The 71,236-nt window shown below is 38.3% G+C and overlaps 8 protein-coding genes across 12 annotated transcripts; 5 read left to right on the top strand and 3 right to left on the bottom strand.

Annotated features, from left to right (window-relative positions):
• The first annotated feature begins 5,448 nt into the window (after positions 1–5,448).
• Positions 5,449–7,585, top strand: LOC112194832 (chymomexicain). 2 transcript variants are annotated; one of them, XM_024335072.2, is made up of 2 exons: positions 5,449–5,963; positions 6,854–7,585. In XM_024335072.2, exons 1-2 carry the CDS (start codon positions 5,510–5,512, stop codon positions 7,324–7,326), a joined length of 927 nt encoding a protein of 308 aa, XP_024190840.1. In that variant the 5' UTR covers positions 5,449–5,509; the 3' UTR covers positions 7,327–7,585. The 2 variants fall into 2 exon arrangements, with proteins under 2 accessions (XP_024190840.1, XP_024190839.1); XM_024335071.2 differs by having other exon boundaries at positions 5,451–5,963; positions 6,734–7,585.
• Positions 7,586–9,838: 2,253 nt separating this feature from the next.
• LOC112194308 (cysteine proteinase inhibitor 1) lies at positions 9,839–10,207 on the bottom strand. The gene has a single exon (XM_024334559.1). It carries the CDS (start codon positions 10,205–10,207, stop codon positions 9,839–9,841), a length of 369 nt encoding a protein of 122 aa, XP_024190327.1.
• Positions 10,208–17,984: 7,777 nt separating this feature from the next.
• Positions 17,985–20,099, top strand: LOC112194770 (chymomexicain). 2 transcript variants are annotated; one of them, XM_024334997.2, is made up of 2 exons: positions 17,985–18,498; positions 19,366–20,099. In XM_024334997.2, the coding sequence occupies exons 1-2, from the start codon at positions 18,045–18,047 to the stop codon at positions 19,836–19,838; spliced, it is 927 nt and encodes a 308-aa protein (XP_024190765.1). In that variant the 5' UTR covers positions 17,985–18,044; the 3' UTR covers positions 19,839–20,099. The 2 variants fall into 2 exon arrangements, with proteins under 2 accessions (XP_024190765.1, XP_024190764.1); XM_024334996.2 differs by having other exon boundaries at positions 17,987–18,498; positions 19,246–20,099.
• Positions 20,100–22,629: 2,530 nt separating this feature from the next.
• LOC112194307 (cysteine proteinase inhibitor 1) lies at positions 22,630–22,998 on the bottom strand. Its single transcript, XM_024334557.1, has one exon. The coding sequence runs from the start codon at positions 22,996–22,998 to the stop codon at positions 22,630–22,632; it is 369 nt and encodes a 122-aa protein (XP_024190325.1).
• A 20,596-nt stretch (positions 22,999–43,594) lies between these two features.
• On the top strand, positions 43,595–43,874 carry LOC112192637. Its single transcript, XM_024332445.2, has one exon. It carries the CDS (start codon positions 43,610–43,612, stop codon positions 43,838–43,840), a length of 231 nt encoding a protein of 76 aa, XP_024188213.2. The 5' UTR covers positions 43,595–43,609; the 3' UTR covers positions 43,841–43,874.
• A 37-nt stretch (positions 43,875–43,911) lies between these two features.
• On the top strand, positions 43,912–47,044 carry LOC112192636 (putative pentatricopeptide repeat-containing protein At5g06400, mitochondrial). The gene has a single exon (XM_024332444.2). It carries the CDS (start codon positions 43,942–43,944, stop codon positions 47,041–47,043), a length of 3,102 nt encoding a protein of 1,033 aa, XP_024188212.1. The 5' UTR covers positions 43,912–43,941; the 3' UTR covers position 47,044.
• A 1,014-nt stretch (positions 47,045–48,058) lies between these two features.
• On the top strand, positions 48,059–50,197 carry LOC112194306. The gene has a single exon (XM_024334556.1). It carries the CDS (start codon positions 48,059–48,061, stop codon positions 50,195–50,197), a length of 2,139 nt encoding a protein of 712 aa, XP_024190324.1.
• Positions 50,198–56,680: 6,483 nt separating this feature from the next.
• On the bottom strand, positions 56,681–59,956 carry LOC112192676 (protein STRUBBELIG-RECEPTOR FAMILY 2). Of its 3 annotated transcripts, XM_040516606.1 has the most exons (11): positions 59,807–59,956; positions 59,519–59,641; positions 58,384–58,513; positions 58,220–58,291; positions 58,053–58,118; positions 57,901–57,972; positions 57,726–57,797; positions 57,433–57,504; positions 57,281–57,346; positions 57,130–57,195; positions 56,681–57,046 (listed from the first exon to the last, which is right to left on the bottom strand). In XM_040516606.1, the coding sequence occupies exons 2-11, from the start codon at positions 59,613–59,615 to the stop codon at positions 56,971–56,973; spliced, it is 789 nt and encodes a 262-aa protein (XP_040372540.1). In that variant the 5' UTR covers positions 59,616–59,641; positions 59,807–59,956; the 3' UTR covers positions 56,681–56,970. The 3 variants fall into 3 exon arrangements, with proteins under 3 accessions (XP_040372540.1, XP_024188290.1, XP_024188289.1); XM_024332522.2 differs by lacking the exons at positions 59,519–59,641; positions 59,807–59,956 and adding an exon at positions 58,625–59,010; XM_024332521.2 differs by lacking the exons at positions 59,519–59,641; positions 59,807–59,956 and having other exon boundaries at positions 58,384–59,010.
• Between the last annotated feature and the right edge of the window lie 11,280 nt (positions 59,957–71,236).

The following is a 71,236-nucleotide window of genomic DNA, read 5'->3' as shown; positions in this document are numbered from 1 at the left end:
ACACTCTCACCAAATCAAATTGTAAGGCTCAATTGAGCTTAACTCACCTCACTATTACAATCACTGTAAAACTATAACAATTACTCTAACCCGCACGATCACCGTCCTAATTCTCCTAACCTGCAGGATTACCCGCTACACAATTTGAATAGTGTACCGGGATTGCAACAACACCAAACCAGGTAAGCTTTTGACAGCTCGTGAGTAAATAAGAAGGGAATGTTGATTTTATAACATATGTATTTTAACTCAAGTAAAAATCAACAATCAAAACATTTGTGATGAAACATCAAACAAAACACGGGAAATCCACAACGAATACTTTTCCACACTCTTCTAACCACAATATCACCACTTTGGTCCATCCCGACTATTTGGACCCAACACCAATAACACGTTAGATTTCTAACAACCTCGTTAACTGTCACCTCGGTTAAGGCTTAAATAAACGATATACATCTCAGTTATTATTTAACCGGCGTTCTTCGGACTCCCTGTCCTCAGAGCACTACATCTCGGTTATTATTTAACCGGCGTTCTTCGGACTCCCAGTCCTCAGATGTAGTATTATTTAACCGGCGTTCTTCGGACTCCCAGTCCTCAGAGCACTACATCTCGGTTATATTTAACCGGCGTTCTTCGAACTCCCCGTCCTCAGAGCACTACATCTCGGTTATTATTTAACCGGCGTTCTTCGGACTCCCTGTCCTCAGAGCACTACAATTCTACCCTCTAATCAACTCAGAAGGTCAACATGATTATCACACACATTTATCGGTTAACATCATCATAAATAATCATGGCAATTTCCAATACAATATCATATCTCAACCAAATTATCGTAATTCCACACACACCTCAATGTCACACCATTCCATATATATATCCACGTAAATATATATATACGTAATCATCCGCACATGGATAATCACTAATACCAACTATAAATCACACAAGAAAATCAGGAAATTCATTTTGTATAATTAAAACATTTTACTTACCTATGGACCGTAGTTGATCAAATCCATATGATTAAAAACAAATATTTATTCCATAAATATTTTTCACACAATTACGACAAAATAAAATTAATTAAAAGTAATCGGTTCGTAATATGAACCGCGTGAGGTTTACTCACCTTTAATCCAGCTGCGTCTTCTTAACAGCTCAAACAACGATTCACAATCATCCACCAACTCAAACCGTCAATCACCTAATCAGATACGATCTTAACTTAGCAAATCATTCATAAACCACACAAATACTACAATCCAATGGTCGGATTCGAAAATAAAGACGATCCAACGGTCGCATTCGAAAATAAAGACGATCCAACGGTCGGACTAGAAAATAAAGATGATCCAACAGTCGGATCCGAAAATAAAGGTGATCCATCTGTCGGATTCGAAAATAAAGATGATCCAACAGTTGGATCCGAAAATAAAGACGATCCAACGGTCGGATCCGAAAATAAAGGTGATCCTACGGTCGGATTCGAAAATAAAGATGATCCAACGGTCGGATCCGAAAATAAAGATGATCCAACGGTCAGATCCTCACGGATCGCCCTTAGGATCATCTTCCAAAAATATCATGAAGATCCAACGGTCGGATCTTCCTGAATCGTCCTTATAAACATCTCCACAAAATTTCATGAAAATCCGACGGTCGGATTCTCACGAATCGCCTTCCGAATCACTAAATCACAATTATACGAAGATCCAACGGTCGAATCTTCGCCCGTGACCTCACAAAGTCACCGGGACAGTCATACGATCAACATATTAAAATTTGAAGTAAAACCGATGGTCTGATCTTCACAGATCGAAAACCGAAGATAAACGTAAAAAACGTAAATCCACTATTTATCAACTTTTTCTAAAATAACCTTATAATATATCAAAACGCTCGTATGGATGCATAGATGAATAAACTGAAAACAGAACACAAAAATAGGGTCGGACGCGCCGCCACGCGCCGCCACAAGTGGCGGTCAAACCGGTGGTCAACGGCGGCGGTCAACGACGGGTCAACCACCTCCGATGCAAAATTCGTCAACTACAAACTTCTTCAAAATGAAAGGGTGATCAACTTTCATACCCGGAGCTAAGTCTGGTTCGGCCTAGATCGTCCTAGATCAAGCTTTGAAGTTTGGATTGATCTCAGCCGTCTGATAATGTTCCAGATCCAATCAGAGCCGTCCAAAAGGTCAACCTTGATCTAGCGCTATACACTCCAAATCGTCAAGCATGGAGGATATGAGGATGATCAGCAGGAGGAGGCGATCAATAAAAAGGGGAGGATCGGTAGTGGGGACCCCGGAAAATCGGTTTTCCGGCCGGGTCAGATCGCAAGGACTGTGGCCTTCTTCGATCCAGCTTTCGGGGCAGTGGCAGAGCAAAGCGACACAAGAGGGAGGCTGGGCTTGGAGCGGCGATCACGGAGAGGTCCGGGTCGTGGCCGGAGGACGGTGGGAAGTGGCCTTTCCGGCAGGGTCGGGTCGGCGGAAACCCGGCGGGTCTGAGGCCGAGAGAGAGAGTTCGGAGGGACTGTTCCGCAATTTTGGAACAGTTCCGTCGTTTATGAAAGAGAAAATGTTACAAACAGTACCTGAACTAAGGCTCATTCTTAACTTCAGTACCCGACTATGCAAAACTATCACTTTGGTACCCCAAGTTTGAAGTTCGACCCAAGAATGGTACACGCCATCCATCACGGCGTTAACTAGCTAACCACGTGACATATTTTGAGGGCCCTCATGGTTTGCCACGTAGCAAAAACTTAACGTTGTGATGGACGGCGTGTACCATTCTTGGGTCGAGCTTCAAACTTGGGGTACCAAAGTGATAGTTTTGCATAGTCGGGTACTAAAGTTAGGAGTCGGCCTTAGTTCGGGTACTGTTTGAAATATTTTCTCTTTATGAAAATCAGAATTTTTTTATATTTATAGAAATTTCCCAAATTTCAAATATTCATAACTTATTCATACGAACTCCGATTATTGCATTCCACATATGCAAGCGATCGTATCGACGAGCTCTACAACTTTCATGAAGGAAATTTTCCCAAATTCGGTACGTATAAAAAGTCACTTTTTGAGACCCCCCTAAATCACATACGTTTTCGAAATAAAATCGATCGAACTAATTTCACAACTCTTCTAAGCTTCGTACTTTCGCCCATGGCCACGAAATCATTTCCAAAATGTCATCGGAAAATAATATGAATTTTCGGGGTATTACAGGTGAACCTGTTCATTCAACGGTCACCCAGCCGGCCATGAGTATGGGAACAAATGACTTTATCCAAAACTGCTACTTGGAACCAACTCGGTCGAAGCAGTTCACTGTGAAACAGTGTCAAAATTATTTGGTCTCTTGCATGGTTCATTAATCCAAAGCAACTTGGTTTGAAACATTTGCTTGTAATTTGTCACATAAATGTAGCACAACAATCGTGGAACTAATCAGTCCCAACTTTCTTGCAGGCGCCAATGCATAGGCTAGGAGGCAAAAGATTGGCTGTTGTTGGAGTTCCACCATTGGACTGCATGCCACTTGTCAGAACACTAATGGGCGAGACCAAATGTGTGGAAATTTATAATAAAGCTAGTGTCATTCACTTTTAATTCCAAGATTCAAAAGAAATTATAGAAAATTACCAAAACATCTGGAATGAATATTGCGTTTGTTGATGCTCATGGTATTGTTGAAAGTGCCACGAACAACCCACAATTATATGGTTGGTGAATTTCTTTGTTACTTCTGTCGATTAATAATTAATCATGCATATGAGAAAAACTTGAAATTTTTTTTTGCCATGTCTAACTGAAACTTCAAAGGGTTTTGTGGGACTGGAACTATAGAGTTTGGAGAATACAGAGGATTAAAAACATGCACTGATCCAGCAAAGCATGTATTCTGGGATGCTGTTCATACGAAATCGTTGCTGAGAAAGCTTTGCAAACTGTTGATGGCATAGAAACTTTGGGACTAATTAAATTTTGGATAAAAGGTACATATAGTTCTTGTGATTTGGAAGTATTGCTCTAATTAGGTCGGACACAAAAGAAAGAGAGACAGCGATGGCAACCCTTATTATTTTGCATCAATAACAGAAGTACTAGTTAATTAAATACAGATCTCAATCAAGTTCTAGCTCAACATCTTAATGAAACTATTTTGACGATGATCTCACTCACTTATCCTTCTAGCTAGTACAGATGGAAAACTCTCTGTCGAGGGATTTGGTTGGGTTAGCCAAGTGCTTAATGTATTGATTCACTCGACTCGCAAATTCTATGCATCAATGTCGACCTTTAATTCATTTTCAAGCAATTCATTCAGGATTTTCAAGATGTACAGTGTGTGTAACAATGTTGGATGCATTGTGTTCGACTAAAATAATTAAGAAATAACAATTTGATGATCCCTCGTACATGTCAATTATTAGAATATGGTCATTTCGGTACACTACGTACATATAATTCTGCATTAAATTTAGGGAATTTCAATCTTGGAGTAGTCGAGTAGAGAGCCTCAAGGCGTAATTTGGGTTTAGGGATGAAAGACATGGTAGCCTTTGGTAAAAAAAATAAAAATAAAACAATGGTAACCTTTGGAAATGCTATCGTGGCACAAAAGATAGTTTTTCAAATTTTTGGTTGAATTCCACTAATCTCTCTGCTCTATTACCTGCGTTAATGACCGTTGATTTCTTTAAACAATACCTCCTATTGTTTTTCACACTTTCCTTATTGGATCTGGATCTGGAATTGTGTTAATGGTCGTTGATTTCCTTATTGCTCTATTACTCGCGTTGAAAACTTCTTTTGGGTTGATTTTGGATTTGATAATGTACTCCTTTAATGAGTTAATGAAGTTCTTTTCAATAAAAAATGAAAACCCGGCCATGAAGCAAAATAGAAATCAAAGACATAAGAAACAGTTTTTCTCTTCTACGTCATTCATTTTCAGGAAACATATAAGGTCATCTTTTTCAAACCACACCCCAATTTGAGACCCCAAAAAACTAATAGTTGGAGTTAGTATAGCTAGCGTAGCGTGTCTTGAAACAATTTGTTAAGAAATAGATAGGCTTAATAAAGAGTTTTGTCATCTACATCTTTATTAGGAGATCAAAGACAGATTCAAAACTTATTTTGGGTTGATTTTAAATTGATGATGACAACCCATGAAGGAAAATAAAAAACCAAAGACGTAAGAAACAATTTTTCTCTTCTACGTCAATCATTTTTAGGAAACATAGGGTCATCTGTTTCAAACCATATCCCAATTTTAGACCCAAACTAATAGTTGGGGTTAGTATAGCCAGCGTATGTCAAGAAAAATACGTAACCTAACTGATAATCAGACACCCATGAAACAAAATATTTAAGAAAAAGTTCTTTTTTTACGTCATATCCTCATTGTCCTATAAATGGCCATCACTTTGTACATTTTGCGCGCATCAACTAAACTGACATACTCATCAGAAACCAGCTTAAGAGATGGCAGGTTATGTCGATAGCAGAAACCAGCTTGCCACAACAATCATTTTGATTCTCTTCTCATCGTCATTGGCCCATGCAAACGACGTCGACGTGGCCGAGATCTTCAACCAGTGGATCGTCCAACATCAGAGGGTGTACTCAACCGAGGTTCACAAACAAAACCGTTTTGAGATATTCAAAGCCAACTGGGAATACGTCGAGAACTTCAAGAAGATCGGCAACAAGACCTATACCTTAGGTCTGAATAAGTTCTCGGACTTAAGCCCGGAAGAATTCCTGAAAACTTATACCTGCGGCAGAGATCCCACTCCCACCAGTACCCACTCAAACTCGACCTCCACATATCCTCATGTCGGAATGGATTATCTTGACTATGAGGCATGCTATGAATCAAGGGACTGGACGGAAGATGGATATGTGAGCCCCCCTGGGGATCAGACTCCGTACTGTGGTAATTACCAAAACCCGAGCCAATAGCTAGTTTATTTAATATCTCATGCTGTTTCTTTCCCTCAAATTAACTAGGTTTTTGACTGGAAATTTTCAACTTTACTGGCTTTGAACTTTATATATCCTTCCTAATTTAGTCGTCAAGATTTCATCTAGACCATTATATTATCACTTGCAAGCAAACCATCATTTCATCATTGCATGGCATGAGTATTTGAAATGATAATACCACAGCCTCAAAATGGAATTTAAGCGGAGGAAGAGAAGTATGGGTAATAAGTTTTATCTACATATATAGAGGTTAATTTGGGGGGGGGGGGGGGGGGGGGGGTGGGTCTAACAAGTAACAACTAATATAGGTAGTGTGGTTTTATTCATTTTCAGTCGTCAATGACAATTCATAAATCTCTTTCTTGCACTTATGTTCCAAGCTAAACTCTCTCTTCACAACCCGATAAGGTGGTAAGGGATTCGATTACATTTAGGATCGAGCAAGTAAGAAGTCTTTGAACTCTTAGAATTTATGTTTTCGGATCAAAAATAGTGTGCACGACTCAAATGCACTTTGATATTGAATCCTTCTATATATGGCAATGAGCCCACAACGGTTAAGGTCCTATGGACTTTTTAATTGAAGAAAATCAAAGAAGTTAACAAATGGGGAAGAAATCTAGAATTTTTAATGCATTATGCTTCAGCCTAATTCTTAGGGTTTGTAAATTGACTTCTTACTTTTCTTTCCTTTAATTTTTCTCATGAATGCACACGAAGCTGCATGCTGGGCTTTTACGACCGCAGCAGCAGTGGAAGGGATTGCATATATAAAGAGAAATAGCTCAGTTCAACTATCCGTGCAGCAAATCGTTGATTGTGATAAGTTGTCTAACCTAGGATGCAGTGGCGGTCTCGTAACGGATGCATTTGACTACGTAAAACGGAACGGAGGCCTCACCAGTGCCGACAATTACCCATATGATGCTAAGGATGGAATATGCAATCTCGATAAGGCAAAACAATTTAAAGCAAGTATTACTGGGTTTGCTCGCGTGCCGCCGAATGACGAGTATGAGATGATAATGGCAGTATGCCAGCAGCCGGTAGCGGTCGATATTAAGACGACAGATGATTTTCAGCTTTACACTGGTGGAGTATTCAGTAAAGACTGTGGAAATGGGTTGATAGACCACTCTATGACCATTGTTGGAATGGGGGAGACTGATGACGGCGTTAAGTACTGGAAACTGAAGAACTCGTGGGGTCAGGATTGGGGTGAAGGAGGGTACATGAGAATGATCAGAGGAACTAGCAAGCGAGAAGGTCATTGTTTCATCAATGCGAGAGCTTCTTATCCCATAATTGATTGACGATGAGAATATGGGACACACTTTCCAATAATTGGGAATTTCTTCCTTAATTTAGATCAATTAATACCCAATGGGAACTTTTCCTTTCCCTACTATTATATATGTATGAAAATAAGGGTAAACATTATAAATGGTGTCTGATATGATGTTTTACTCAATATCACTCTCGTAGTTTAAAAATGTTTAATGTCACAAGCTCACACTTGTAGTTCACAAAATTAATCAATATTAGTCTGCTAAGTTCTTTTCCTTGGCCACATACATGTTATGTGCACGGTTATATTGGTCTTTGCACTTAAATATTATTCATTTTATTTTGAGAGTTTCTATTGGGACCTCCAAATCTGCTCACTTGACCTCACCCTATTATGAATTATTAAATGACATATATAGTAGGTTATAAAATTACTATTAAGGACAATAATTATACCAAAAAAATATTATACTTGTTTTGTGCAGACTTTCTAATTTAATAATATTAGATTGTATTCCTTATTATTTTCCTTATCTATTTTCATTTTCCAATTTCACTACATACTCATTAAAGTATTCATATATATTTAATAAGAATTAAAAATATAATTAAGATCATGTGACATAAAAATGTATGATATAAATCTAAGTCAATCCATTATATTTATCATGTGGTACAAAAAATACAGAAAAAAATAAACATTAAAAAATGAATGATTTTTTTTTTAGAATAAAAACAAATGATTTCTTCATATTATTTTTTTTTGCACAGCTAAAATAGAAAAAAAAACAAAACAAAAAAACATAATAGTTCATGGCATTTTCTTATTGATTAGACATTTATTTTTGAAACTCAAGTTTGATTAAGAAATGTATATTTAATAATGTGCTAGGAGAAAACCTCTAGGGTTTGAGAGAACGCCGCCCTTATGGGTGGTCGTTTCTGCAACTTTCTCCATCTCCGATGGAGAACTATGTCGGCACATCCCTTGGTGCCGTATATCTCGAGTTCGGTGCAAAGCGCCTCCTCTTTTCTTCCAATTTGCTCCTCAAAAGCGTGGTCTATGATTCCTCTTGCGGTGGCGGATTGCGATGTTTTCCCTCTCTCTCAGATCTCCACAACTTGTGATTCAAGGCTGAGTTCGATCTGTGCAGGTGGTTGGCGACCTTCCGATGGGATATCGGAGGTTTTGGGTCGGATCCGAATCTGCTTCTTGGAATTTTAGACGTGACCTTTTGGAATGCTGTGGCAGGGGCTCGAGATGGGAAGGTTTTCGACCCAGATCGGAGTGCAGGTTGGAACGACCGCGGGTGTCGGACTTGTTTTCTGGTTTCTGGTTTCCAAATCGGACCAGGGGGAGTTCGCGACCAGAGATTTCATGCCAGAGTCCGACGGCGGTGCAGCAGTCCATGGTTGGTGGCGCTTGGAGTCGTGTGGTTGACACCGAGACGAGAGATTTCCGGCGTTGCAGATCTGGAAGGATTGCCGGATGTCGGGCTGAAGCCAGCTTGGGTGCCCAGATCAGATCCTTGGGTGCCCAGATCAAATTATGTTGGGCCTTGGCCTTTGTCAAGTTTGACCTGTCAGACTTGATCTTGGATTCAGGCCGGATTTGGGTCCGCATTTGGGACCCAAGTGGTAATCGAATCTGGATCTTGGATCCGAGACAGCTGCTCATTTTGATATGGTATTTGTTCTGGTTCTTGGGAGTTCGATTGCTAATTTACGAGTTTCTGACACCCTCGGTTACTTTCGAACTCTCGGTGAGCGAATCACCTCTCCCAGGTGTTCATATCACCGGTTACGGCTACGGTTACCGTTACTATTACATTTACACTGCTCTCGTGACATATGCAGTGCAGCGATGTCGTTCGGCATCAAGTCACATGGTTACCTTTCATTCTAGATGCGTCTGTGCATCTTGTTATCTTTTATTATTTTTCTACATTATAGGTGCGTCTGTGCATCTTGTTAAGTTTTTTATTCTTTCTTTCGATGTTTTTGCATCGCTCTATGTACTTCTCAGTTTCACTTAATATAGCTTGTCGTCTTTCCCTTAAAAAAAAAGAAATGTATATTTAGTTCCCTAAGATTTATAGAGTGATTAAATCATTGAAATGATTAAATTTTTTTAATTTAAAGATAATAATTTGTTTGCAAATTTTATGAGTAAGGTTATTTGAGGAAGTTTAGTGAGGTTTAGTGAGTAAATTTAGCATTTGAAAATTTGATAAGAGGTATAAAAAGCATATAGGTCAAGTGAGTAAATTTGGAGGTTCCAATAGAAAAACTCTTTTATTTTTTCAATTGAAAGGAAGAATTCTAATAATAATTAAGAGAAGATTAAAAAAAAACTGGATATTGAATTTTGCAATAAAAATAAAAATAAAAATGAAGCACATATCTACCAAATGGATTATAGAATTACACGAAGTACGTAATTAAGAAATAGAGTTGTCGATCTATCAAATATTCAACTTTATTGGTATTATTCATCACAATCCCTTTATTATTACAACGAAAAATATCAGAATTATTCTAGAAATTGACATCCACCCTACCAGAAAGGATCTCACAACCCTTGAATTTCATCCCCTCGTCTAAGATACCACTGAAGACAGAACATTTATATATGACAGTACTAGAGGAATGGGGCGACGACTCATCCTTGACCTCAATGTCAAGAAGATAATTGAATCCTCGTACTACTTGACGCTCACCCTTGAGAACGCTCTGGAATACCAACTTCTTGCGGGATTGTTTGCTGATTTCAGAAACTGCAAACTCCGCGATCTCTTTCAGATAGGGTTTGTTGAGATCTCCGATGGGACCCCAGCCACCGGAGAGCCAGAGTTGGTCAGCAGCGATGAAATGGGAGAGGAGGAGGAGGAGAAGGCAGTGACGCATCTTTATGGTGACGTTGATTTTCTTCGTTCAAGTTAGGCTTTGGAATAGAGAAAGTGGTGGATGTAAGGAAAGAGATCGAGTTGGGGCTAGGTGGTCGGCTGGGGCTGATACGTATCGATATACTTTTTGTTCTGACGGTGCATATATACGTAACCTACCTTACTAAAGATGAGCTGTTTAGTTCGTAAAAAAAAAAAAAGAAAAAAAAAAGGATTGGGCTTAGTTATAGCTCAATCACATAGAAGTCTAAGCCCAATTTGCACCAATATTAAGTTAATTGTATTCTTTCTTCGGCAAAGAAAGTTTAGAAAATTATATAGTACCATATGTAAACTCATTTTTAAAAATATTTATACAAATTGTCCAGACCCAAAAGACAAATTATGCAAGTCTGACTTCCAATTTTAATGAAAAATTACCAAAATACTCGAGTTTCATCACAAATTTAAGGGCATTGCCACCGACCCAATATCCACAACAAAACAGAAACCCCAAGTAACACTCCCCAATAATTCATCTTCCCCAAATCCACAGAGCGCAGGAAACGACGCCGTCTGAACCTTCCCTAGGGCTTTGAATTTCGTCGCCGTTGATTCAATTCTGGAGAATTTAATTTCTTTACATGGAGGTGGAGATCCCCGTTCGAAATCCTCGGCTGCGGAGGAGAAGCTGAGGAGAGGGATTCCGAGGAGGATCGGCTTTAGAGTTGGCATTCATACCCATTGGGTAATACCCGCTGGGTAATACCCACCTAGTAATAGTTTGTGGGTAATACCCATCAAATAATTTCCAGATATGGGTATTTACCCAACCAATTTCTAAACGGGTAAACCCATACCCACCCATTTATATTTTTTGTTTCTTTATAAAATAAATTAGGTATTGTTTTGAAGGGAAAAAGATATAAACAGTACCCAACCTATGGCCCACTAGTAACTTCAGTACCCAAGTTTTCAAAACTATCACAATAGTACCTGAAGTTCGGACCCCGACCCAACTTTAGTACCTAAAACACTGTTGGCCGTTACGGAGTTAGTCAACTGTCAAATTTTGAAGGGTATTTTCGTCATTTCACTAAATTTCTTCTTCTTCCTCAAGCTCTCTTCATCTTCTTCTTCCTCCTAACTCTGTCATCATCTTCTCCGGACCATTGGCAAAAGAATGAAACCCAGAATTGGGGCAAATTAACTTCATTTCTTAGATCTGATCAGGCATCACCCATCTTTCTCTCTTTTTTTCTTTTCTTTGGGCTGGGTCACAATTTTTTTCCCACTCTCTCTCTTCTTCCTTTTTTCTTTTCTCTCTTCTTCTTCCTTCCCCTGCTGGTAGATCGAGGTGGGCAGGCTGCCCAAGAGCAGGCGCGGGACGCGGGCCCAGGACTGCTGATGCTGGGGCAATAGCGCGGAGGGAGATGTACGTGCAGAGGGGGGTAGGCGAGGCTGCTGGTCTGGCGGGGTCTTCGCGGCAGGGGGGGACGCTGGGCTGGAGAGGAGGAGACGCGGGGCTGCTGGAACCAGCGCTCGGCCTGGTGTGCTCGTCTGGCCAGCTGTGGGGCTTCAACCAGCGATTCCACCACCGAGATCGCTCACCGATTTCCCTAAACTCTCTCTCTCTGTCTCTCTCGTTGAAAATAGAAATTTTTTCCTCCTAATTTTCCATTTGAAACATACACACAAGATTTCTTTGGGTTGTGATTGAAAAATGGATTTGAGCCTATATTCTTTCCCTAACCTCACCTAAAGATGCTTGCCGATTAGCCTTGGTCTCCTCTGCGTTTGGATTTGCAGATGGCAACCATGGTGGGAACTGGGAATGGTGGAGGTAAGGGTCGGTTTTACCCCTAAGAAAATGCCACGTGGCATGATAGTTAACGCCGTCATGGACGGCGGGTATGAAAGTTGGGTCGGGCAGGATATTTTGGGTACCATTGTGATAGTTTTGAAAACTTGGGTACTGAAGTTACTAGTGGACCATAGGTCGGGTACTGTTTATATCTTTTTCCCTTGTTTTGAATAATTCCTAGATTCATCCAGCAGCCAAACTTGGATATTTCTGTTTCTTTATTAAACCTAGGTAATGTTCATCCTCAAAAGATAGTTCTTAGGTTCTTCAATTTACCTAGGAGGTGATGTCACGCCCCGAATTTTGAATAACAAATTCAAATCCGAAGCATGAAAAATAAAAAATTACAAATAACATCCTGAGTTTATTTTCTCACAAACAACCACACTTCACACCTCTTAATAAAACAATAAACCAAAATTCTCAAGTTATTTATTACAGCACACTCTCACCAAATCAAATTGTAAGGCTCAATTGAGCTTAACTCACCTCACTATTACAATCACTGTAAAACTATAACAATTACTCTAACCCGCACGATCACCGTCCTAATTCTCCTAACCTGCAGGATTACCCGCTACACAATTTGAATAGTGTACCGGGATTGCAACAACACCAAACCAGGTAAGCTTTTGACAGCTCGTGAGTAAATAAGAAGGGAATGTTGATTTTATAACATATGTATTTTAACTCAAGTAAAAATCAACAATCAAAACATTTGTGATGAAACATCAAACAAAACACGGGAAATCCACAACGAATACTTTTCCACACTCTTCTAACCACAATATCACCACTTTGGTCCATCCCGACTATTTGGACCCAACACCAATAACACGTTAGATTTCTAACAACCTCGTTAACTGTCACCTCGGTTAAGGCTTAAATAAACGATATACATCTCAGTTATTATTTAACCGGCGTTCTTCGGACTCCCTGTCCTCAGAGCACTACATCTCGGTTATTATTTAACCGGCGTTCTTCGGACTCCCAGTCCTCAGATGTAGTATTATTTAACCGGCGTTCTTCGGACTCCCAGTCCTCAGATGTAGTATTATTTAACCGGCGTTCTTCGGACTCCCAGTCCTCAGAGCACTACATCTCGGTTATATTTAACCGGCGTTCTTCGAACTCCCCGTCCTCAGAGCACTACATCTCGGTTATTATTTAACCGGCGTTCTTCGGACTCCCTGTCCTCAGAGCACTACAATTCTACCCTCTAATCAACTCAGAAGGTCAACATGATTATCACACACATTTATCGGTTAACATCATCATAAATAATCATGGCAATTTCCAATACAATATCATATCTCAACCAAATTATCGTAATTCCACACACACCTCAATGTCACACCATTCCATATATATATCCACGTAAATATATATATACGTAATCATCCGCACATGGATAATCACTAATACCAACTATAAATCACACAAGAAAATCAGGAAATTCATTTTGTATAATTAAAACATTTTACTTACCTATGGACCGTAGTTGATCAAATCCATATGATTAAAAACAAATATTTATTCCATAAATATTTTTCACACAATTACGACAAAATAAAATTAATTAAAAGTAATCGGTTCGTAATATGAACCGCGTGAGGTTTACTCACCTTTAATCCAGCTGCGTCTTCTTAACAGCTCAAACAACGATTCACAATCATCCACCAACTCAAACCGTCAATCACCTAATCAGATACGATCTTAACTTAGCAAATCATTCATAAACCACACAAATACTACAATCCAATGGTCGGATTCGAAAATAAAGACGATCCAACGGTCGCATTCGAAAATAAAGACGATCCAACGGTCGGACTAGAAAATAAAGATGATCCAACAGTCGGATCCGAAAATAAAGGTGATCCATCTGTCGGATTCGAAAATAAAGATGATCCAACAGTTGGATCCGAAAATAAAGACGATCCAACGGTCGGATCCGAAAATAAAGGTGATCCTACGGTCGGATTCGAAAATAAAGATGATCCAACGGTCGGATCCGAAAATAAAGATGATCCAACGGTCAGATCCTCACGGATCGCCCTTAGGATCATCTTCCAAAAATATCATGAAGATCCAACGGTCGGATCTTCCTGAATCGTCCTTATAAACATCTCCACAAAATTTCATGAAAATCCGACGGTCGGATTCTCACGAATCGCCTTCCGAATCACTAAATCACAATTATACGAAGATCCAACGGTCGAATCTTCGCCCGTGACCTCACAAAGTCACCGGGACAGTCATACGATCAACATATTAAAATTTGAAGTAAAACCGATGGTCTGATCTTCACAGATCGAAAACCGAAGATAAACGTAAAAAACGTAAATCCACTATTTATCAACTTTTTCTAAAATAACCTTATAATATATCAAAACGCTCGTATGGATGCATAGATGAATAAACTGAAAACAGAACACAAAATAGGGTCGGACGCGCCGCCACGCGCCGCCACAAGTGGCGGTCAAACCGGTGGTCAACGGCGGCGGTCAACGACGGGTCAACCACCTCCGATGCAAAATTCGTCAACTACAAACTTCTTCAAAATGAAAGGGTGATCAACTTTCATACCCGGAGCTAAGTCTGGTTCGGCCTAGATCGTCCTAGATCAAGCTTTGAAGTTTGGATTGATCTCAGCCGTCTGATAATGTTCCAGATCCAATCAGAGCCGTCCAAAAGGTCAACCTTGATCTAGCGCTATACACTCCAAATCGTCAAGCATGGAGGATATGAGGATGATCAGCAGGAGGAGGCGATCAATAAAAAGGGGAGGATCGGTAGTGGGGACCCCGGAAAATCGGTTTTCCGGCCGGGTCAGATCGCAAGGACTGTGGCCTTCTTCGATCCAGCTTTCGGGGCAGTGGCAGAGCAAAGCGACACAAGAGGGAGGCTGGGCTTGGAGCGGCGATCACGGAGAGGTCCGGGTCGTGGCCGGAGGACGGTGGGAAGTGGCCTTTCCGGCAGGGTCGGGTCGGCGGAAACCCGGCGGGTCTGAGGCCGAGAGAGAGAGTTCGGAGGGACTGTTCCGCAATTTTGGAACAGTTCCGTCGTTTATGAAAGAGAAAATGTTACAAACAGTACCTGAACTAAGGCTCATTCTTAACTTCAGTACCCGACTATGCAAAACTATCACTTTGGTACCCCAAGTTTGAAGTTCGACCCAAGAATGGTACACGCCATCCATCACGGCGTTAACTAGCTAACCACGTGACATATTTTGAGGGCCCTCATGGTTTGCCACGTAGCAAAAACTTAACGTTGTGATGGACGGCGTGTACCATTCTTGGGTCGAGCTTCAAACTTGGGGTACCAAAGTGATAGTTTTGCATAGTCGGGTACTAAAGTTAGGAGTCGGCCTTAGTTCGGGTACTGTTTGAAATATTTTCTCTTTATGAAAATCAGAATTTTTTTTATATTTATAGAAATTTCCCAAATTTCAAATATTCATAACTTATTCATACGAACTCCGATTATTGCATTCCACATATGCAAGCGATCGTATCGACGAGCTCTACAACTTTCATGAAGGAAATTTTCCCAAATTCGGTACGTATAAAAAGTCACTTTTTGAGACCCCCCTAAATCACATACGTTTTCGAAATAAAATCGATCGAACTAATTTCACAACTCTTCTAAGCTTCGTACTTTCGCCCATGGCCACGAAATCATTTCCAAAATGTCATCGGAAAATAATATGAATTTTCGGGGTATTACAGGTGAACCTGTTCATTCAACGGTCACCCAGCCGGCCATGAGTATGGGAACAAATGACTTTATCCAAAACTGCTACTTGGAACCAACTCGGTCGAAGCAGTTCACTGTGAAACAGTGTCAAAATTATTTGGTCTCTTGCATGGTTCATTAATCCAAAGCAACTTGGTTTGAAACATTTGCTTGTAATTTGTCACATAAATGTAGCACAACAATCGTGGAACTAATCAGTCCCAACTTTCTTGCAGGCGCCAATGCATAGGCTAGGAGGCAAAAGATTGGCTGTTGTTGGAGTTCCACCATTGGACTGCATGCCACTTGTCAGAACACTAATGGGCGAGACCAAATGTGTGGAAATTTATAATAAAGCTAGTGTCATTCACTTTTAATTCCAAGATTCAAAAGAAATTATAGAAAATTACCAAAACATCTGGAATGAATATTGCGTTTGTTGATGCTCATGGTATTGTTGAAAGTGCCACGAACAACCCACAATTATATGGTTGGTGAATTTCTTTGTTACTTCTGTCGATTAATAATTAATCATGCATATGAGAAAAACTTGAAATTTTTTTTTGCCATGTCTAACTGAAACTTCAAAGGGTTTTGTGGGACTGGAACTATAGAGTTTGGAGAATACAGAGGATTAAAAACATGCACTGATCCAGCAAAGCATGTATTCTGGGATGCTGTTCATACGAAATCGTTGCTGAGAAAGCTTTGCAAACTGTTGATGGCATAGAAACTTTGGGACTAATTAAATTTTGGATAAAAGGTACATATAGTTCTTGTGATTTGGAAGTATTGCTCTAATTAGGTCGGACACAAAAGAAAGAGAGACAGCGATGGCAACCCTTATTATTTTGCATCAATAACAGAAGTACTAGTTAATTAAATACAGATCTCAATCAAGTTCTAGCTCAACATCTTAATGAAACTATTTTGACGATGATCTCACTCACTTATCCTTCTAGCTAGTACAGATGGAAAACTCTCTGTCGAGGGATTTGGTTGGGTTAGCCAAGTGCTTAATGTATTGATTCACTCGACTCGCAAATTCTATGCATCAATGTCGACCTTTAATTCATTTTCAAGCAATTCATTCAGGATTTTCAAGATGTACAGTGTGTGTAACAATGTTGGATGCATTGTGTTCGACTAAAATAATTAAGAAATAACAATTTGATGATCCCTCGTACATGTCAATTATTAGAATATGGTCATTTCGGTACACTACGTACATATAATTCTGCATTAAATTTAGGGAATTTCAATCTTGGAGTAGTCGAGTAGAGAGCCTCAAGGCGTAATTTGGGTTTAGGGATGAAAGACATGGTAGCCTTTGGTAAAAAAATAAAAATAAAACAATGGTAACCTTTGGAAATGCTATCGTGGCACAAAAGATAGTTTTTCAAATTTTTGGTTGAATTCCACTAATCTCTCTGCTCTATTACCTGCGTTAATGACCGTTGATTTCTTTAAACAATACCTCCTATTGTTTTTCACACTTTCCTTATTGGATCTGGATCTGGAATTGTGTTAATGGTCGTTGATTTCCTTATTGCTCTATTACTCGCGTTGAAAACTTCTTTTGGGTTGATTTTGGATTTGATAATGTACTCCTTTAATGAGTTAATGAAGTTCTTTTCAATAAAAAATGAAAACCCGGCCATGAAGCAAAATAGAAATCAAAGACATAAGAAACAGTTTTTCTCTTCTACGTCATTCATTTTCAGGAAACATATAAGGTCATCTTTTTCAAACCACACCCCAATTTGAGACCCCAAAAAACTAATAGTTGGAGTTAGTATAGCTAGCGTAGCGTGTCTTGAAACAATTTGTTAAGAAATAGATAGGCTTAATAAAGAGTTTTGTCATCTACATCTTTATTAGGAGATCAAAGACAGATTCAAAACTTATTTTGGGTTGATTTTAAATTGATGATGACAACCCATGAAGGAAAATAAAAAACCAAAGACGTAAGAAACAATTTTTCTCTTCTACGTCAATCATTTTTAGGAAACATAGGGTCATCTGTTTCAAACCATATCCCAATTTTAGACCCAAACTAATAGTTGGGGTTAGTATAGCCAGCGTATGTCAAGAAAAATACGTAACCTAACTGATAATCAGACACCCATGAAACAAAATATTTAAGAAAAAGTTCTTTTTTTACGTCATATCCTCATTGTCCTATAAATGGCCATCACTTTGTACATTTTGCGCGCATCAACTAAACTGACATACTCATCAGAAACCAGCTTAAGAGATGGCAGGTTATGTCGATAGCAGAAACCAGCTTGCCACAACAATCATTTTGATTCTCTTCTCATCGTCATTGGCCCATGCAAACGACGTCGACGTGGCCGAGATCTTCAACCAGTGGATCGTCCAACATCAGAGGGTGTACTCAACCGAGGTTCACAAACAAAACCGTTTTGAGATATTCAAAGCCAACTGGGAATACGTCGAGAACTTCAAGAAGATCGGCAACAAGACCTATACCTTAGGTCTGAATAAGTTCTCGGACTTAAGCCCGGAAGAATTCCTGAAAACTTATACCTGCGGCAGAGATCCCACTCCCACCAGTACCCACTCAAACTCGACCTCCACATATCCTCATGTCGGCATGGATTATCTTGACTATGAGGCATGCTATGAATCAAGGGACTGGACGGAAGATGGATATGTGAGCCCCCCTGGGGATCAGACTCCGTACTGTGGTAATTACCAAAACCCGAGCCAATAGCTAGTTTATTTAATATCTCATGCTGTTTCTTTCCCTCAAATTAACTAGGTTTTTGACTGGAAATTTTCAACTTTACTGGCTTTGAACTTTATATATCCTTCCTAATTTAGTCGTCAAGATTTCATCTAGACCATTATATTATCACTTGCAAGCAAACCATCATTTCATCATTGCATGGCATGAGTATTTGAAATGATAATACCACAGCCTCAAAATGGAATTTAAGCGGAGGAAGAGAAGTATGGGTAATAAGTTTTATCTACATATATAGAGGTTAATTTGGGGGGGGGGGGGGGGCAACTAATATAGGTAGTGTGGTTTTATTCATTTTCAGTCGTCAATGACAATTCATAAATCTCTTTCTTGCACTTAAGTTCCAAGCTAAACTCTCTCTTCACAACCCGATAAGGTGGTAAGGGATTCGATTACATTTAGGATCGAGCAAGTAAGAAGTCTTTGAACTCTTAGAATTTATGTTTTCGGATCAAAAATAGTGTGCACGACTCAAATGCACTTTGATATTGAATCCTTCTATATATGGCAATGAGCCCACAACGGTTAAGGTCCTATGGACTTTTTAATTGAAGAAAATCAAAGAAGTTAACAAATGGGGAAGAAATCTAGAATTTTTAATGCATTATGCTTCAGCCTAATTCTTAGGGTTTGTAAATTGACTTCTTACTTTTCTTTCCTTTAATTTTTCTCATGAATGCACACGAAGCTGCATGCTGGGCATTTACGACCGCAGCAGCAGTGGAAGGGATTGCATATATAAAGAGAAATAGCTCAGTTCAACTATCCGTGCAGCAAATCGTTGATTGTGATAAGTTGTCTAACCTAGGATGCAGTGGCGGTCTCGTAACGGATGCATTTGACTACGTAAAACGGAACGGAGGCCTCACCAGTGCCGACAATTACCCATATGATGCTAAGGATGGAATATGCAATCTCGATAAGGCAAAACAATTTAAAGCAAGTATTACTGGGTTTGCTCGCGTGCCGCCGAATGACGAGTATGAGATGATAATGGCAGTATGCCAGCAGCCGGTAGCGGTCGATATTAAGACGACAGATGATTTTCAGCTTTACACTGGTGGAGTATTCAGTAAAGACTGTGGAAATGGGTTGATAGACCACTCTATGACCATTGTTGGAATGGGGGAGACTGATGACGGCGTTAAGTACTGGAAACTGAAGAACTCGTGGGGTCAGGATTGGGGTGAAGGAGGGTACATGAGAATGATCAGAGGAACTAGCAAGCGAGAAGGTCATTGTTTCATCAATGCGAGAGCTTCTTATCCCATAATTGATTGACGATGAGAATATGGGACACACTTTCCAATAATTGGGAATTTCTTCCTTAATTTAGATCAATTAATACCCAATGGGAACTTTTCCTTTCCCTACTATTATATATGTATGAAAATAAGGGTAAACATTATAAATGGTGTCTGATATGATGTTTTACTCAATATCACTCTCGTAGTTTAAAAATGTTTAATGTCACAAGCTCACACTTGTAGTTCACAAAATTAATCAATATTAGTCTGCTAAGTTCTTTTCCTTGGCCACATACATGTTATGTGCACGGTTATATTGGTCTTTGCACTTAAATATTATTCATTTTATTTTGAGAGTTTCTATTGGGACCTCCAAATCTGCTCACTTGACCTCACCCTATTATGAATTATTAAATGACACATTTCTCCACACATGCTATGTGCAAGTATTTTATTTATTTATTTATTTCTGAAAATAAAAAAGAAAACTGTTATTGTAGAGAAAATATAATGGGAGAGAAAAGTGGGTTGTGGGCTATATTTTTAATTATTTTTTTAATAAAAATATATTTTCTAAATGTCATAACCGTCCTTATGATTTAATTAATTATCAAAGTTTATTAAATTTCTAGGGTCATTTATGTCAAAATTTTAGATTTTGGCTAACAAACCCTCTTCTCTTAATAATAGTATAGATATATAGTAGGTTATAAAATTACTATTAAGGACAATAATTATACCAAAAAAATATTATACTTGTTTTGTGCAGACTTTCTAATTTAATAATATTAGATTGTATTCCTTATTATTTTCCTTATCTATTTTCATTTTCCAATTTCACTACATACTCATTAAAGTATTCATATATATTTAATAAGAATTAAAAATATAATTAAGATCATGTGACATAAAAATGTATGATATAAATCTAAGTCAATCCATTATATTTATCATGTGGTACAAAAAATACAGAAAAAAATAAACATTAAAAAATGAATGATTTTTTTTTTTAGAATAAAAACAAATGATTTCTTCATATTATTTTTTTTTGCACAGCTAAAATAGAAAAAAAAAACAAAACAAAAAAACATAATAGTTCATGGCATTTTCTTATTGATTAGACATTTATTTTTGAAACTCAAGTTTGATTAAGAAATGTATATTTAATAATGTGCTAGGAGAAAACCTCTAGGGTTTGAGAGAACGCCGCCCTTATGGGTGGTCGTTTCTGCAACTTTCTCCATCTCCGATGGAGAACTATGTCGGCACATCCCTTGGTGCCGTATATCTCGAGTTCGGTGCAAAGCGCCTCCTCTTTTCTTCCAATTTGCTCCTCAAAAGCGTGGTCTATGATTCCTCTTGCGGTGGCGGATTGCGATGTTTTCCCTCTCTCTCAGATCTCCACAACTTGTGATTCAAGGCTGAGTTCGATCTGTGCAGGTGGTTGGCGACCTTCCGATGGGATATCGGAGGTTTTGGGTCGGATCCGAATCTGCTTCTTGGAATTTTAGACGTGACCTTTTGGAATGCTGTGGCAGGGGCTCGAGATGGGAAGGTTTTCGACCCAGATCGGAGTGCAGGTTGGAACGACCGCGGGTGTCGGACTTGTTTTCTGGTTTCTGGTTTCCAAATCGGACCAGGGGGAGTTCGCGACCAGAGATTTCATGCCAGAGTCCGACGGCGGTGCAGCAGTCCATGGTTGGTGGCGCTTGGAGTCGTGTGGTTGACACCGAGACGAGAGATTTCCGGCGTTGCAGATCTGGAAGGATTGCCGGATGTCGGGCTGAAGCCAGCTTGGGTGCCCAGATCAGATCCTTGGGTGCCCAGATCAAATTATGTTGGGCCTTGGCCTTTGTCAAGTTTGACCTGTCAGACTTGATCTTGGATTCAGGCCGGATTTGGGTCCGCATTTGGGACCCAAGTGGTAATCGAATCTGGATCTTGGATCCGAGACAGCTGCTCATTTTGATATGGTATTTGTTCTGGTTCTTGGGAGTTCGATTGCTAATTTACGAGTTTCTGACACCCTCGGTTACTTTCGAACTCTCGGTGAGCGAATCACCTCTCCCAGGTGTTCATATCACCGGTTACGGCTACGGTTACCGTTACTATTACATTTACACTGCTCTCGTGACATATGCAGTGCAGCGATGTCGTTCGGCATCAAGTCACATGGTTACCTTTCATTCTAGATGCGTCTGTGCATCTTGTTATCTTTTATTATTTTTCTACATTATAGGTGCGTCTGTGCATCTTGTTAAGTTTTTTATTCTTTCTTTCGATGTTTTTGCATCGCTCTATGTACTTCTCAGTTTCACTTAATATAGCTTGTCGTCTTTCCCTTAAAAAAAAAGAAATGTATATTTAGTTCCCTAAGATTTATAGAGTGATTAAATCATTGAAATGATTAAATTTTTTTTAATTTAAAGATAATAATTTGTTTGCAAATTTTATGAGTAAGGTTATTTGAGGAAGTTTAGTGAGGTTTAGTGAGTAAATTTAGCATTTGAAAATTTGATAAGAGGTATAAAAAGCATATAGGTCAAGTGAGTAAATTTGGAGGTTCCAATAGAAAAACTCTTTTATTTTTTCAATTGAAAGGAAGAATTCTAATAATAATTAAGAGAAGATTAAAAAAAAACTGGATATTGAATTTTGCAATAAAAATAAAAATAAAAATGAAGCACATATCTACCAAATGGATTATAGAATTACACGAAGTACGTAATTAAGAAATAGAGTTGTCGATCTATCAAATATTCAACTTTATTGGTATTATTCATCACAATCCCTTTATTATTACAACGAAAAATATCAGAATTATTCTAGAAATTGACATCCACCCTACCAGAAAGGATCTCACAACCCTTGAATTTCATCCCCTCGTCTAAGATACCACTGAAGACAGAACATTTATATATGACAGTACTAGAGGAATGGGGCGACGACTCATCCTTGACCTCAATGTCAAGAAGATAATTGAATCCTCGTACTACTTGACGCTCACCCTTGAGAACGCTCTGGAATACCAACTTCTTGCGGGATTGTTTGCTGATTTCAGAAACTGCAAACTCCGCGATCTCTTTCAGATAGGGTTTGTTGAGATCTCCGATGGGACCCCAGCCACCGGAGAGCCAGAGTTGGTCAGCAGCGATGAAATGGGAGAGGAGGAGGAGGAGAAGGCAGTGACGCATCTTTATGGTGACGTTGATTTTCTTCGTTCAAGTTAGGCTTTGGAATAGAGAAAGTGGTGGATGTAAGGAAAGAGATCGAGTTGGGGCTAGGTGGTCGGCTGGGGCTGATACGTATCGATATACTTTTTGTTCTGACGGTGCATATATACGTAACCTACCTTACTAAAGATGAGCTGTTTAGTTCGTAAAAAAAAAAAAAAGAAAAAAAAAAGGATTGGGCTTAGTTATAGCTCAATCACATAGAAGTCTAAGCCCAATTTGCACCAATATTAAGTTAATTGTATTCTTTCTTCGGCAAAGAAAGTTTAGAAAATTATATAGTACCATATGTAAACTCATTTTTAAAAATATTTATACAAATTGTCCAGACCCAAAAGACAAATTATGCAAGTCTGACTTCCAATTTTAATGAAAAATTACCAAAATACTCGAGTTTCATCACAAATTTAAGGGCATTGCCACCGACCCAATATCCACAACAAAACAGAAACCCCAAGTAACACTCCCCAATAATTCATCTTCCCCAAATCCACAGAGCGCAGGAAACGACGCCGTCTGAACCTTCCCTAGGGCTTTGAATTTCGTCGCCGTTGATTCAATTCTGGAGAATTTAATTTCTTTACATGGAGGTGGAGGTCCCCGTTCGAAATCCTCGGCTGCGGAGGAGAAGCTGAGGAGAGGGGATTCCGAGGAGGATCGGCTTTAGAGTTGGCATTCATACCCATTGGGTAATACCCGCTGGGTAATACCCACCTAGTAATAGTTTGTGGGTAATACCCATCAAATAATTTCCAGATATGGGTATTTACCCAACCAATTTCTAAACGGGTAAACCCATACCCACCCATTTACCTGTTTTCAATATGGATAGAGTTTTTTTTTTTTTTTTTTTTTAAATACTCACTATTTAAGTGCCCCACATTCCCCATCTGGGGATATTTTCAAATAGCCAATTGAGTATTTCAAATACTTGAGACAGTGTTTAAAAAAAAATTGTTGGTTTAGTCATGAGGAAGCAATACGTTTAAAACAAATAGTTATTTCCGTAAAACAATTTTCACAACTTGGCGATTAAATGTAAAATAATAAAATTCGGTTTGTAAATGAACCATCCTCACGGATCGCCTTTTGAATTGTTTTTTCACAATTACACGATCATCCCACGGTCGGATCCTTATGGATCACCCTTAAGATCATCTTTTCACAATTATACGATGATCCAAAGGTCGGATCCTCACAGATCGCCTTTTGAATCATCTTTTCACAATTATACGATGATACAATGGTCAGATCCTCACGGATCGCCTTTTGAATCATCTTTTCACAATTATATGATGATCCAACGGTCGGATTCTCACGGATCGCCTTTTCAATCGTCTTTTCACAATTATACGATGATCCAACAGTTAGATCTTCATCCGAGACCACACAAAGTCATCTGAACACCCCGTATAGGTTTTTTTTTTTTTTTTTTTTTTTAAGAATAAGAAAATTACAAAAATGCCTCATATGTTGGTTGAGAAATAATAGTTCTCAATTTAAAAAAAAAATTTGGGTGTGTGGTTTACAATTTTATATGGGTATTTGGGTAAAATTTGGGTAATCACAGGTATACCCATAACCCACCCATTTTTATACGGGTATTTTGTAATTACCCAAAGTCATACCCATACCTATAAACTATGGGTATTACCCGTTAACAAATACCAAAAAGGAAAAATTACCCGCAGGTACCAGTATTCGTGGGTTTTAATGCCATCCCTAATTTGCTTAGAGCTAGTTTGGGATTGCTATGACTTTTAGAAAAAAGTGCTGCTGCTATGTTGTGAGATTAATCAGCTGTGAATTAAAACAGTTTCGTGTTTGGTAAATAATATTTTTAAAAGTGTTGTCAGTACATAAAACAACTGCAGAGCGTGTTTTGATCCACAACAACTTCTAAAAGCAACCTCTAGGCTGCTTCTAAAATCTGCTGTCACTGACCTATAACTTTCAATTAAAGCTGCTTTTTATTTACTTACCAAACACACTAAAATCTAAAATTTTGAATAAAAGATGATTTTTTTTTAAAAGCGAAGCAATCCCAAACGGGACCTTTGGGTGAAGAGGAAGACTCTTCAGGCCGTGCTTGACCAGTGCCAGAGAGCTCTTGAATCACTAGGTACTACCACCTGCGATGGTGTCGATGACCTTGTTCGCTCTTTCTCTTTCAACACCCGCTTCTCTTCGCTATTATAATTTTGATTTCTCTCCCGAACTGTTTGATCGGAGATTTCCTCGGTGCATTTATTAATACTCAATGCCCAAATGATTTTATTGTACCTTTGTTTTCAATTTTTATATGAATGAGCCTATTTCTGATGATTAAGCTTCGATTCTGTAAGAATTTGGCTTTGATTTTGTTTACTATTGGACCTATTATAGTTTTATGGATTTTAGGTGATTGTGTGATCATGCCAAGTACACTTTCAACTCCTCGTTTATTCATTTATCCACTTGGATTGTTCTTCTGGTTCGCCTCACTTAACAATTGTGATTTCTAACAAAAAGATAAACAAAAGTTTACTGTATTTGTATTTTTTGTGATCAATTGTCGATTGTTGTGCATCTACTACTGTAAAACAGGATTGGCTTGTTATAGTTGGCTACTAGTTTGAGGTTCAAACCAAACCAATTTAAACCGTTATGTTATCCGGATTCATGCTTTTGTTAATAAATGAGAACAAAGTTATGCATTTTGAGAGAAGTAGGTAACTTTTTAAGTTCTAGTACCACATAACTACTTGAATATGACCCTCAAGTTTCTTGTAAATCGTCGTCAATTTCTTTGCAGTCTTATTTAACATCCCACTTTTGCTCTATTGCAAATGGTAGAAAGTTTCAGTCTTTCTAACCATGATAAAAGCTATTATTGACCTGCTACTATTCAAATTGAATGGATATGCTACTATATAGTTCATAGATTATGTCAATGATATACTCTACTACTGTTCAGTGATATGATCTGCTATTTGGTTCAATGATATGATCGATCAACTACTCTCAATGATATGATCAGCTACTTTTCAAATTGAATTAGTCTAATTGTTCCTGCTACTGCTACTGCTCATGCTCATGCTCCTGATACTGCTAGTGTTACTGCTACTGCAAATGAAGCTGTTACTGAATAAAGGACACGTTTAGCAATAAAGAAGAAAAAAAGTTTAGAGCTCTTTCTGAGATTCTCTCTCTTAGCAACCTATAAAAGGAAGAGTTTTTTATTATTTTTATTTTTTTATTTTTTTAGAAGTAACATAAAGGGATTATTCTTAGGGAAAAAAAAAGTAACATAAATTGATTATTCAAAAAAAAAAAAAGTAACATAAGGGGATTATTCTAAAAAAATAATAATAAAGGGATTAGAAGTCAAAAGAAATGGTAAGAAATAGTTAAGAGTAAAAAAGTAAATTAACTCATGACAAACCCTAAATGGTGCTGGGCTTCATTGAATTGTCCAAATATACGGTGGGTGAATTTCTTTGTTACTTCTGTGGATTAATTAATAATTAATCAAGCATATGAGAAAAACTTGAAATCTTTTTTGGCATGTCTAACTAAAACTTCAAAAGGGTTTTGTGAGACTAGAACTATAGAGTTTGGAGAATCATACAGAGGATTAAAAACATGCACAGATCCAGCAAAGCATATTCTGAGATGGTGTTCATACGAAATCGTTGCTGAGAAAACTTTGCAAACTCTTGATGGCATGGAAAACTCTCTGTCGAGTTAACGAAGTTCTTTTCAATAAAAAAAATGAAAACCCATGAAGCAAAATAGAAATCAAAGACACATATAAGAAACAATTTTTCTCTTCTAAGACTTCTATGTCAATCATTTTTAGGAAACATAAGGTCATCTTTTTCAAACCATACCCCAATTTGAGACCCAAAAACTAATAGTTGGGATTAGTATAGCAAGCGTAGCGTGTCTTGAAACAATTTGTCAAGAAATAGATAGGGTTTCTTTTTGTCACCCACATCTTTATTAGGAGATCAAAAACAGATTCAAAACTTATTTTGGGTTGATTTTGAATTTGATGATGACAAGCCATGAAGGAAAATAAAAACCAAAGATGTAAGAAACAATTTTTCTCTTCTACGGCAATCATTTTTAGGAAACATAGGGTCATCTGTTTCAAACCATATCCCAATTTGAGACCCAAACTAATAGTTGGGGTTAGTATAGCCAGCGTACCTTGAAACAATTTGTCAAGAAATACATATAGGTTTCCAGTTAAAGCCAATATCAAATTTGAAGAACTCTAGCAGAACCCTAGGGTTTTGAGCAGTGTGTGGCGGCAGTAGAGGAAAACTTCCGGTTGCCGTTGGTCGTTTAGACCGGCGAGGTGCCTCGTCGTGGCTGGGGAACTTTGGGCATCGTGCTTCAAAGGGATTGGTGGTGCCTGAAGATTGAATCGTCTCCGATTTGAGGGCAAACTAGATCGGCTTCGGCTGGGCAGTGTGGTGCGTCTAGGCTTCCGGTATCGAGGAAGCAGATTGTAGTGGGTCGGGGAGGCAGAGATTGCTTCTTCCTGGTGCTTGATCGATCGACGGCTTGCAGTAGCTTGAGGTCGGTTTCTCCCGATCTATAGGTGCGCGGTAGTGAGATCTGGTTGTTTAGAAACCTTTCCGGCCGGCCCTCAGTGCAGGCTCATCTCTCTTGATCCGGAGGATTGTTGACCGAGTAGCAGAAAGGCAACAGGTCCTGATGTTGTCGCACTGCTGGAATGGCCGGCCACCAGAGCTGTGGTTGAAGGCCTTGCCGCCGGGGAGTATGACGGCGGCGGAGGTGAAGGAGCAACATGAGGATTCTCTTCTGTTGGCTTGGGATTGGGCCTGGGTCTCTGGGCCTGGGCTCATTCTTGGGCTGATGGGCCTGTTTGATTTTCTTTCTACTAGATAAGACTGGACTTGGGCTTGGGCCTACGGGCTCGGGCTCAGGTCAAGGCAATTGGGGCCCTAATGTATTAGGGTTTGAGCCTGTGTGAGGTTGGATTAACTTCTATGAGTCTTCTATGACGTTTCTAGTATCTTGCTTGTACCATAATTGCGTGATTGGCAAGTGAGGGCTAGTTGAATGATTTCTTTCCGTAGGAGGCGAGGTTTTTTCATTCTTGTATAGGCTCGCTTAAATGTGAGCGACCCAGTGATCTTTAAAGGTTTGTTTTAGCTTAGGTAGGTTACTCCGGATTTTCTTGCCGGATTTCTTATGTAAGTTTTGGTAGACTTCAGCCTATTTGCTGTTGATCTAATGAATTCAACTTCCATTTCAAAAAAAAAAAAAAAATTTGTCAAGAAATACGTAACCTGACGTCCTAACAGATAGAGTATTAAGACTACACCCATGAAACAAAATATTTAAGAAAAAGTTCTTTTTTTTACTTCATATATATGTTCATTTTTTACGTCATATGCTCATTTTCCTATAAATGGCCATCACTTTGTACATTTTGCGCGCATCAACTAAATTGACATACTTATCAGAAACTAGCTTAAGAGATGGCAGGTTATGTCTATAGCAGAAACCAGCTTGCCACACACAATCATTATGATTCTCTTCTCATCGTCATTGGCCCATGCAAACAACATTGATGTTGCTGAGATCTTCAACCAGTGGATGTGGATCGTCAAACATCAAAGGGTGTACTCTTCCGAGGTTCACAAACAAAACCGTTTTGAGATATTCAAAGTCAACTGGGAGTATATCGAGAACTTCAAGAAGATCGGCAACAAGACCTATACCTTGGGTCTGAATAACTTCTCGGACTTAAGCCCGGAAGAATCCTGGAAACTTATAGTTGCGGCAAAGATCCCACTCCCACCAGTACCCACTCAAACTCGACCTCCACATATCCTCATGTTGGCATGGATTATCTTGACTATGCATGCATGAGGCATGCTATGAATCAAGGGACTGGACGGAAGATGGTTATGTGAGCCCCCCGGGAATCAAGCTCCGTACTGTGGTAATTACCAAAACCCGAGCCAATAGCTAGTTTATTTAATATCTCATGCTCTTATAGGGCATAGTTAGGATGAACGGTATATGTTATTGTATACAAAATAAATGTGTTAATGTTTGCTTCTATTTTGCACTTAGAACTGTTGTTTTATAGCCTCTATACTGAATTGCAATAGAATGACTCAAAGGATGGGTGAAGTAACTGCATATTGATAAATGAATATTAGGAGGGTCTGCTAATATGATGGATCTGATTATTGATAAGTCAATTTTTTTTTTTTTTAAATGAATCTTACTCAAGTCGTGATGAAGTTGTATGCAAGGGCTCAATTGTTATTGTAACCTACAAGAGCCCTAATTTCATCTGATAAACTTGTTTGAACTGATGGCTGATCTTTGCATGCTCTTGTCTGTTTTTTCCAGGTTGGGTGCATATAGCATCTTGTGATTCTGTGCATGCTTGAGAAGCTTAAGGGGTAAGGTACATGCGCAAGTCAAGCTTGGTGACTTTTGTTTTAGGATGTATGTACGAAGGTTGTAGTGATATTCTTGCGTTTTAGGAAAGAAGACGAGTGTTCAATGGCTGGAATTAAGATTATATATACCATAGATGGGCAGATGACTAATGGTCATTGTATTTTGTAAATTTGTAGTGATACCCTATCGCCTTAGCTTTACTCAAGCGGCAGTTGCCTGGAGTATTTTAAGACAGGATGCTCATTCCAAATCCAAGATTTCTCTCGTTTCTTATTCTATTTTATGTTGTTAGAAGAATGAGATTTTCTTTTCAAACTAATTACTGCTGCCTTTAGCTTACACAAGAAAAGATGATACTGAAAATTTCAACATCTCCATCCATAAATTCTCAAACATCTTTATCCATATGATACACTTTCAAATGTCATCAATCATTGCTAAATTGCCAAGTTTCCATGGAATGATGGAATGAAAGCACAGCCAACCAAATCACGATTCTTCAACAACACCATTTGAGTTCCTGTCATGAGTGTTCACAAAATGAGCTTTCAAAAGACTTGTGGAATAGATTCAATAGAGGCAGGGGATAAAGTACTTATCACTCAGGGGATTGTGAGTCGATTTGCATTGTAACTGATCCGTCATTGACCGAATTGACCTATAAACACAATTATTCGTTATCCCAGTTTCAGACGTTTCTAGTGAACTAAGAATTAAAAGGGGTTACATGATGATACCGAGAGTTTAGCAAACCCTTACCTTCATCATTGCTCCAAACACACCATCTACACAAGCAACACAGCCCACAAAAGCGATCAATTAATCATTTGTGGTAAGATTGGACTGGATATGCAACACACTATACCGAACTAAGAAATAGAGGTTAACTTCCAAGTTCTATCCAAGGTAAAGGAAGAAGATGGATCAATTCATGAAAGGAACTGATCATTTCCAATCTCCAATGACTAATTCATCTGCTCCCTTTATCAGACAAAGTTGTGCGAGTTAGACTCTCTATTTGATCATTCAAGACACCTCAAGTCTAATGAGTTACACATCAAATCGAAAACAAGAAATACACAAAGAAAACGTTGAAAAAGGAGCATAATTTAACCTTTTATTGCATCCGGCCGGCTAGTAGGATTTCCTAAAGCTCTCAACCAAAGAAGCGTAAAAGGGCTTGAATTGCTTTATCCGGCGCCATGGCCACTGTTACCCTTCAGGGTTCCATACAATGTAAATGACTCACAGTCAATCCACAAGTACACGAAAACCTTAAAGCCCAACCTCATAGTAAAACTTGTTTCACCCAACAAAAGAACAAAACTTTAAGCTTAACCACTTACCTAGTAACACTTGATAGTTCCTTCGCATGACAAAAAAGCAAACATAACCCAGTTAACAAATACCGTTATTACAGTTTCTAGAAATAAAAAAGCATTTCGAATAAATTTTAATGTTTTTTTTTTCCTAAGATTTTGTCTAAAAGGATAAAAACAAATTTTTATCTTTTTTTTTTTTTTTTGAATCGAAGGAGGTCAGCCATTTATTGAAAGTGAAATAGTACAACGATACGATGCCAAAAGACAACAAGAAATGAATAAAACAGCCCGAAAAGAAAAATACATATGAAATATAAAAACTTAATAACGCAAGGAGCAGCAACGTCGAGACGCAGCGCTGATTTTACACTACGGATTGCACCCGTGTAGTGAATTGAATAGTCGGTGGTTTGACTACCCATCGAACTCTAACGCACAAATTGACAAAAATCAACTTGGCGTCGGAATGAAGGCACTCTCCCACCTAAAGATCGAAATTGGCCAAGGGTGTCAGAACATGGCCATGTTGGCAGACGATATTTCACGAACAAATACCATAGAATTGGGTCCTGGATCCAATACCAATAAGGCACAAGAGCCTCAATCCATTCTAGCAAATCATAAAAAGCCCAACCAAGATTGTGGGCCGCAGGCCAAAACCAAACTCCACCCGGATCCCAGATCCGGCTCCATCTGCCAAGCCCACCCGGATCCCAGATCCCGATCCTGAAGCCAACGAGCTGGACATCAGCACCGACATATGCGTCCTGAGGACCTGCAATGGAGAATGCCAAACTGCAATAGCCATCGCTGACTAGATCGACACCGACGACCACTTCTGACGGCCTAGCAACATCATTAAAGCCACGACTTCGCATAGCTCATGCCGGCAACAAACCAGCAAAACGCAGAACCCCGATTCCAACTTTCCATCCTCTCAGAAGCGAGGCCCCTCCATCACTGCATCGCCAACCACCACCGCGATCCAACGATCCCATCCAATCCAAAAGAATCGTTTCCCCATCAAACTTCTTCTCTGGGAACTTCGAGACGCAACCAGCAAAAGAAAGACAGCAGGACTAGGCCTGCAATTTTGTCCTTGAAAATGGAGAAGGTGTGAGAGCCGCCACCACTAGATGCGTCAGAGCTTAAAGCCCTAGCAAAGCTAGGTCATTTTTATATTTGCTAAAATAAAAAATAAAAAATAAATTTTTTTTTAAAAAAAAATGCCAAACTTTAGCACAAACCATATATTGAGAATACGTTCAAAATTAAATTGAATAGATGTATCTAGGGAAAATTCACTTTGAAGCGACGATTCCCTAGATACACATGTCATAATTTACTTTTTTTTTCTTTGACAATCAAATCAATTTAATTTAAAAAATGGCTCTTGACCATTTACCTAATTTGGGCCCAATAAATGCTCACTTACTCCACTAAAAGATTTGTGTGCCCACCTACCCAATTTAAATGTGAAAATACAAGTTTGCCCTTTAAATAATTAAAAAGTCATTGAAGACCTCGCCGGACTCAGGTCATCGCTTGCCGGATTCAGGTGACCGGCCTCTGGAATCCTATCACCAATCGCCGGAGGTTTCCAAAGAGGTCGCCAGAGACTTTTATTACCCTTCAATAAATTTTTATAAAGTTTATTGAGGGCTAATAAAATGTTTATTGGGTATTATTAGGGGCAATAAAGTTTTTTGGTGGGCAATAAAAAGTTTATTGGGGGGCAATAAGATAGGACGCCAGACTCCAGTCACTTGTCCGGAGATTGCCTGAAGTTCGCAAAGAGGTAGCCAGAGACTTTTATTAACCCCCAATAAATTTTATTAACCCCCAATAAATTTTTATTGGGGGTTAATAAAAAGTTTATTAGGGGGCAATAAAGTTTATTGTGAGGCAATAAAAAGTTTATTGGGGGCAATAAAACAGGACACCAGTCGCCGGATTCCTGCGACCGGCAACCGGAGTCCCGTGAAGTCTCTCTCTCTCTAAGTGACAAACGAAGAGAGGGCAAAATTGTCCCAAAAATAAATAAAAATAAATAAAAACTAACTTAATTGGGTGTTAGGGCAAAAAATATGTAATTTGTTGGGTAAGTAGGCAATCTTATAAGATGTTTGGGTAAATGGGGTTAGTGTAACTCAAATTTGGGCAAATGGACATTTTTCCTTTAAAAATGACCTAAAGTTAGGGACTTATCAATAGGTAGTGTTGCTCCAATACCCAACCAAAGAGCTACTGCAGTACTAATAAAAAAAACGGTTGTCGCTACGGGATGACGAAATGAATTTTGGAATTTATTAACATTCTCCAAAAAAGGTACTGTTAATAATCCTGCAGGTACTGAAACCATCAAAAGAAAACCCAATAACTTATTTGGTACTGTAAGAAGTATTTGAAATACGGGAAAAAAAAATACCATTCAGGCAATATTTCCAAATGAGTTGCAAATGGATCTATGGGCTTACCAATCATTGATGGTTCTAAAACAGCTAAGCCTACGTTACATGAAATAGTACCTACAATTACTACTGAAAAAATATATAAAAGATCATTTGGCCATGCAGGTTCTCCATAAGGTCTCTCTCTTTCTTACAAAGTGAAGCAAGGTGAAATTACGTTTTGGTCCCATCCTCTTCTGCTACTCTCATTTGTGAACAGCCTCATATTCAAGACCTTTCGGCATCTGAAAATTTCAATTACAAAATCAAAACTATTGAATTTTGAAAATTGAAAGTGCTATATACTAGTTACTACCCTGTGTTTTGGGTCCAAAATTAGTTCATTATCTAGACTTCCAATTTCATCAAAAACACTCATGCACTATTATTTTTTGTCCAATAGGTCATTCTGTCCATCGTTCGTTAAATGGAGCTGTTAAATTGCTGACATGCCATGCCAACCCAACTCTTATGGGCCCAACATAAAAATAATTTACAAAATTGTCCTTTCCTCTCTTCTAAGAGCATCTCCAACGGCTGGAGTCATAAGCCATTTTGGCTTTGGCTTTTATGGGGAGCGTCTCCAACCATTGTGCATGTGGAGCCATTTTGGCTATTGAGCCATAAGCTGAGTCAAAATGACTCAACTTTGAAGAACGAAAGCCAAAGCTGGGAGGGAAGAGAAGAGGCGGGCCCCGCCTGCATGTGCAGCTGAAGAATGCAACGCGCCAGAGGGAGAAGACAGAACCCACTCCCGCATGACGACAAAATAACGGCTCAGCAGTGGCTGACGCGCGAGACACGCGCTGGAGAAGTAGCTGACACATGGGGCCCAGCAGCGCAGAACGGGCAACAAGCTCTCCAACGGTAAGAAATCTAACGGCCCAGATTCAACTTCAGTAATTCTATTTAAAATGAAAGGCCCAGATTAAATCTTTCTAAACATAAAAAGTTAATATATATATATATATATATATATACTGAATATCTAATCTGACGGTTCAAAAAATTGTATGGATTAAAATCAACGGTTAATAATAAAGTAAATGTGTTTTAAACTAAAAAAAAATTGAAAAAATAAAAGAAAATTTTCTAAAAAATCAGAAAAATGTTTTTTGCCCGTTGGAACAGTAACTTTAACAAATTCTATAAATACCAACCCTCTTCTTCATAATTTTTCACACCAAAACATCTCCAATCTCCTCCAAACTTCATTCTTTTTCACCATTGTTCTTCATCTAGCTAGCTTTCAATTTATTTAGAAGATGCCTAACCCAAGACAAGAGTGGTGGAAGGACGCCGAAGATATAGCCTTGTGCATAGCTGTAGTTACCGTTGGTGAAGACAGCTCTAAGGGTACTAGTCAAGAGAAAAAAAAATTGTGGGAGCGTATACATGAAGTATACTAGACTTGCAAGCCTGCCGGAGGCGTGGTTAGATTGGGAGGAGGGTGTGACGGTCGTTGGAAAAAGATTAGACCAGCATGCGCTCGATGGCGTCAAGCTCTTAACAAAGCGGCACTTCTTCGAGGAAGTGGTGATAATGCCACCGACGAGGTAACCCTCCTTATTCTTGACGTTTTATTCTTATTTTTAAAATTAGTTTTACGGTTATTTTCGCATGTTATGTATATTGACTTTCGTATAAATATATATAGTACATGATTAATATCTTCTTATTTATAGGTATTACAAGCTAAGTCAATCTATCGTACCTTAGCTAAAGGAGAGGAGTTTGCGTTTGAGCATTGTTGGCCAATATTAAAGGATACAAAAAAGTTTAGCAATCCTTCGGGCATGAATGTCGGTAGCTCAAGTTTTCCTACCTCTATCAACTTAGAGGATGACGACACTCTCGCGAGTGACTCCTCAAGCTCTTCAAATGTGCATGCACGCCCCCCAGGTCAAAAAGCTCAAAAGGCTGCTAAGAAAAAATCCAGGCAAGACGAAACAAGTGAACTCTTATTGCAAATGCAAAGGATTGCAGACCAAGGAGAGCGCGATCTCGAATACAGGCTGCGACTCAGGGAGGAGACTAAATTAGCTGGGCAGCACGCGGATGATGCTCGCACAATGAAAGTGGATCCGTCAATTTTCACACCAAAAAAAAGGAGCTATTGGGAGAGGAAGCTAGCAAGCACAGATTATTGAGAGGGAGGAACAAAGCTCTAGTGCTGGTGCATTTCGTCAACCCTCCTTTTCTCTAGAAGAAAATACACCACATAGTGAGGATGACTCTAACTTGGACCTCTACGTGCCAGTTCAAGAGACTCAATGGATGGGGAGAAATTAGAAATATTTTATTGGTTGTACTTTTTCACTTATGTTTTTCAATTACGAAATAAAATTGTTACTATATTTTATAGTTAACAAATAAAAACAAAAACTTGTTTTTATCTCACTTTTATTCATAACAATAAAACACACTACATTACAAAAGCATAAACACACTAACAATAAAATAAAACCACACAACATTACAAAGCATAAACACACAAACAATCAAACCACACAATGGCCACATTGCCAATTATTGAAAGCGTGAAAATACAATCTCTTCATCTGCGGTTCCGCTCTGCTTGCAGCTTCATGTTCTAGAGGTGATTAACCAAATCTCCTTGAAAGACTCTATGCACAATTGGGCATCTAACCCCCTAGTAACGGGTCATGAACTCCTCAAGTTCAGGACGGTTGCGCTCAACCTCATGATCATCCTCATACCTCTCATATATTTGTGCTTTCCTTGGTCTGGTGGGGATATCATCGGGGTCAAAAGGCGACTCTTCATCTTCTTTACGCTCACCATCGACAATCATGTTGTGCAAAATAATGCAGGTTATCATGATGTATGACAGATCCTCCCTATCCCATCCACGGGCGAGTCCTCTTACTATTGCAAAACGAGCTTGGAGAATGCCAAAAGCCATCTCCACGTCTTTTCTGTATGACTCCTGCATCTTTGTAAAATGAGCTTGCTCTGGAGTAATTGGATTTCTAATTGCTTTCACAAAAGATCCCCATTTAGGGTAGATCCCATCGACTAGGTAGTAGCATTGGCCATATTCTCTATCACCTACATAGTACGAAACTCGAGGAGCCTCACCTGTGCATATTTCGTTGAATAATGGAGACATTCCAAGTACATTAATATCATTAAGGGAACTGGAAGTCCGAAATAGGCGTGCCAAATCCAAGCATCGTATGATGCGACCGCCTCCAGAATGATTGTGGGTTTTCCCTTATAACCCGTGAAGTGCCCTTGCCATGAGGTTGGGCAGTTTTTTGACTGCTAGTGCATACAATCGAGACTTCTCGCCATTCCGGGGAACCCCCTTTTGTCGGCAACATTGAGCAACCGCTGCAAATCTGCCGGAATTGGTCGACGAAGGTAATGTTTGTGGTACACATTCCAGATTGCTCTAGTAAAGTGCGACAAGATCTCCAAAGCTGTAGATTCAGCTACGTCTAGAAACTAATCACACAGGTCAGCCGGAAGCCCGCAAGCAAGCATACTCATAGCACAAGTCAGCTTTTGTTCGGTAGACAAACCAACTCTGCCAGAGGCATCATCAGTTTGCACGAAGTACGGATCGTGGTTGGCGACATCATGCATCATTTGGTCAAACACATGAGGTCGCATTCTGTACCTTCTGCGAAATATATCGCCCTGGAACCTGCACGGCTAAGTGAAGTATGGAGCTTTCAATCGTTGATCCATAGCTTCTCGATCTCTTGCGATGTACTGGCGCCCGGGCTGTGAACCACCCCACTGTGATTCTTCCTCTTGGATCCTCAAGATATGAGAGGAAGCTGCCTGCATCACCAAGGCTCTTTGACGATTTCTTGTAATGGCATCTTCTTCCTCTTGCATCAGCAATTTCCGGAACCTATTCATTGCAACAAGGAACCAAAAATATAAAATGAAAAGGGAGTTCAGAATTTCTAAGCTTCTGATATGAGGAGAGATGTGTTTGTGAATTGGTGAGCTATGATGGAGTGAATGACTCCGTATTTATGGAGGGTTGGAAAAGGATATCTGAAGATAGGATATGACACGTGGCAGATAAAAATCAAAAACGTAATCTAACCAGCCTTTCAACGACTGACACGTGGCACTAGAATCGGTAATAAAGTTGAGATAGAAAATCTTATCTTATCACGTGATAAATAAAATCTCAACCGAGATAGAGATAAGATATCGGATCCGAATAGCATTGACACGAGGCACGAATATATAGATTCCCAAAAATAAATAAATAATTTTTTTAATCAATTAATGACGATATATTATATAACATAATTATGTATGATATATAAATTCATATTGTAGTTAATTAATTCTCTAAAATGATTAATTTATTAAATGACTTTGGCTTTTGACTAAACATGATTGGAGATGGAAAAATTGAATGAATAGTGATGACACTAGGGAAATCAAATTTTGCATATGGCTTTGGCTTATGACTAAATGGTTGGAGATGCTCTAACCTAGATTTCAATCTGATTCTCTATTAAATGACCTTTCTCCCTAAACATAGTTGCATAGAAAAACACGAACTCCAATTGTTGAAACTTACCAGGCCCAGATTTATTTCTGGACAAAATGGGTAGATGAGATCGACTTCATTAGTTCAACCCGATTAGGCAGAGCCGGTACCAAAAATGGCTCCTAATCGGGAAATAGCGTGAGGATAGAGAGAGTTGAAGGAAGATGGCAACTCTACAACTCCTCATTACAGATTCTCCAAACCAATGATTCTTCTCAAACCCTCTCTAACCTCAAAATTTCAAAACTGGGTAAAACTGGGATAGAACAAATTACAAACATAGATTACCAAATAGAGGTTGATACAATTTTGAGAAGAAAGTGACCTACTGCAGTGAGTATCTGGGCTGGGAATGTGAACGAGATCGAAGGAGAGAGAAGGTAGGTGATCGCAGAATTTCCAGGCCTCGACCCAACTCGTTGAGCTCCATATAACAAGTCTAAGTCGTCTTCTACAATTGGGTTTTCCTGAAACACAACTTTGGTTATAGGAATTCAAAACAATCGGGTTTGAGTTTTGCTTCGATAAAGCGTAGATAGATTGATTACCTGAAGAGGAGGAGGAAAAAAGGAAGTGCCGCCCTCTCTGAGTGGGAGAAAGTCTCCTTTCCTATCGACCCAGGCGTCGTCCTTCTTGACATGCTTTAGTCCCCAATTATCCTAAACATGGTATCTAAACTTCACCATCTCTCTTCATTAAACTCTTTGCATTGTGGTTTCTAGATTAATCTGAGGATTATGAGTGTTCGTTGGGGTCAGGATTTCTACTGGGGACGAGGCAAACACTTCTGGAGACGAAAGATGGTCGACAAACCTCTTCTAAGTTCTTGCTAGGGTTAATTTCGGTATTTTCCCTTTTATATGGGCCCCACAGGCTCCATTTGATGGAAGATAGACGTATTGGATGAAAAATGATAGTGTATGGATGTTTTTGATGAAATTAAAAATCCAGGGACTGAAGTGATTTTGGCAAGGTTTCAAATTCCAGTGTCAGTTTATATTTCAGTATTTCGAATTTAAAAAAATTTATTCGGTGAAAATTTCTATTAAAAATAAAGAAACTACATTAATTGCATTTATAAAATGATATTTTTGAATGAAACTTCTACATAGACTAAACTAACCTATAATAAATCTATGGGTGCGGCTATTGCTGCCCTACTAACTACTTTGTTTACCACCTTACCCTACAAGTTTTTGGTTTATTAAATTACTAAAATATCTTAATATGAAATCACAATAAAAGACAATATAAGATTAAAAATTACAATTAATTTTTCTTATTACCCTATAGAATATGTACTTAAACTTCATTCTTAATCTTTTCATATTCAGCTTTTCCACCCTGCAAGAGATGCCTAATATTTACAATACTTTGGTAGTTAAGGGTCGAACAAAAATGTTCATGTCCCCCCTATCTAGTTAGTCTTTCTTCTTTCTTCTTTTATTAATAAATTTGGGGGGAATTTTCCTCTCTCATTCAAAAAAAAAAAAATTGTTGTATTTTCTGGTACATCATTGTGGATTGGATTAGTCATATAGTTAAACTCAGGGAGACTAATTGACTAAGACTTGATGAGATTGACTGAGGAAGACGAGGAGGAAGTCAAAAGCAACTGAGAGAGACACTTAAGAAGCCAGATAGAAAAAGATTTCGAGTTAAACCCTTTATTGGAAAATGGTATTTTGGGTACTTCAAATGGGTAAACAAAGTAAACATGAAACTAAAAAAATATTTGTAGGGTGCAAGGTTCGAAAAATCGCTAGGCGCTAGTCAGGCAGTGGCCATGGGACTTGCGTCCAGACGCCTACACAGATGCCTAGGCGCCGCCTAGGCGGTTTTATATTTTTTAGTCTTTATTTTATTTTTATACATTTAATTATATAATTAAGGATATATAAAATATATTGAAGCATATTGCATTATTATTTTACTTCTTTATAAAACTCCATTACCCAACTTACCTAATTCTAGCTTAAGCTGAGGTTATTATATATAATGTTTGATTATATATTGGATTAATTGATGACTGTTGGGCTAGCTTAAGTTTAATAATAGGGATATTGACCCAATGCCCAAATTTGAGCTAATATACTCCCACTTACTCCACTAAGAGTTTTTTACTCTCATTTACCCAATTTAATATTTAATGACAGTTTTGCCCTATCAATTAAACTAAAACTCATCGTTCTCTCCTCTCAGACTCTCTCTCCTCCCAGACCCAGTCACCCAGACTCTCTCTCTCTCCCTCCCTCTCTCTCTCTCTCTCTCTCTCTCAGCGCTGTAGTCGAGGCCCAATCCGAGGCCACCGGAATCGCGCCGTCGTCGACACTCAAATCGGTCCGGCATCAAGCGGCTCTCAATCTTTTGTCGTGCAGTCGTCGAGGCACAAATCAGTCCGGCATCAAGGCTCAATCCTGAACCGGATTCATGATTTCGCTGTGAAAAACCAAAAATAAGAACTAACCCAGTAGAAGTCTCAAGGTCACAGAAGAAGAAGAAGAAGAGATTAGCACCTGTTGTTGTAGATGAGTTGGTGAGAGGGAAGAGATTGAGGTGGCCAGCTTGAATGGCCATCGAAATACACGAAGAAAAAAGGCTTTCTATGAAGCAAGCGTTTCTCTCATCGGTGTCGGCACTTTTGGGTTGAAATTATGAAATATTATGTGGGTCTTTGTCTATGTATCATGCGTTTTTGCCTTTCTGGGAACTTGAGTCTTGTTTTGGGGATAGCTAGAAAGAAAGGAAGGAAGGAGGATGACAACACGTGTGAGGAGGAAATGAACAAAAGGCACGCAATAGAGGTGGCAAGCCTGGATGGTAGTGTTTATTTAAGGTTTGGTTTGGGGGATAATAAAATGTGTGATGTGTCAATGCTCAATGGGCTTGTGGATTTTTATGGGAAATGTCGGACTTAGACCAATCCATTTTTCTCATTCTTATTTCAGGGGGCAATAATCATATTACTGGAGGCAATAATCATATTATTAGAGGGCAGTAATGTTTCTACTAGGGGGCAATAATCATATTATTAGGGGGCAGTAATGTTTCTACTGGGGGTAATAATCATATTACTAGGGGGCACTAATCATATTATTAGGGGCTATTGGGGGCCAGTAATAATATTATTGGGGAACAATAATATTCTCCCGTGACTTATGAGATCTCCAACGAACTTTTTGAGAACTTCAGGCGACCGGAGTCCGACGACCGGTGACCGGACTCTGGTCAAGTCTCCGTTGACTTCTCTCTAAGTGACAATGGGAGAGAGGGCAAAATTGTCTCAATAATATATACAAAATAATTATAAAAAAAATACTTAATTGGGTATTAGGGCAAAAAAAATATAGTTTGTTGGGTAAATGGGAAATCTTATAAGATGCTTGGGTAAGTGGGGTTAATGAAGCTCAATTTTGGGTAAATTGACATTTTCCCTTAGTAATAATGGTAGTTTCATAAAACAAACTATTAAGTGGATAACTCTAGCTCAATTCGTTTCCAACCACCAACCATTTTTAGTTCTCTCTTTGTTAATACCAAACGCAAGCTAGCTTTCACTGCTTCTTGAAGAAGAAGAAAAAGGCATTTGCTTATCAAATGCCAGCTAAGAGTTCAAGTTTATGAGCGTCATGAACAATTAAAGAATGTACATCATTGGAAAACCCAAATCGAGTTCCAGTTATCATAGAACTTTCTATGGAAAATACCCAGATCGAGTTCCAAGCCAGTTATCATTGAACAACATTGAATTATACCCAGATCGAGTTTGTCAAAATCCACTATCCAGATCAGAGTCTCTATCAATTTCATATCAAAAATCCTCTCGCTTTCTCTTTCCTTATCAATCTTATAATTGATTTAGTCTCATCGATCTCTTTTCTCAATCCACCAATCTCTATCTGATTTCGTAATCACCTCGATCTCTTCCTCCTGCTGATCTGAGAAAGGGGCAGAAACCTGCCTAGATAGGCCGCCTAGCACCGAACCACCCAATGTCTAATAGGCCGCCTAGGCCACTTAGCCAGCCGCCCAACCCTAGCTTGCCCAACCCCTCTGATTTGGCATTACTCGAGTCGGAGAGCCGCCGCCCAGTGCCTAGGCTCTGCCTAGGTGGCCTGGGCGACTGAGTTTTAGAACATTGGTAGGGTGAAAAGAGAATGTAGGGTAAACAAAGTAATTAGTAGGGTGACAATAGCCGCACCCTACAAAAACCCCGTAATCTAATTTATGACGTTTAGCAAGCGCCATGCTAAACAAAACAATGACGTTTGATGGGTAAACGCCATCACCAATAAAGCTTTTAAAATAAATTTGAACACCACTTGCTCTTTATTTTTCCCATTCCATCTTTTCCACCCTCTTCTCAAATTTCTCGCTCTCGTCCTAAGTTCCCCGACTCTCTCCCTTACGCGAAGAAAATTTGAATGGAATTGAAAGTAGTATTTTGAAGACGTTTTCAAAATATCATTATTATTTTAATGACGTTTATCAAATGTCATTGAAAGATTTTAATGGCGTTTTCAAAACGTCATTGAATTTCAAATACTCATGCCACGCAATGATGAAATGATGGTTTGCTTGCAAGTGATAATATAATGGTCTAGATGAAATCTTGACGACTAAATTTGGAAGGATATATAATGTTCAAAGGAGTAAAGTTGAAATTTTCAGTCAAAAACCTAGTTGATTTGAGCGAAAGAAAGAACCTGTAGGATTTCATGCTGGATCAATCACCCTCAAATTACCTTTGGCATACTATGACTGTGCTGATATGATAGTAGCTGCCATACACAATGCTTCTTTTCCAAGTGGCAAAATCTCCATCTTCCTAAACCATTAATGTTATAATAAAAGGTTAAAAGAAAATGAAGCACTGAAGTTACTAAAAATGGACCCCAGCTACAGTTGATAAACTGTACAGGAATTATAACAAATCACTCCAAAAAAAAAATAAATTCACAAGCAAAGCACAAGTAAAAGTTTATTCTAATTCTAAACTTACTTGTCTGCAGTCTTCAGATTTCTAATTAATGCAGATATTATATTCTCAGATACTTCAATGAGGGAGCTGTTACTTGTTTCTTCACTGGAAGCAGAGGTGCCTTCGACATGTTGTTTACACGGTCAGGACAAATGAGCCTAATTAAAAAACATCAATATCTGATGAGGGTTGAAGTACAACACATGCTTCTGAACGACTTAACATTGCAAGCCTCATTGTAAAATCCATTTGGATATTCTATCATAGAATACACACAAGCCACAGGCACTAGATAGACATCTATTTAAATGCTTCGTTACCATAACAGAGTATATGCATAGCCAGCAGCTAGAGGCACAGTAGGTGAGATGCTACTCAAATCACCTGCATGGTGAGGATCCAACTGAACAAGTAAGAAAGAAGATTCATGCATACACATGCAGTTTATTTGTACGAAACCCTCTTAAGGCTGTTGATTGCAATAACCACACACTTACACAAAGAAGAATGTTATGAGAAAAATGACACATCACACCCTAGGAAGCCAAATTTATATATATTTCTGAAAAAGTATTCTTTTGATAGCAAGAATATATAAAGCTCCATAGATAACTGAAACTAAAAGGAGTTAAACTTCTCGAAGCAAATCCAAATTTCCGACTCATAATATTAAAAACCAAACAAGAATAAAAACACGCTCGGAAGGATTCGAACCCACAACCGTCTGATTAGGAGTAAGACGCCTTATCCACTCGGCCACGAGCTTCCTTGCTTGTAGAGCCAGAAAAGAACAAAACTTGGTGTTTATTTTCTTTGTTTCCATTAATTAATTAGGATGCGTAACCCAACAAGAACTCTCGCAAATTGGACTTTTGAGAAGAAAGGAAAGAGGCCGAAGAGCAGATACAGAGAGAGAGAGATGGCAATGCCATGGAACATGACTCTTTGGATGGCCGAGATGGTCTGGTTGGCTCTCACCGGCTGGGTCTCCTCTTGCTTGACTGTCGCTGACGAGCTCGCCACCTCCCTCAGAACCGGAGATATTGGCCCTTTCAATGTCGGCTGATATTCCCCGATCACTCCCTTCCTTATGTAAGTTGATTTGATTTCTCTTGGATTTTGTGTTGGGTATTTCATTTCTTATTGGAGAATTGTAAAGCAATAGGCATGCGAGGCTTATCCACCATATTACAGTCCTTGTGTTGGAGCTCAACCTCTAAAACCCTTGATTTCCGATTCTCAAAATTTCATAAGATTGATAACTTTGCGACGCTCACTAAGCCATCTACTAAGCCCAACAAAGCCCACTTGAAACAACAACAAGAACCGAGTTCGTTTGGATCGCTGTTCAGTGAAATAACTGAGATTTTAGGGGCTGAACATGTCACTCTGGATAAAACCCCATCTGGGTTTTTTATTTGCAAGGAAACCCATCTTGGGGTTGGTGAGGTTGGGCAAGAGATTGCTAAGGTGAATGCACTGGGAGAAAAGGAAGATATAACTGTTGTGGAGGAAACCAGATTCGAAAGCGTAGCTGAAACTGATGTTAGTCCAGTAGTTCATGAGGTTACGAACATTGTCAGGGCGGAAAATGGTTTGGTTTCGATGGAGGAGCGGTTAGACGAGTTGGGTTTTCAGTTAGATTCAGAGATTGTTGACAAAGTTCTGAAGAGGTGCTTTAAAGTGCCACATTTGGCTTTAAGGTTCTTTGATTGGGTGAAACTGAAAGTATGGTTCTGTCACACGACTAAGACTTATAATACCGTGCTGTGTATAGCTGGGGAGGCAAGAGAGTTCGGGCTGGTGGAGAAGATGGTGGAGGAGATGGAAAGGAACTTGTGCGAGAAAGATGTTAAGACCTGGACCATTCTTATCCAGATGTATGGGAAGGCTAAGTTAGTTGGAAGAGCCTTGTTAGTCTATGAAAAGATGAAGAAATGCGGTTTTGAACCAGACTCCGTGGTTTTCAGAATGATGATACGTGCACTTTGTGCTGCTGGAAAAGCCGACGTGGCAATGGAATTTTACAAGGAAATGGTACAGAAGGACATTGGACTTGATATCAATATGTATAAGCTGTTATTGAATGGCATAGCTAGCTACGGAGATACTGCTGCTGTGGGCTTGGTTTCAGATGACATGATGAGAGTCTCACAGATTCCTGAACATGCGGTTTATGGTTGTGTCCTGAAGTCTTTCTGTATCTCTGGTAGAATCAGAGAAGCTTTGGAATATATTCGTGAGCTCAAGAATAAAGATGTTATGCTTCTCCCTGAATATTTTGAGACTTTGGTGAAAGGACTGTGCAGGGCTGATAGAATTGCAGATGCTTTGGAGATTTTGGATATTATGAAGAAAAGAGATTTTGTTGATGGAAATGTGTATGGGATTATCATCAATGGATACTTGAGAAAAAATGATGTTTCTAGAGCACTTGATCTGTTTCGTAGTATGAAAGAATGTGGATATTTGCCTACTACTTCTACCTACACTGAACTGATGCAGCGCCTCTTCAATGAGAATGAGTATCAACAAGGCTGTGAGCTGTATGATGAGATGCTTGAAAGAGGAGTTGAGCCAGATAGTGTGGCCGTTACAGCCATGGTTGCAGGCCACGTCCGCCAAAACCATATATCTGAAGCATGGAAAGTATTTAATGATATGAAGGACAAAGGCATTAAGCCCACTTCAAAGTTGTATTTAGTATTTATCAAGGAGCTTTGCAGAATTTCAAGGACAGATGAGATTCTGAAGGTCTTGGTTCATATGCGGGCATCTGATATGCGCATTAAAGATGACACATTCAATTGGGTTGTACTTCATATGGAGAAAAAGGGAGAGATGGATAGCCTTGAAAAAGTAAAGCAGATGCAAAGTCTTTATAAATTGCAGCCTCATGATGGAGAGGTATCAAGCAGTGATGCATCTAGTGGAGAGAGGACCAATACAGTGTTGGAGTTGCTACCAAAGAAGATGGATCCCTTATTGAATTCTGATGCTTATGATGACAAGGATTTGCAAGAAATTTGTAAAATTCTGTCCTCTTCAACTGACTGGTGCTTCATTCAAGAAGTTTTGGAGAAGTCTTCTGTTGATTACACTCCAGGACTCGTTCTGGAAATTTTGAGGTATCACAGTGGGCATGGTTCGGTAGCATTACAGTTTTTCTCGTGGGTTGGAAAGCAATCTGGTTATTGCCACACTACTGATACTTACAACATGGCTATCAAAATTGCAGGGCGTGGGAAAGATTTCAAGCACATGAGGAACCTTTTCTATGAAATGAGGAGAAACAGTTTCTCAATAACACAAGATACATGGACAATAATGATAATGCAATATGGTCGAACAGGTCTCACAGAGATTGCTCTTCAGTTTTTCAGAGAGATGAAAAGTAATTGCAACCCAACTGGCAGTACCTATAAGTATTTGATCATATCTCTTTGTGGGAGAAAAGGTCGAAGGGTAGATGAAGCAATTAAAATATTCCAGGAGATGATCCGTGCTGCACATATACCTGACAAAGAGTTGGTTGAAACTTACGTTGGTTGTTTATGTGAAGTTGGTAAGCTGTCAGATGCTAGAAGATGCATAGATTCTCTTTCCAAAGTTGGTTTTACCACCTCTCTTGGTTGTTCCTTGTACATTAGGGCTCTTTGTCGAGCTGGGAAGTTACAAGAAGCTTCTGCGTTGATGGATGATATTGGGGAAGAGCGATCCACATTGGATCGGTATACTTATGGGAGCTTTGTTCATGGACTTTTGCGGAGTGGACAAGTAGAAGAAGCACTGGCCAAGGTGGAGTCTATGAAGCAGGCTGGCATGAAGCCAACCGTTCATGTTTATACATCCTTAATAGTTCATTTCTTTAAGGAGAAGCAGATCAAAAGGGCATTAGAAATTTTCAATGAAATGCAACAGGAAGGATGTGAACCGACGGTAGTTACTTATTCCGCGCTTATCCGAGGGTACATGAACATGGGGATGATTGCTGAAGCTTGGAGTGTCTTTCACAACATGAAACTGAAAGGGCCATTGCCGGATTTCAAAACTTATTCAATGTTCCTTCATTGTCTTTGTAAGGCAGGGAAATCAGAAGAAGCCATGCAGCTTATATCTGAAATGTTGAACAGTGGGATTGTTCCCAGTGTTGTCAATTTTCGAACTGTATTTTACGGACTTAACCGAGAAGGTAAGCAAGATTTGGCTCGCATTGTAATGGAACAGAAGTCATCTTTGATTAGAAAACGTAAGTTCTTAATATCATGAATATTGTGGTTTCTTGGTCTAACTATCTTCATCAATTTATCTTGGGTTATTAGGTTCTTGTATTTGAATGTCAGCTCCTCTATTATCTATTATGTATGAACGCCCTTCTGAGCAACCCAACCGGGTCTTCAGTCAAAACCTACTTGTAAATAGAGAAAAGAATCTAGGATCAAACTACCGTTCAAACATTTCATTTCTGAAACATACACTACTCACTTTTTTCATTTAAGCTTGTACTTTCCAATCATGAATTTAAATTCTGTTTGCAAAAGAACCATATCAGTTTCACATGCCCCAGCCTGAAAGTTGCTAGATGATAAGTCTTACTAGTAATACCCATCTGTTAATACTATTGAAGTAAAACAAAAGAGATCCAGCCTTCACTAATACAAAATTTGTAGGCATACATACAAACCCACAATTCTATATCTGAGGTATTACTTGAAATTACAGGATGATAAGTTGACAACGTAACCGCATGGTCTTCTCCTGAATGCATTTTTCTGCAGAGAAAAATGTTATTTGAAACTGACTTACTTCTTTTAGTCTAATGATTCCTGTTTGTATATGGAACCCCTTTTTTTAAGTCTCTTGCATACTATTGCATATGCTACAAGAACAATCCCTACCATATATTTAAATTGTTTGTTTGCCTCATTAAAACAACCGACATATGCTACAAGAACAATCCCCATCATATATTAAAATTGTTTGTCTCATCAGCTTCCTGGTAAAACAACCAACTACACTTAACAATTGAATAATCAAAGTTGGCAAGCAATTAGACACACAGCTTGCGACTAGTCAAAAAGAGACTGCTCTTGAGATATTTCCATTTGCATACGCTGAAGTGCCATGTCCACCACAAGTCAATGTACTCAAAAGTCCTCCACCACACATTTTACTGTTTTAGAGGCAAGTCAATCATTGCAAGTACTCAAATGCTTTTCCTTCCAATTACACCAAGGAAGAGTGCTTCTGTTACCATCACGCAGTACAGAAATAACAACAAAAAATGGATAAAATTAGGGAGATACCATTTTTCTCCAAAGAGGTGAAGAAGATATGGGACGTGTGGAATCTGCAGGGCTGTATTCTCTTAAGTCTCTCACTGCAAGTTTCTCTGCTCTTGGCATCATTTCGGAAAAAATGCAGAAGCAAATTGCTACGAGGACTCATCTGGTCTGCGTATTTGCTCGCCGATTGGATTGCTGCTGTTGCAATAGGGATAATCACCAAATCCCAAGTTGACACTTGCGACCCGAAGGGCAACAAAGATCTTTTGGCATTCTGGGCTTCCTTTCTTCTACTCCATCTTGGCGGCCCTGATACCATTACCTCTTTTGCTCTTGAGGACAACGAGTTCTGGGTTAGGCACTTGGTTGGACTAATTGTTCAAGTTCTTGCAGCTGCTTGTTGTTTCTACCTGACACTTCATAACAAGTTCTTGGTTCCGACAGTACTAGTCTTTGTTGTTGGAACAATCAAGTTTGGGGAGAGAACTTGTGCTCTGTATCTTGCTAGTCTAGACCATTTTGGGGAGACTGTATTGCCAAAGCCGGTGGCTGGACCTGACTATGAAGAAACTGTAGCAATCCATACTTCAATGAGGTCAGTCGCAGTCTCTACGACACAAGAAGTAGTGGTACCAATCAGGCCATATATTGGGGATGCACATAAAGATCCAAAGTTTACGATTAAGGGAAATTCAAAAGAATCTTTAAACGACATGCAATTGCTGCAAGAAGCGTATTACCTCTTTGAGAGCTTCAAAAGACTCATTGCTGGCTTTCTTCTCAGCTCCAAAGACCGAGAACTGAGTCGAGATTTCTTCCTTAAAAGAACCTATACTAGCGCTTTTCAGTTGATAGAGTACGAGCTCAACTTCATGTATGAGGTTCTTCACACCAAGGTTATTGTGGTGCGTCGCAAAATTGGGTACACCCTCCGCTTAATAAGCTTCTGTGCAACCATTGTTGCCTTGGTGTTCTTCTTTTCGGTTGAAAAGAAAGAGTTTGTCAAGTTTGACATTGATCTTACTTATGCTTTGTTTAGTGGAGCCATTTTCCTGGACATCATATCTGTCTTTATGCTTATCTTCTCTGACTGGACCCTCATTGCCTTCAACAACACTAACATTTGGAGCAGATTTATTGCTGCTGTAATAATGAAAAGAGGAAGGTGGTCTGGATCGGTATCCCAATACAATATGATAAAGAATTGCCTGGATGAGCGTCCAGAATGTGTCTTTACTCTTGCCGGTTGTCTGGGTGTTGGGGGAATTCTGGGCAGAACCAAAATTGTCTACTTTTCATCCTCAGAAGCAGTCACCGAAGAGCTGAAGTACTTTATCTTCAGGCAGCTGAGGTTAAAATCTCTGAAAGCAAACAACAGAAGGGATGGAATGGAGGCATGTTCACAAAGAGGTGACTGGGCTCTGCTGCTGAATTTAAACTATCAGAAACTCAAATGGAGCATTGGGGATTATCAATATGCGGAAAGTGTTCTTCTCTGGCACATTGCAACAGAACTCTACTATGCTGAAAGTGGAACCGAGCAATGTCCTGATTGTCGTCAAGGTAGACAAGCAACACAAAGGGAATGTGATAGTGACAATCGACTAAAACTTTGCAATTTTTGTGAAAGTAACGCCAGGCGTAGTATTTGCAAACTTGTTTCAGATTATCTGTTTTATCTTCTGGTGATGCAGCATCCAATGATGGCCCCAGTTTTGGGGAATTGGCATATAGTGTTCCAGGACACTTGTGCAGAGGCCAAGAGATTCTTTCGCAAGCATTCAGTAAAAGATCATAAGGAAGCCTGTAAAAAGATTTCTGGTGTCGAAGCCAAATTCAGATCGGCTGCTGTGAAGGGAAGTAAAAGCAAATCTGTGCTGTTTGATGCATGTATGCTTGCAGAACAGCTTAAGGAGTTGGAGGCAGATCATGACCCATGGAAGCTAATGAGCCGGGTGTGGGTGGAATTATTGTCATATGCTTCCATTAAATGTAGACCGATTGTACATGCTCAGCAACCAAGTAGGGGTGGAGAACTGATGACTTTCACTTGGCTACTGATGAATCATCTGGGCTTGGGAACACAATTCTACGAGCTGGAAAACCAAGCTGGAACAAAAATGGTGGCAGACAAGTAAACAGAAGTATAGAACTAGGAAGTTAAAGGATTTGGAGGTGAAATTCACATCTTTGCTTCTGTTCTTGTTTCATTTTTGTTTTTGGGAGGGGATGGATGGATTCATGAAGCACATCTTTGTAGTTGTTACAGTTCTTTTGCTTGAGATTTCCATTTGTTTTACTTTGCATATGTGAAATTTAATTAAAATAAATTCTGTATTCAGTTATTACAGAAAGAAGAAAAAAATCTCTACTTTGGAACTGAAATCAAAAGCATATGTGAATCCTCCAAGCAACTAAATGAGTTCTACAAAAATAAATTAAACCTATTTTTTGAGTTGAAAGTGCTTCTGATTGCAATTATAGAGATCAAAACTTTTCTTGCATGACCACGAAAAACTCTAACAAAAATACTCAAGTAGAACCAAGGTTTTAAATTTCGGTTCCAGTTTCGATTTCGATTTCGGTTTCGGTACTTCAAATTTAAGGAAATTTCGGTTAAAAATAAAGCAATCACATTAATTGCATTTATAAAATAATATTTGAATGAAACTTTTATATAGACTAAACTAACCTATAAAACCTATTTACAATGTAGCCTCTCTATGTGATATTTAATATGGAGGAGTAATAGGTTGCTAAACTAGTGTTTTTATCTATATGTAATTATAATTGTGCTGTACATTCATAATGTGAATGTGATTTTTTTTTTTTTAATGCCTAGAACGGTAGAACCCAGTAGGAGGTTCGGTCATCACGCCTTTTTCACCAATAATTAGAAAAGTACAACCGGAGGGAGACGTAATAATACCAAAACCCGTGAATGAAAATGAACAAGTATAAAAAAGCAATATAAAATATTAATAATAAGAGCTACTATGAGGTGGTTCGATCCATATGGTTGAAGTGCTTCCATTTAGTATCATACAATACTGCTCCTAAGTACATAAATTTTGGAAATGATTTTGGTACCAGATAAAAGCAAAAAGGTTTTTTTGTTGTATTCAACTTGATTTGAGAAAAACAATCAAAACTTTATATTCTCTATGAAAATATGAGTACAAAGCTTCGTTGTCAGTGGCATACAAATTTCCAAAAATTTTGGAGAAATTTTGGAAAAAATTTTGGAGATATATTTCATAAGTTAAGAATTTCACGGAAATATACTGAATATTTCAAAAAATTTCGGGAAAATCCTTACAAAAATGATATAGCATATGAATTTTGTTTCGGTACTTCCAAATTATGGAATTTTGGATGAAAATTTCAGTAGTTTAGGAGAAATTTGAAACCTTAAGAACTAGTTGAAAATACAATGAGACATAGTCAATTGAAATTACTTAGCGATACAATCAAAACAGATTGTTTTCTTTGACATACAGGTAAAGAGTCAGCTTGGAAGGAAATATACAACTCAAGCTGGAGAAAGACAATTCCCATCGAGTCAGATGGGGATACTTTTCTAGTAGTTCTGATTCTGTTTCCCAAGTCGTTTTCTCCATGCCATCATCTAGCCAAAGGACCTTCACTGTGGAGACGATTCTATTGCTTAACATCCTTTCTGTTCTCTCCAAGATTTGGACTGGAATCTGCTCTTTTCTCCCCTTCTTACTGAAAACACTAGGTGGAATAGTTATGAAGAACTGATCAACAGATGCAGTTCTAAGAATAGCAATCACACAAACACACCACAAATGAACACAGGAATTTGCTGACGCAGTGTAAACCTCACCACTGAGGAAATTCACTGCGAGGCTTATAATGTAGCCCACACAAGAATCAATCCAATATGAATCAAGGAGATAACACACTAATATAAAAAATGGATTTAAGGACGTTCAAAACACGTACTTAAAAAACTTTTAAGGGTGCTCGAAAAAAATGTCATCTATCAAAGAGTTATAGTCAGTCATCTTTTAGGACATTCAAAAAACATCCTTAAATGTCTATAAGGACGTTGAAAAAGTGTCCTTATTTCTATTTACAGACGTCTTCTAATGTCTACAATGACACTAAAAAAACGTCATTTAATATCTAAAAGGACACAAGAAAAATGTCCTTGTATCTCATAAAAATGTCATCCATTGTATTTTGTTTGATGATTTCACTGCTGGTGTTCTAATTTTGTTGTCGAAATTTTGATTGTTCCTATGGAAGTACTGATTTTGGTTGCAAATGGAAACTAGTTTAGTTTTCGGATTTGGATTCCTGCTCAAAATTCGATTGACTGAATTGTTATGTTTAGTCTGGGATTTGAAAGTGTTTCTATTTTCAATTGCTAGGATATGGAGTTGGTCAAAAGAAATTGATAAAAGTTCAAAACTTTTTTGTCCATGGAATGGATTGAATCATTGTGTTTAGCTTTTAACTTCTTTTTCATTATTATTATGTCTTTGAATGAGCTATGATGAAATTCTATTTATAGTTGTGTTTGTAATATGATGCTACAGCTTTATGATGGGTGAACCATCGTTACAAGAGCTGAATGAAAATGCTATTGTAGATGAACCAAAACTTCAGCTTGGTCAAGAATTCAAATCAATAGAGGAGGCCTATTACTTTTACAACGAGATATATGCAAAGACTGTAGGTTTTAGTGTGAGAATGGGTTCAACTAAGAGAAGTAAGGTGACTGGAGATGAGGACTGTTTAGATAGAATGTGAATTGCTTTGTAGGGAACTCTTCATTTGATGATAGTTACTAGCATCCTTCTCAACTGCATTGCGTTTATTATCACTAACAAGCTCTGCAAATGAAGGCGGAGATTGATCGGAGTCAGAAAGGACAACCAAGTGCTGCTGCGATTTCTCTCTTGACTGTAAAAGTTGGAGAGATAGTGATTCAACCAGTTACTTGGATAACATGATAGTTAGCTTAATTTTTTTTTTCTTATATTTGTGTTGGAAGTACTTGTCGGGAAATTTGAAATTCTTGTTAAATTGATCGTCTTATCCTGATTTATGGACATTGTTATTAGTACCAGAATTGTTAAGTCTTCTATTATAGGTCAATAACGCTAAACTAAAGACTTTGCTGCATCATTACTAAACAGAGCTTACCTCCTTATTCTGTAGTGAAAATAATAGTACCAAGTTGGACATTATTTCTTGACCTTGCATTAAATTATCCATTGAAAGATCCAGAAAAGTGGGTGGCTGCATGATGATTCAATTAGTTCAATTATAGAATTCTTGTGCACTAACAAACATCCCAGTTCACAATCACAAGTTATAATCATAATGCAAAAGAATATACACAAGTTCTGGTCAGTAGATGAAAGAAAAAACATTCATTGAATCAACTTCTTCCTTTACATGCTAAGTGGTGCTTCATTTGATTGCTCAGTAGGGTTGATTTGTATGCTTGACCTGATCATAAACAATATCAATGATACATTAATAAGCATGAAATCGATCACATAGGAAATTAAAAGTAAGTGTTGGTAGTAAATAAAGTTATTACCCATTAGTATTGTGCTTGTCACATGTTTTTATGTTGTGCCCACTTTTTCCATAGTTTCTCTACTTATTCATTGCAATTTCTTTGGATGACTTCAATCTCTTCCCACTTCCTTTAGCCTTTGATTGAGATGGTTCTTCAATGAGCATTTGCTGAGGTTTTTTTTTTTTTTTTTTTTTTTGTGTGGATGGAAGTTCCTCAACACCCAGATTTGAGAGAAGTTCTTTAATACCAAGGCGAAGCGAATGGAGTCTATATGTGAAATATTTTGTTGTTTTTGGTGAAAGAGATGCCTCATTAATTACAACTTGTGAAAGTTGAGATAATTGAATATATCTCATCATCAATGATTTATCACCCACATCTTTCACTTCGACACCATCATCATCCCAACATTTTTTGTCCACCTATCCAAGATGTATTCACTTGGTAAATGTACCATATTAATACTTCGAAAAAAGAAAATGATATGCCTGCATGCAATTCCTTCAACCTCAAAGCCTCCACAACTACACTTGGCAAAACCAGTTACTTTGTCATGAAAATTTGTCATAATTTCCAGCTTTATTCATCATCTGCAGCCCTTAAAACAGTATACAAGCATTCATTTTCATCCTCCTTCAAAATTTCACATTTCAAGTAAGCAGTACTCTTGACAACCTTATCTTGGAACCTCAAGAATATTTCTTTTGTGTACACCTCACGCATTTGCTTTTCTATTGGATAGTCTTGATTCTTGGTTTGTTATTGAGATTTCAAATGATTTGAGTTGTCACGGTAGTGACATGTGTTTTCCTTAATAAGAAAAGTATTTTGATGTTGGAATTATTCATGGTGTTGATTTGTTGTCATTGAGTCAGAAAGGTGTTTTGTAGTTATTTAGGTTTACTCATACAAGCTTGCAAAAGTTTACCGGGTTTGTTGTTTCAACCCGGTGCACTATTCCATGATGTAGGAGTTATTGTGCAAGTTAGAATATCAAATAATCGTCATCAAAGTTGAGGTGTACTTTCTGTAGCTTGGACGTTGAGGGATACTTTGGTTTTAGTCTTCCGCTATGTAGTGAGTGTGGTGGGTGTGTTTAGGGCATCTCCAACAATGGAGTCAAAAGCCAAAGCCATTTGCAAAATTTGACTCCCCTAAAGTCATCACTATTCATTCTTATTTTGCATCTCCAACCATCTTTAGTCAAAAGCCAAACTCATTTAATAATTTAATCATTTTAGTCAAAAGCCAAATTCAGTATATATATATATATATATATATATATATATTTATTGGGTTAAATACTGCTTACTCCCTATACTTATAGGGTTTCATTGTTTCAGTCTCTGACCTTTGAATTTCACCTAAAAAGTCCTTGAACTCTCAATTGGTCCCTGCCGTCAAGAATCCGTAAAAAAACTCCGTTATCTTCCGCTAAAAAGTCTATTATACCCTCATTTACTTAAAATATATATATATATATATATATTTTTTTTTTCTTCCTCTCTTTTTTTATTTTTTTTCTTTTTACCTCTTCTTCTTCTGGCTCTTTTGCCTCCTTCTGTTCATCTCCTCATCAAGATGATTCCAATCCACAAACCTTCAAGAGGTGAAATTAAAAAAAGAAATAAAACAGAGAATTTTTTTTTTTAAAGTAAGTGAGGGCATAATGGACATTTTCAGCAACTTTAACAGAAAATTTTGACGGCAGGGACCAATTGGGAGGAAATTGAGAGTTCAGAGACTTTTTAGGTGAAATTCGAAGGTCAAGGACTGAAACGATGAAACTCTATAAGTATAGGGAGTAAACAGTATTTAATCCATATATATTTACTTTTTTATGTTTAGAAAGAATTAATCTGGGCCTTTCATTTTAAATAGAATTAATGAAGTTGAATCTGGGCCGTTAGATTTCTTCAACTGCAATTGCAGCACATGCAGCTGGGGCCCACCATTTCTCTCCCCTCACAGAAATGGCTTTCGTTCTACAAAGTTGATGAGTCATTTTGACTCAGCTTTTGGCTCATGAGTCAAAATGGCTCCACATTGAGCATGGTTGGAGATGGCTCACCCAAAAAACCAAAGCCATTTTGACTTATAGTTCAATGGTTGGAGATGCCCTTACATATTGAATTGTTATTCAGTTTAATTTTTAAACTCTTTGTAATGTAATTTGTGACTCTAAAGAATGAGTCTGTATTTCTGCTAGTGAGTTTGGTTGTTTTATTTCTTAGTTTAATTGAAAAATTTTATACGTATTTCCGAGCAAAGATTTGGTTTTCCACGTTTCAAATTTGAATTTATTTATTCAAAATTTGGGGAGTGACACATTTACATTTAATTATATATACCTCCAATTTTTCAAAATTAATTGTTTAACAAAGGAAACAAAAATTAAAGCAAATAAAGCTTAGGAAAACAATTAAAAAAGAGAGAGAGAAGTTGTATGTTATAGAAAAAAGATAAACATATTCAAAAAAATACAAAAATATATAAAATTATTAGGACTTAATTGGGCGGGCTTAACAGGCCGGGCCGGGTTTCATTTGCATGGCCCGTACCCTACCCTATTTGAAAAAGGGTCGGGTCGACTCATGTTAATGCAAGGGTCGGGTCAGGCTTCGGCCCTATGGGCCAGGCGGGCTTAGGGCCAAAAGGCCAAATGATGACCCCTAAATTATGGGTAATGTAAATAGATTCTCGATAATTAATATGTGTAATTAATTGCCAGAATTATTTATTCACACAATTGTGTGATACTTAATATGTCCAATAAATAGCATGCAATCAATATCATCAATTTATCTGTGATTCCTATTTATGCAATTTTTAAGATATTATTCAAATTTGCTATATTCAACAGGATTTTTTTACTTATCTAAATTTCGAACTAGAATATGTCTAGAAAATGCAGGTACCTAATGAACCACTAGTCATGCATATATAGAACTCGTAGTTTCGATAATGCCATTTAAGAAACTTAAAGTTTCCTTCATAAATTAACCATGCATGATAAAACCAGTAGATTTTACATACTTAATTTGATTTTCATACCATGTTGCAGAAGGTTATTAGTTGCTTATGGATTTTTCCCTAAAAGCACTTACCATGATTGTTTACTCTTTAACATTGAATTTTAACCATTGAAAGTCTCCGGAAGAAATTATCTGAATTCGACATTTTACTTGCCTGAAGAAAAACATAATTAGCGAATACTAGACGGGTCTATTGCCCCCACTTAAACCTAAACCCTAAACGCTCCTCTTCTTGTGTCCACCTAATTTGGTACAGAGGTTGCTCTTCTCCATGGCACCTGACCGAGTTGCTGGAGGGGGGTGGATGTTCTGTTCAATGACACTTGCCTGCTTTTCCAGAGTGGGGTGGATGGTTGTGCCCTGGAAGATGAAGACTATTTCCCCCGATCCTGAAAGGAAATCAACATTTTGATGTCTACTTCTTTATTTTGAATTGTGGGCAAAGGAGAGGTAACCACAGTTGATCACTTACCATAAATTTGGTATGGACTGAAAATGTCTGGGGATGATACCACTGAAATAATTGCATTCGATATTCCTGATAATAGAAAGCGCCAAGAAATCAAAACAACAGATCAATGAAAATGCAAAACGCTGCAAAGAGAATGCAAGTAGAAACCTACAGATCAATTAGTGGAAGTTCAGCTAGGTAAGAAACTGATCCAGTGAATCGGTTATTCTGCAAGTACCTGCAGATACACCAAAATGAACATATAAATTTGATATGCCACGCGCTAAAGTATAGCAAGTTGACTAGAACAAAACGAAAACTCACAGTCCAGTGAGATTTGTGAGGGATTCAAATGAACTTGGAAGATCTCCAGTAAAGTTATTATATGACAAATCCCTGAAAAAAATCACAAGAAACACATTTCATATTGCTGTTTCTGACGATCTTCCAAACATGTAATTACGTATCCCAACTAGATCTCACTTTCAACCAGCGGCAAGAGAAAAAATCTCAGCAAAACTATTCTATAGCAACATTTTGACAAATTCATTCCCCAGCCACTACTTATTTCATGTCACTTAAGTACAACATAAATTAACTATGTGAAATAAGCTTACATTTCTCTTAAATTCTGTAGGCCGGTAAAAACATTGCCAATGGGTCCAGATAACAAATTGTGGCTCAGATTCCTGCATTAAAAAGAAAATAATGGTATTGAGTACAATGAGATTATGAGTGAAAACACATTAATGAAAACCAGAAAAATTAGCAGTGAGGGAATAAGCAACTCACAAATGTCGGAGACTTTTCATGCCATGTAAGGATGGGGGAATATTGTGGCTCAAATAGTTGTATGCCATATTTCTGCAGACACCAGATACCAGAGTTACCAAACCTATAAATACGTAAATTACACAGTTGCATGAATGAGGCATATTACTTACATATCAGTCGCATTGGGGGGTAAGACATGTGGAATTTCACCACCAATGGTATTGGAACTAATATCACTGGAAGAAGAAAGATGAAAAGATTTAGGAACAGGTATGTTTACACAACTATAGTAAGTTGAAAAAAAAAAAGAAAAAAAAAGAAAGGTAAAACCACTTACAATAGCTGCAAATTGTAAAGATATCTGATCTTGGGACTGATGTACCCAGTCAGATTCAGACCTCTAAGGTTCCTGCACAAGATTAAAGCGAAAGTTAGTTCTTATTTATAGAGCACTATACTTCAAGTATGGTAGATAATCAACAATGGTGATATGTGCATTACAGGTATACAACTCCATTGTAAATGCAGGAGACACCAATCCATTCTAAGCAAGGATCCCCACCATCCAATCTCCAACCCGTCAGCTGTGGCGGTTGGTTGAGGGTCTTGTAAAGATCTTGAAGAGCTATGACTGATAAGGGAGCAATACACAAAATCAATAAATATATGATCCGGTAGCCAATGGTATATACTAAAACTACAATACAACTGTTAAAAAGAACTTGCACTTTGTTCCAGTCACCTGGAACTCTCATCAAACAGGTGATGTGCATGTAAGGCCAAACACACACGTGATGCTCTTGAGCATTTTAATTTCACCAAGGATATCATTTGTCTCACTTTTTAAAGAATGCCTATCAAATTGGAATCTCACAAGTAACAAATAATATATGAAAGACTAAAGCCTTACCACCCCACCAAACACACACACCCTTAAACTATGCAACAGATGAAAATATGAACTCAGCAGTCCTCAATGTCAATATAACCATTAACCAATGAAAGACTTGCGTGGCTTGATAATGGAATCCATGTTTTTCAGATTGATTATGTGTCTATCCCTTTTATCTTTAAATTATATAATCGAATACGAATAAATGAACCTAAAATTGAGAGTGATGAAATGAAAGCTACTTTTCCTTTCTGGTCGGTGTAAGATTCTACTTTTCAAATAAACCCAGAACACACTCATTCTATTGTACACTACGAAAATACGACAGGTCGTTTCCGAGAAACATCTTGTGTCGTACAACTAACTGACCACGAAATATCCAGCGCGGAGGCGACCCCCGAGTCAACTCAGGTCGACTCGATCATCGATTCGGTTATTTTCCCGCCAAATTTTTCTTTCCCGGAGAGCACAGAATTTTCCGTGACCTTTCTTCTCGGCTACTGAGAAAATTAAACAGAAAAGTACTTAAAAAGAAAAACTCTAATTTTTCGCTTCAAAACATGAATAAGAAAAACTCTGTTTCTCTATTTCTCCGGCACCGGAAATTTGAAGATTCCGATCTACTTTATTTCTGTAATTTCAGTGATTAAATAGGGGATAACGAACGAAATAGATAAAATAAAAAAATTTCAACGAAGAAACTCCGAGAAAATCAGGAAGAAAACGAAAGATTGGAGAAGTTACGGTCATTCGGATCAGTAAAACTCTCGGCTGTGGACGCCACCAGAACAGCCGCGACGAAAATCGCTATCAAGTACACGCACTGATACAGCTTCTCCATTTCTTGAAAATCAGGCTAAATAATCTCTGTTGAGAACGAGGAGAAATCGTCAGAGAAACCGAGAATTAAGTCAGAACGTAGGAAAGCTCTGTTTTGGTTTCGGAGAATTAGAGATGAAGTGGTAGTAACTAAAAGCAAACATGCAGAACGGAGATCGGTTAAGAAGACTGTAATTAAATTGTGCAACCTACCGAATCGCAATCAAGAAATTGGAGCTATTATGACGAAGAAAACCAGGTCGAATTTACGACGACGGAAGCTATAGGGTTTGAGATTGTACCTGTTGGTGAAAAAAATAGATAAGAGAGAGAGAGAGAGAGAGGGTTTGAGGGTTTGAAATAGTGTGTGCTGTGGTGGTTGCAGAATGCCAGAGACACTGGTACTGTCTAAACGAGCATGAGAATCTCGCTGATTTGCTAGCCGGTGTGACACCGTTTTCACGTTTCCTTCATACGCACGTGCCGCTTCTCCAGATTGTTACCAACGCAGACGGGCTGTGGGCCTTAATAGAACCCGACCTGGCCCATGTGAGTTTTGAACAAGGTTACATGTGTTGGTGAATCGCTAGCACCAAGAAGAAAGAAAAGAGTGTGAAAGGAGATTACCGGGTTAAGAGTGGTGTGGAATGGAAACGCTTTGCTTTACAGGTCCTGCGGTTCAGTGGCTCTCTCATTATCTGAAGAAGCCCTATTGTTGTTGATGCCAATCGGGTCGATATAGGCTAAATGAGTCTTGGCCCACAAGCTCCTTTGGACAAATGGGCAGTCAATGCTGGAGAGGAAGCGACTTTTTAGTCTTTCACATTTCTCGGTAATATATTTTTATTTTAGTATGGGTTTTTAGTATTAGTAAAAAGTCAATATATACATAAAACAAAGGCTTAACGTGTAATATATAGAAGAAGAAGAAGAAAAAAATATATAAAAAAAAAATGGAGAAATCACTCTATGTTTTAGTATTTTTATAAGAATTTTTTTTATGATTATGGACAACTGTCCATATGGTGCATCTGAAGTTGTTGGATGAGTTGCAGATGGATTGGGGCAAATTGCATGTTTTGCCTCCGAACTTGAGTTACTTGGAGAATGGAGATATTCGAATGTCCCAAACCTATTTTCGAGTTATGTGATGAGAATGGAGTCTGGAAAAAGGCAGACTCAGAGCAAGTAGACGCATCGAGTAGTAATGCTCAGTAGATTTCATATTCCATATTTATCGTATCCATGTTTGTTTCTGCTCGTGAAATTCCATAACCAAATATATATATATATATATATATATATATTTTAAGAATCAAATTTGAAAGTTACAACTTTATGCAACTTGATAAACATACTAGTATCATCAATCCTGTATTTCGTATTAGAGGAACCATCGACCTAGCGCTTTGCTAGGGTTACTCGACAGCCTTCCTTTGTCGACAAAACTCCCAAAATTCCCAAAACTTGATGGCCACGGTCATCTTTAGCCTTGTGGCTCTATGGTTCTTGTTGTTTGTTGTTTTTGATTATTCAGATGGGAAGCTGCCTTGGTCTGGGGCTTCAATTTCTTCTTCTGTCGTCAACCAAGAGATCTGATTGGAGGTTGATGTCGTGGTGGATGGGTTGGTGGCTGGTATTCCAGATGCTTTTGTTGGATTTCGGCGGGGATCGGAAAAGGGAAATGACACTCATGGTGGATTTCGGCGGGACTGGCCTCGGGTCGAGGAACTGCTGCATCTATATCCTTGGCGGCTGGCTGGAGATTGGGATCGTCTTTTGAGATCAGGATCGGGATCGGAGCCGGCTGTCGACTTCAGGGTCGGGAGTGACTTCTGCTGCAGGCTGGTGGGGGAAGTGAAGATCGGTCGTGGTCGCCCAGGAATGATGTGGTGGGCTGGTGGCGGCAGTTATGGGGTGTTCCCCTCTACTGGTATCGGCGACGGCGTATCTGGTGGTTGTTGGGCTTTGGTGTACCCTACTCTTGGTGCTGCTGGGTCTCCTGGGCCTTGAACTGGTTTGTGACCCTTAGGTTTGGGCACACTGGTCTAGGGTTTCAAGCGAGCTGGATTACTCTTTTGCTAGGGGGTTGGATGGATTGGGTCTCTATGGCCCACAGTGCTATTTAATTTTTGTTTTTGGTCGCAAAAACCAGTGCCTTAGTTGGAACCATTTTATGTAAGCTTCGAGGTTTCTAGGTTTTTGTTAGAATAAAAGTGCGTGAATTTACCAAAAGGTGGGTGTACTCGGGATTTTTTTGGGATTTTATTCTTCTGGAATAGAGTTTCAGGAGGTTCTAAGGAACGATTATTTCTGTCGACCCCATAGGGGTGTTTCGTTTTTGTACTGCTTGCTGAATTATAATGAAAGGGCTGACCTACTTCCTTCAAAAAAAATCCTGTATTTTGCATTTGCCAAATCCTTGTCTTACATGTTTTTGTCTTGGTGAGATTTCACAACAAGTTCAAGTTTTTTGAGTATTCAAGTCTGAAGATTTTATCTTTTCGCTATTTCATAACTAATTAATGGCTTAGAAACCAAACAAAACTAGCAAATAGGAGATTTCAGTAGAGAAACGTAAGAAAGCTGAGCACAAAAAAAAAAAAAAAAAAGGAAGAAACTTACCTTTGCTTACTGCAGTTTACTTTAGGACTGGGATTGAGGTGTTGTTAATTTGTTTTATGGATGCAATCGAAATAAAGATTTCGCTTCTAACTAGAAGCAAAGCAGTGAAAGCACCTTTTTTTGAGCCAATTGGAGTCTTATTTGGGAACTTGAAGGCTGGGGTTTCTCTTGCTTGAGCCCTTGACAAGAGTGTTCCAGGCCTAGTTTTCTATTCTACCTGGCTATTCCGCTAGAATTTTACAATGCACCTAATATATTGGTACTTTGTGTTATATGGCATCATCTTAGTCATTTGTTTGATGGGTCCTGAGACACTTTATTTTACACATATTTTTACATTTCTTTTTAGCCATTAGATTTAAGTACTTTCAATGGTCAAACATGATGTGGTAAATGACATGGAAATAATTATATAAATATTTTTTTCATAGAAAAAATAGATAAACTCCAATTAAACCAATTTTATAAGGAAAATAAAAAACTAAAAAATAGAGGATGAGCGTCTTTCTTCTTCTTTTGGAAAATATGAGAGATTGAGAGACCTTGCTGCTCTTCTTTTAGCACCATCTCACCTTTTCCTTTAGTTGAACAATCAACTTTTTTATTTTTTGAATGATACCTTATTGATTTCATTTCATTTAGGTTTCACACGATTTGCTACAAAATATCTTCTCACCCAAATCATTTTGTCTTACTGCAGTTTGTGTTGTAAAAATCCATCCTCCCATAATCCCCGTACTATATGAAAATATAATGAGGCATGGTCAATTGAAATTACTTAGCAATACAATCAAAACAGATTATTTTGTTTGACATACAGGTAAAGAGTCAGCGTGGAAAGAAGTATTCAACTCAAGTTGGAGTAAAACAATCCCCATCGAGTCAGATGGAGCTACTTTTTCAGTAGTTCTGATTTCTTCTCCCAAGTCATTTTCTCCATTCCATCGTCGAGCCAAAGGACCTTCACTGTGGAGACGATTCTATTTCTTAACATCCTTTCTGTTCTCTCCAAGATTTGGACTTGAATCTGCTATATCTTTTCTCCCCTTCTTACGCTTCTGTATTAGTTGTGTTAGAGAGCTCACAACTTCAGACATGGGTGGTCGGAATTCCTTCACTGGCTGTTCAAGTTTCAGAGAGATAGACAAAATTATTTAGTCTTATCAAACTAGCATGAACTACTCATCAAAGAATTTACACGTTGCCACACAGAAGCTGTGTTATAGAATCCAATGTGCTTCTACCTGTATATAGAGGGAGATAATATCAGCAAAATTTGAGAGAGCCTTGGAGGAACATGTCTTTTCAATGCCTGAATCGATCATCTCATGCAGACTTTCATAGTCATGAAGCCGCAATGAAGCCCACTTCACTAGTGATTGCTCTTCCCTTGGTCTTGAACTATGTAATAAACAAAGGCAGAATGTTCAAAATCAAGATCCTTGGTTTAAGACTATTGCTTGTCAGTGGCCTCAAAATAGCAAGCCCGCAGTCATAGATACAAGGAACAAAATTTTCATCAAGTAAGATATTGTCACTCTTCAAGTTGCCATGAGCAACTGGAGACAACAATTTATAGTGCAGATAGGTAAAAAGTGAAAATGACATTTGCAGAGATATCTAGTCAATAAAATCTAAAAGAGTAAGCAAAATATGAACTTGTCTGACAACAATATAGAGTGCTTACTCCAAATCTTAAGCAACACCAAGAACAATTTGGAGACGGATGCCCCAGGGTAGAGGCTTGTGTGCATCACTGTGAAGTGCCTCATCAACGGATAAATTTTTGACATAATCATACACAAGAAGATGTTGTCCATGCTCCACACAATAGCCAACAAGTGGTACAATGTTTGGGATTTTCAAACGCGAAACAGTCCAAACGACATCCAGGAATTGTTCTTCTTTATGGAAAGAGAGTCCAAACATCTTGATGTTATTTACAGCCAAAATCTAAAACAAAGGAATTGCAGTCAAACCTTTCTCATAAGATTTAAAATAATTGGCTGTTACTCTAAGTCTCCACAATTATTCTAAAGGAAATTCAGGTTTATACTTGGCCATCAGGCTAGGGAACTTGGCTTTGTAAACGGAACCAAGAGAGCCTTGGCTCAGAAATTTTTCTTCCGCAAAGCTGTTCGTAGTTGACTGAAGCTCTGCCACAGTATACAATTTGAATCTCACTGGGATGCATTTATCATATATACTCTTTCTTCTAGTTTTCTCTACATCTGCTATGATAAACTGGAGGTAGTCGCCTGGCTTGGAAGTAGAATATGGGTAACGTGAAGGTCAGTATTGGTGGTCCCTAGGACAATCTATAACCAGATAAAAGGGATCAAGTTAAAATGCAGTAACGAGGGAAACTAAACAAATTCATCAAAAATCTACATTTGTGCTATCAATCAGATATCATAACAAGATCTGTGCAGTTAGTTGAAATCTAGCTATGCACTTCAAACTAGGATCAGCTGGTTTAAATACGATGTCTGAAAAATCATGTACAGATATATCATCATCTAAATGTTTTTCACAGCTAAAATCATTTTAATCCATGAGATGATACTAGATGTAATAGGAATTTTGAATTCTGACATATATAGTAGAATACTATATAGTTTGAATGATTGAAAAAGTAATATATGCTGTAAATAGTTATTATTTGGTGGGCATTCTTGTAATTAGCCAATTAGAGACTACTGTAATTTAATCCCGAGAAAAATTCAGGTACCGTCCCCAAATTATGCTGCCAAGGCCAATTTGATACCCGAACTCTCAAAAGTATCAATGTGATACCCAAAGACCTATATTGGCATCAACGTGATACTTTCGTCAAAAAAATTCAACGGCTCCGTTTGTTTGCTGATGTGGCAAGGGCGAAATGGACTTTTTACCCTCTTTTTTTTTAGAACTAAATTCTGCTTACTACCCTGTACTTTCAAGGGTTCATCAATTCAGTCCCTGCACTTCTAATTTAATCAGAAAAGTCCTTGCCCTCTCCAATTTCATCAAATCAATCCAATCCGTCACCACTCGGTCAATTTTCGGAGAAAATTTCCAAACTACCCATCTGCATTCACAACACTAACACGTCGGCGGGCTGCTTAGCGATGGGTAGTTTGAGAATTTTTCCTATGAGAAGGTCCCACGTCAGCATTTTAACAGCAAAAATTGACGGAATAGTGATGGATTGGATTGATTTGATGAAATTGGAGAGTGCAAGGACTTTTCTGATTAAATTAGAAATACAGGGACTGAACTGATGAACCCTTGAAAGTACAAGGTAGTAAGCAGAATTTAATCCTTTTTTTTAATTCATTTTTTTTTCTTTTCATTTCTTTTTCTTCTTCTTCAACCTGACTCTTCTTCTTCTCTCTCCACCTCCTCTATCTCCTCTCCTTCTCCACCACCCAAACCATCACTAACCCCGCCGATATCCTCCCCAATTCAGCTCCGCCATCGTCAGCAAGCTCCAGTCCTTAGGTTTCACCAACCTCGTCCTCTGCACCCACACCGACCTCGACCTCACGCGCTAAAACGACATCGAGTCCTTCTTCGCCGCCGAAAAGCCCCAATTCGTAATTCTCGCCGCCGCTAAAGTTTGCAGTCAGTTTTCTTTAAGTTGCAATCTATTCCACAGCTTATGGTTCTAATTCTGATGCTCTGTTTTTTTCTTTTGGTGACCGGTTGTGCTGATTAATCCAGTATGGGCTTGACACATCTTTGTATCCATATGACCCATCTGATTCAAGCAGTTTCCAGCAACCTCCAACTCAACCACAAGAAGAAAGGAGGCGCTGCATCGATCATCATGTGAAAATAGATGTGGAGTTGACCAAAATTTAAACAGAGTTGGTTTGAAAGACCGCTTCTCGGACCATTGTGTTCAAACTTTTTGTTGAGTTTGTGTACAACATTTCTTTTTCAGTTCCAGGCTCGTCTTCCCTTTAAAATGTATTTCTAGTTGGTGTGTAAATTGTACTGCTAGTTAGGATTTCTTATGGATAAAGAATAGTGTTATGAACAGAGTAACTCGAGACATTCTGGCAATTACAATGATGTGGTCTTCTATTGGTTTTGATTCATTATTTCCTCATAATGTTTCTGACATAGGGCATCATCAATTTTTCTGTAGAAAAACATTGTCAATTTGTCCAGAAAACAATTATGCTTAATTATTATTTTTTGAATAACCAATTATGCTTAATTTATGAATGGGAGAATCCTTAGCCAGCAAGTGTTGCTTATGTATTCCTTTTGTTTCTTTATGTTAGATTCTGGCATTTTTTCCAGACTCATCTCAACTCAGCTTGACTTATCCGAGAAGACCTATTTGGGCAGTCGGAAATTTCCAATGCCAAAGTTCTGGCAAATCGTCTGAAACTGTTCTTACCTTTCATCGTATTGGAGATGGGGATCTATACTGTAGATGTGGTCCAGCTAACAGGAGTTGCTTCACTTCTTTCGCATCTGTGAGGGACAATTCATTGGGGCTTTGTTCCTTGATTTGGGATCTTCAATAGTGCTTTTTTGTGGTACACGGCCGGGTTTCTTTTCTCTCGACGAGTTCAGCCAAATCGGAGTAATGAGAGTCGAGAAGAGCCACCAGGACGGAGTTGGAGTTGATCTAAGCGGTGGACACCGAGGAGGATGAGGAGGAGAGCTTCTGCGGGTATTCCGGCAATGCGAAGCAGGTTCCGGTGAAGAAGAAGAGGAGGTGGAGAGAGGCGAGAGCCAATACGCCACGGATGCGTAAACCCATGGTGGCTGTACAATGCGGTGGATTCAGAGAGAGAAAGGGAAGAAGAAGGAGAAGGAGGAGGAAGAGAGAGAGAGAAAGAGAGAGAGAGAGAGAGAGAGAGAGAGAGAGAGAGAGAGAGAGAGAGAGAGAGAGAGAGAGAGATACTGAGCATCGATCTCTTTTCACTAGGATTGGTGATGCAAGCTCTTTCATCGAGTCAACCGCCTTCATCGACGGCGACCCCTCCCTCAAGTCCCCCATCTCCTGCCTCGACCTCCCTGCCAACCCCAACTCCCGATCCCTGCCGAACTCCGCTTCTCCTATCACCCCCCACCTCCGCCGCCGCCGCCAACCGAACCCATCCTCTTCAATTTCTCAGCATCCAACCACCGAGCTCGAAGAAGAAGCACGCCCAGAAGAAGATTTAAAAAAAAAAATTCGGTGATGAGATTTAACAGCAAGGTCATTTTGGTCTTTTCTCTTTTTTTTTTTTTTTTTTTTTTTCCTGACTTGTTTACCACGTCAACAAACAAACGGAACTGTTGGATTTTTTTTACGGAAGTATCACGTTGATACCAATATAGGTCTTTGGGTATCACATTGATACTTTTGAGAGTTCGGGTATCAAATTGGCCTTGGCAGCATAGTTTGGGGACGTGGGCTGAAATTTTCTCTTTAATCCCTAATCTCATCTCTATGAGAAAAATGCACCATCAGTCCCTCAACTCTTGTGCACTGGCCAGTTTGATACCCAGACTCACAACATTATCAATGTGATACCCGAACTAAAAATTCCGTATTAGCATGATACTTCCGTCAGTCTTCCGTTAATGTTCCATTAAAAATGATCACGTGTCATACATGTAACTAAAATTTTGAGGGCAAAATCGTACCTTAAATATTTAAAAAAAAAATTGGCTTTTTCAACTTGGACCTGACAAAAAAAAGAAAAATATCCAAACAAAAAATCCTAAGCCAGGAACCTAGATTAATTCAATGAGTTCAATCCTCTCACTATGAACTTATGGGGGTGTATTGTATATGGAATTAGTGGAACTTTTAAAGAAATCTATGGAATTTAAAAGTCTGGGTGTATTCAATATAAACTTTTAACAGTCCATGAAAGTCTTGAGGTATTCAATTAGAATTTTTAAAGACTTCATAAATTCCACCAAAATCTAGGGGTATTCAATTAGGACTTTTAAAAATGAATAAAAGTACAGATGTATTCAAAATATCATTCATACTTATGGAATTAGAAAATCATGGATAATCATGGACTTTGTAGTGTTAACTATACATACCAAACTCCAATAATTTTCCAACCTCCAGACCAAAGATTTCAAAAAGTCTATCAAAGTTTCCTCTTCAAAAAAAAAAGTCTATCAAAATTCTTCTCTCTACGCACGAAGAAGTTTGTATTTCATCATCTCTCTTTCTTAATTTTTTGTCTTTTCTCTAATCTTTTATGATATCAACCTTTTTTGATACCCAACATGTTCATTGTAGTTGTTGAATGTGATTTTTTTTTTTGTTTTTTTTTTTTCAATTGTGATACTTCGAACCCTAATAGCAATAAAAATGATTTATGAAACCCTAAAACTCAAATATTGTGGTCTAACCCTAAGACCTTGAACCATACTAAATTTTATCCTACCAATTAATTATTCTCATTAATTTGAATTTATATTATGTTCAAAAAAAGGTTGAACAATTGAATTTCAATTGATTGATTATAGATCAAGACATTGACCAATATTGCTACAACATATGTTAATCGGCGAAAACAAAATTGATGAGAATAATTAACCATAAACATCAAGTGATCTATATTGTATATTTATGTTGTTGGGAGATTAGGAATGAGAACAAACTCGCTAGACAGACTAATAATCATTTATTTGAGTCAATTTCTATTAGAAGATACTGGAGCATTGAAGAGACAACAAGTTATTATTTTGTTTTGTGTTTGGGCTGCATTTGTTTTTTGTTTTTTTGTTTTTTTTTTTAATATTTTGTACATCCTAGGAAATCTATAGAAGTCATTCATAATAAAGTATATAGATTTTCATGAATCAATAAAAGTCTGTTGCTAAAATCAATGATTTTAAGAAATCCACAACAGTCTTTCAACTTTTTAAAGAGTTTGTGAACTTTTCAAAAAGTTTGTCATTTAAAAAAAGTCTGCACAAATCCAAATACAATACACCCCCGTTAATTTCACAGCCAAGGCCCAATAAAAATCCATCAAGCCCGGGAAATCAACAATAAGTTCTGGAAATAAGCTTAATGGATAGTTCAAAATAGGAAACTGATTTCTCGGTGTTCTTCCTCGCCTCTTTCTCTGCAATGTTGAAGTATCTCAATTCATGACTTCATATAGGTTGTGGTCCTTGTTAGATACAATCACAAGAAGCCAATCCCTCACGTACATTGTGCTTCTAGATTATTGGAACTACTAGAAATATTCGATCATCCTGCAGAATTAGAAGGTGAAGGTTTTAATACTCTCAACCTTCTCTATTCTCATGGCCAATTCCTCAGCACAATCATAAGCCCAAAATCCAAAAATATACAGATTCACATCAACATCAATTGTCTTGTCTTTTTCGAATTTTCTTTCCATCTTACGTAGAAACCTTGAGCTTTTGATTGGATTCTGGAAGAAGTTGTTGATGAGTGGGTGGATGAAGATATCCTTGACTCTGAGCATCAATGTTAGTTTGTTCTTGTTGAATTTGCTGACGATATCCTCGAACAATGTTGCCCGCTTCTTGATGAAGCAATGGATTTAGAAATCCTTGAGCAAAGTTGCCATGTTCTTGATCATATCCTTGACTTGCATTGTTAATCTGTTCTTCAAGATTCTGTAAAATCACAGGAGTTCAATAACAATTTCTCCAAGTTGATGACGCAGATGACATACCACCCATCGGTAGTTCTTTCCTGGCAACATATGTACAATTTTTGGACTCTACCCTTATAAATCGTCCATCTGGTTCTCCAAGAGAGAGGAGAAATTAGAAAAATGATCTGCAAATGCAAAGCCACAGGGGAGAGGCAAAATGGATCTGGATTCTCTCTCCTCGATTCGCAGGTCTCCAACTACCACCGCGATGGCAATGCTTTTTGTAAAACTTGAAAAGAAGCAAAACCCAGATGAGATTAGAGCTGCTCAGATGTGATTTTGAGTGGTTAAAGATCGAAATGCATGAACAATGGACAAAAAGATCAGAGCTTTGAAGATATTTTCATTTAGTGCGTTAGAAACACAATGGCCCATGGCAATAAAACTGAAATGTGAAAAACCCAGACGGCGATTTAAGCTGTTGAGGACCTCATAATTGAAAATGGCACCTGGGTTCTGTTTCTGGTTTGTATTTTTTCGTTTCTTTGTTACAAGTTGCCAACTAAGAAAAAAAAAAAAGAAGAAGAAGAAGAAGAGGAGAGAGGAAATTATAAAAAAAAATTAAATAATTAAAATGTTGGTAAAAATTGAGGGTTATTTTGGTCATTTGGCATCTGTGTTTTCTCCACGTGCTTGCCACGTCAGCTCTTTAACGGAAACGTTACGGAAATTTAACGGAAGTATGATGTTGATAGCAATATAAGACTTTAGGTATCACATTGATACATTTGTGAGTTTGTGTATCAAACTGGCCGGTGCACAAGAGTTGAGGGACTGTTGGTGCATTTTTCTCCATCTCTATATAAAAGAAAGTTCTCTACTCAATAATATACACTCCATTCTCTGCGTCCAATCTCTCTCTCACTGTAATTCTTTCACTTTGTTTTACAATATGTTATCAGCACAAAAAGCTTTGCCATTGTGGATCATTTCCTTAAGCGCGAATAGCCTTGCTGCTGAGGATCTTCTCATAGTTGCAATCTAGAATCGTTCATTCACACCACTCTGTTAATTATGCAACCAAGTTGATCCTCTAAGCAATTATGTCTTAACTTTTGCTCCTTAAGTTTTTGATTGTCCTTAAGCAATCACTATGAACCTATTCTTTTCGAAATTATTTATATTTGTTATTTCAAATCTTGTTCATACATGTCTCATAAATGTTGATTGCATGTAGAGAAATCCCCCATGAAGCATGAAAATTATATGTTATTGATTTATTTGAATTCTACATATACAACTATTCGTGTTTCTCGAAAAATTATATTCGGGTATCTGAAATCATCAGAGCGGTCAGAAGCCACCGCCAAGGGGCACCTGAAATAGCCACTACCGCCACCTGCCTAGTGTTAAGGGTAAAATTGTAATG

Source organism: Rosa chinensis, chromosome 3 (assembly GCF_002994745.2).
Source record: "Rosa chinensis cultivar Old Blush chromosome 3, RchiOBHm-V2, whole genome shotgun sequence".
NCBI classification, from domain to species: Eukaryota; Viridiplantae; Streptophyta; class Magnoliopsida; order Rosales; family Rosaceae; genus Rosa; species Rosa chinensis.
Note: the sequence above shows the minus strand (reverse complement) of the source record. Positions and strands in the feature narration are given on the sequence as shown.

Bases quoted from the DNA above. Each gene is read 5' to 3' on its own strand.
- LOC112194770 (XM_024334996.2), top strand. From the start codon at position 18,045: ATGGCAGGTTATGTCGATAGCAGAAACCAGCTTGCCACAACAATCATT. The intron at 18,499-19,245 runs GTAATTACCAAA...ATGCACACGAAG, and splicing joins GGATCAGACTCCGTACTGTG to CTGCATGCTGGGCATTTACG.
- LOC112194307 (XM_024334557.1), bottom strand. From the start codon at position 22,998: ATGCGTCACTGCCTTCTCCTCCTCCTCCTCTCCCATTTCATCGCTGCT.
- LOC112194308 (XM_024334559.1), bottom strand. From the start codon at position 10,207: ATGCGTCACTGCCTTCTCCTCCTCCTCCTCTCCCATTTCATCGCTGCT.
- LOC112192637 (XM_024332445.2), top strand. From the start codon at position 43,610: ATGCGTAACCCAACAAGAACTCTCGCAAATTGGACTTTTGAGAAGAAA.
- LOC112194832 (XM_024335071.2), top strand. From the start codon at position 5,510: ATGGCAGGTTATGTCGATAGCAGAAACCAGCTTGCCACAACAATCATT. The intron at 5,964-6,733 runs GTAATTACCAAA...ATGCACACGAAG, and splicing joins GGATCAGACTCCGTACTGTG to CTGCATGCTGGGCTTTTACG.
- LOC112192676 (XM_024332521.2), bottom strand. From the start codon at position 58,655: ATGCACATCACCTGTTTGATGAGAGTTCCAGGTGACTGGAACAAAGTG. The intron at 58,292-58,383 runs GTAATGCACATA...AATCTTGTGCAG, and splicing joins TACAATGGAGTTGTATACCT to GAACCTTAGAGGTCTGAATC. The intron at 57,505-57,725 runs GTAAGCTTATTT...GATTTTTTTCAG, and splicing joins CTACAGAATTTAAGAGAAAT to GGATTTGTCATATAATAACT.
- LOC112194306 (XM_024334556.1), top strand. From the start codon at position 48,059: ATGGATAAAATTAGGGAGATACCATTTTTCTCCAAAGAGGTGAAGAAG.
- LOC112192636 (XM_024332444.2), top strand. From the start codon at position 43,942: ATGCGAGGCTTATCCACCATATTACAGTCCTTGTGTTGGAGCTCAACC.